The sequence below is a fragment of the Lygodium microphyllum genome, chromosome 17, assembly GCF_053477565.2.
Source record: "Lygodium microphyllum isolate KBCC chromosome 17, Lygodium_microphyllum_v1.1.10, whole genome shotgun sequence".
In the NCBI taxonomy this organism is placed as follows: domain Eukaryota; kingdom Viridiplantae; phylum Streptophyta; class Polypodiopsida; order Schizaeales; family Lygodiaceae; genus Lygodium; species Lygodium microphyllum.
Genome location: NC_141151.1, coordinates 62674562 through 62746650, shown reverse-complemented (window position 1 = coordinate 62746650; position 72089 = coordinate 62674562). Strand labels below are relative to the sequence as shown.

The 72089-nt window shown below is 38.9% G+C and overlaps 1 protein-coding gene across 1 annotated transcript; it reads left to right on the top strand.

Annotated features, from left to right (window-relative positions):
- The first annotated feature begins 33302 nt into the window (after positions 1-33302).
- LOC148021963 (uncharacterized) lies at positions 33303-34024 on the top strand. The gene has a single exon (XM_087697510.1). It carries the CDS (start codon positions 33350-33352, stop codon positions 33755-33757), a length of 408 nt encoding a protein of 135 aa, XP_087553636.1. The 5' UTR covers positions 33303-33349; the 3' UTR covers positions 33758-34024.
- Positions 34025-72089: the final 38065 nt, after the last annotated feature.

The following is a 72089-nucleotide window of genomic DNA, read 5'->3' as shown; positions in this document are numbered from 1 at the left end:
CGCTTGAAACTCTTGAAGGAATAAGCGGTCCGTGGGTCTTGGCGGTTGAGCATGAGTTCCCATTACAATTAGCCTCCATAACAAGCTCCTTGAAATCATAGGACTCAAGAATGGCAAGCATAATGACCCATCAGATATAGTAATTTTTGCCATTGAGCTTTTGATTTGATGGAAGAGCCAATAGGACAAGCACCTTCTGGTCCATGATCACTTGAAACTCTGTCTTGGCCTCAAAAGACATCTTCACCTACAATCCATGCACAAAACACAAAGAGTAGCCTCCTCTAAATGTGGAAATATAGCCTTCTAGGTGATGGTTCGCTCTTTCTGCTCCTTCTTCACCTGTCGAGGCAATTAAAAGGTAAAATCTGCACTTGAAGGCCCAAAATGTAGCTTTCTTCATTCTCTAATAGTAAAAAACAACACCAACTTCAACAAATCTTCTCCTTTCTCACATGCCCAGGCTCGCCTCAACCTTGTTCTGATACGCAACCCACCTGCTTGCACTTGAACGCTGAAAACACAGCCTTCTTGTGTCACATTGAAATCTCCTCTTCAGATGGATCCACCCTAGGTGAGTGCTCTGATACCATGTCAGAGTGAAGCAATGCGGAAGTGAATGATGAAGACTAAGAGTGTACATAGAAAGGAGAGAGAGAGAGAGAGAGAGAGAGATTTACAATGAAGAATGCTATATAAGGATGCAAAATTATACACGGGTGTAGAGAGAATATCTGTGTATGTCTCCACCTCGAAGATCTTAGTCTCTGTCAGCCTCGAGGGAAATCTCCATGGTCCTTGCAGCTCGAAATATATGGGACACAATTGATTGAGGCTACTAGAGACAAAGCTTATAAATAGGCTGAAAATAATGCCCAAAATAATGCAAATTGGTTGCAATTAATGCAGCCGCCCGACTAGTGTAGTCTGATTGCATGCCACATGGTGCTTGCCTGTCTAGGAGATGACTCTCTAACACTTCCATGGTTAAATTATTAAAAACATATCTAAGAACCTCATTTAAAGTAGCAAGGCGGAGGGCTAGATGTCGAGGGTCTCTCAAAATTTCAACCAGATGCTTGCATTTTAAGAATGCCTTTATTTGAAGCTCTATCTACTTATCCTTGCCTTCGCCTCCAACATCATTGAAAAGAATTATTAAAAAAAGAGATTTCTTAAAGAAATATACTAACTTTATATTGTCTTTTAATAGAAAATGACAAACCTCAATGCTTGCACACGTCATTTTTGCACTCCACCATTCAGAGATAGTGATAACATTAATTGCAATCGATGTTTTCTTTCCTTATAACCCATGGTAGTTTTCTTACATCTTTGCAATTTTTCTTTTGCAACCTTCTTATCCTTCTCCATTTGCTCCAAAAGTGATTTTAATGTAGCATTCTCCTCCTCCAAGGTTGAATTTCTTTGTGTGTCCTTTGCCATCTCTTGTCCCTTATGTTTACACTGCTTCAATTATTCTTTAAGCTTCTACACTTTGATTTCTTGATCTTGCAGAGATTTTTGCGGCACATGTAAAGAACCCTAGGATTGTAACAAAGATTGATGAGTGCTATATAATATTAATGAATAAAATTGATGTATATGAATATTTTCATCTAAGAATTTACAATAACCTAGTAAGGAGACATTACAAAAGCATACTTTTCATCTATATGAACATGCAAACCTACCTATCTCGTACGATTGCCTATGTTCCTAAGTGGTTTCATTAGGAAATGCAAGGTAGGAGAGAAGATGGAGTAGATTAAGATTTTAGTATAATATTGATTTGAAGGAAGGGTTAGAGGACAAAAGACAACATGAAAAATTCTTAGATGCATACATAAGAGCCTTTTCGCACGTAAATTGTTATAGTAAATGATTTTGAAGGAAAAGTAAACCAAAATGAAGCCTTGTCTGGTTCGCATGCACAAAACCTCGCAAATCTTGTTGGGACTTCTCACTAGATCACAGTCCACCCAATGTCAATAAAAAAAGTATAAAAGAAATGTTCTGGTCCACCAGTCTACATAGCGTAGACTCACTTCACCCTCTCATTTTCAAGCTACATCACTCTCTCACTGCACCACTTCCCTTGCAAAATAGCCTCACTACTATCCTCTCTCCACTCTCTGCTCAACAAGACAATCTCACTATTGTCCTCTCATTTTGCAAGTTGCTTCCTGCTCAAATGCATTGTGCCTCACAACCTAATTGTAAGTGAACATTAGGAGAAAAATGTGGGCTTTAGATGATATGTTGGGGTTCATGTCAGCCATGTATTTCTTTTATTTTGTCAAGAATGGCAAATGTTTGCAAAACCATTGATTATTTTTTGTTTTTATAGTGCTTCTATTGCATGCCATGCAGTCGTTTGTGATCCTTACATTTGTTTTTCTATACATTACCATTCTCAAACATTGGATGTAGACTATCATATATCGCTTCATTGAAAAACCTCCTTCTTTTAGCTACCTACATATTGCTTTGTCTGAGAGAGATTGACGATGCACATTTGTCATCCACTGCTATCTCATTTTTGTCTACCTTGTGCCATATCATCTAGACCAGTCCTTGCATGAGGTGGACCCAAGCTCAGATCATCCAATTGTATATCAAGCCACGATTGCTACATTGGTGGCCCAACTATGGGAGTTGATGCTTGTTGGGAGATGATCAATTCTTGTAGTCCTTCTTCAAGTTGCCCCCTGCATTGTTTTTCCATTTGTCCAAGCTACTTCGCCCATTCTTAGTCCACGAAAATATTCATGCTTCTCTTCTCTAGGTTCATGGTGGTTGATTCCTAGTAGATCAAAAAGTCGCAATTATGATGTACCTTGCCAATTGGATGCTCCTTTAGGGTGGTTTTTCAGCAGTTTGGATGTGGTGTGTCCACAAACTTGGAAATTGTGTATGCCTTCATAAAATTCTTGCTTTTGTTCTAGAATAAAATCATCAAGTGGCCTTCCACACATGATAAGATGGCTATTGTGAAAGTAGGCATGCAGCAATAGGAGGGATTGCCTTATTATTATGGTGCAATTGATTGCACCCATATTTTTATGGACAAGCCCACCCATGAGTTGTCAATCACTTGGTTCAATCTAAAGGGGAAGTACTTCATGATGTTGCATGGCATTGTGGATTTCAACCTATGATTCATACATATATTTGTCGGGTTTCCAGGCTCCCCAAATGATAATGTGTATTGCATGTCGGTGTTCTTCCACCTTGCACACACGAACTCCTGGGTTAATGGACCTTGCTTCAGCATCAAGGAGTACATTATAGGGGATGGTGGATACTATTAGCAAGCTTGGTTGTCCATTCCTTTTCAAGCACTTGTATCACCCTTGCAAGCACACTACAACTACCGATTTTCTTTGACAAGAATGCTTATGGAATGGGCTTTTGATCGCATGAAGAATGTATGGCAAATTCTAAATGGGATCATCCCAAACTCAAACATCTACAAGGTTCCCAAAATGATAGCAATATGTTGTATGTTGCACAACATGGCTATTGACCATGGCCTTGGCATGCTTGAGGATTTAATTGAACATGCTTTGGAGGCTCATCATCAAGAGCAGTATAACCCTAATGGTGCTTACGCAGAATCCAATGAGCAGGTTGTTGCTATGTACCTAGATGAGATGGATGGCACTTAGGAGTGACAATAATGTCACATTAGTTGTACTACTTTGTGAGCATTTCAAATGGGCCCTTGAATTAAAGTTTTTTGTTTAAGAGTCACTCTTTCTGACTTACATTCTATCTATAAAAATTAGAGCTCCTTAAATGCAATCTTAAAGTGATTCATGCAAAATACTTTGGTTTTATGTATGTATATGTTTGCAAGGTAACCCCATTTGCGGTACTATTTTGCACAAAGAACACATTTCTCAAATTGTTACATTTTCATTTCACAATGAAAAATCCATTGTATTCAACGTGAAGAGTAAAATGAACATACATGTTAAATGATGCAACCTTTATATTGCAAAACGACAAAACTTGTAACTATGAAGTGCACACCGAGTTTCTTACTCTAAAATAGTCAACACGATAAGATGGATCTAGACGACAAGTACACCCATGTATAAAGTGCTTATGCTAAAATGTCTAAACCACACAACTGTAATGTTTTCAACCCACAAGAAATTAAAAAAATCATCTTCTCAATTCACAATTCGCCTCTCCCCTCTACAAAAAAAAGACAATGAATGTGTTACTTATATGCCTTACAGTTATATATCCTAATACTATAGAATGACTTAAATCGAAACAAAGCATATAAATTATATAAGCTTTTTTTTTGTCATAAAAGTGGTAGATTATAAGCTAAATAATAGCTTAACAAACGTCGACAAAATCAACAACTCATACATTAGCATCCCCATCATCACGGACATCAACATCCCCAATTATCGCGGATGTTAGCATCCTCATCATCAAAGATGTTAGCATCGTCCTCATTGTCACGTTGCACAGTAGGAAGGATAATAACCCCCCTCCACCACCCCCCCCCAAAAAAAAAAGTGAAAAACAAAATTAATGTGCTTTGATCAACAACCCCCCTGCAAAACTATAAATTGAGGGCATGGGAATAACCAGGTAGAACAACAAGGTCAATCATTGATGAGGATGAGATGCTGATCGAGAAGGAGGAGACTCTCTTCCACAATTCCAAGGCGAGGAGACTCTACTCACGAGACGAATAGACACTATTCCATGCAACCCAAGGAGCGGATATGCTGAAGGTCTCTCATTCTCTTCTACTCTAATCCGAGAAGAGAAGATGCTAAAGAACCCATTCTATTCTATCAATTCGATAGAAGCCATACCTCTACTCTCATCCCTACTCTGCCTACTAGAGAGAAAGAGAGGTCATACCGATTCTCTCACTCTTGCTCTATACTAGAGAAAGAGCTACTCTTTTTTTTAACCTTACTTGCCAAGGTGAGAGAGAGAGAAGTATTGCTCTCCATGAAGCAATAAGAACCATTCGTGAGGCCTACATTATCAAATCCTGCAATAACCATCATCCTCATCGAGAGTCTTACACCTTTGATAGCCAATATTATTGTCATGTTCTTCTCCTTCTACAAATCGTATTTCCGTCATGGCCCCAAAGAGAAAGAATTCAAAATCAGGAATCACAAGTGGCCATACTAACGTGGAAGCAATGGTTGGAGTTGCGGGCACACATGAGTCACTAACGGAGCATGAGTGCGGATAACAACCCTTTATCAATCGCGATACCATAGGTTTTTCTAAAAATTTCTATCCAAATTCAATAGGAATAAGATACGTCTCTTAAGAAATATTGCGATCTTAGAGCATTTAGGTAAACTCTAGGCGACTACTAAAACGTTATTTGTCACGTAATCAACGATGGTACGTTACAACTGGTTCAAAACCAAAATAAATAAAAAACTGGGTAGTTGTAGCTTGAGATATGAGTTGTTTTTCCCTTCCCTTGTTGGTATGTGTTTTTTAATCTTACCAAGAGAGACGAAGATTGGGAGTGATTCATAATCTTCCAAGCAATGTTTACATCGGAAATGGATTCTACGGATCATGGATGGAGAATGCAAGTAATGCAGATTCTAGATCGCATCTATGATCCTTCTCCACTATACCAAGAAAGATGCTGGATGATAAGCGGTGGATATTGTTGTATTGATGCAAACCATCTTGCCTTCCTTTTAAAGACCAATTTGAAGAGGATAAGATGGATGGAAAACCTTAAAGTCATGAAGGTTTATTTATTCAATGAAGCCAAAGTGAATTCAACTTTATTCACTAGATATCGGGAGCTTAAACTAAATCGATATGTTTACGAGGAAGCGACAAAGGTCATCCCAGCGGACTGGGTTATGGTTGTGGGTCGCTCTAAACGTTGCAACTACGTCAAAGATGGACTTCTTGATCTTCCTTATCCATTCTTCAAAGCCCGATTATTACCCAATGGATGTATTCGAATGCCATGTTTAGATTGTAGTAGGGAAATCATCTCTCCCAAATAATCAATCATTCCAAATAAACCATGTATTATGGTGAAAGAAATTATTTTATCTATCCATTATATATGAAATTGGTTGCCATTCTAGCAACTAAGAACAATTTAAAAAATATTTGTTCCCTTAAGTCTTGTGCAAATTATTTAGTTGATAATGATTTTTTTTCCAGGGGGATGATACTTGGAAGAAATTTCTAGTGCTTTGTGCTATGTTCACGTCTGCTATGCACTCTTCAAACTATGGATGGCTAAGATGTTTCATGGCTATCTTAAAGGGATATAAAATTTCTTTCCTTCCTATCCTGAGTGGCAATGGAGGAGATACGGTATAGACTGTTACATTGAGTCTAATCGTCTTGATTATCTTCATGTTAACCTGAGACGAGTTCAATAGAATTATTCCTTTTGAAGATTTTGATCCAAATCCCAATATTGAAGGACGCCAGATTCCCCGAAATCAATATGTATATGAAAAATTAATAGAGGTTATAGGATTGTAGTCTTAGGTCGAGACCTCGGTGTAACTACCAAAGAGAGGGATATCTGAACCATCCTTCTAAAGACCGAATATTGAATATATATGCTGAAAAACCATCTTATGAATTAGTAGATATATATGAAATCCATGGTTAGATCCCTTAAGTTAATTAAGAAAACTCTATCATGATGTAACCTTCTTTGAAAATTTAATATAAAGTATTTCTTTCCTTCTGAAACGATTTCTCTTTTTGAAAAGATATGATCAAATTGTATGATAACATTCATGGAGATGACTAAAGAAATCTTATGATACCCCAGGAAATTGTTCCTACCCTTAATTCTGCTGAGATCCAAGAAAAGAAGTTCCTGCTTAAGCAAACCAAACCACCTAAGTTTGATGGCAATGGAAGATTATTTCATTGCTGCTGGAATTACCCCAGCTAATCAAGCAATGATCGACAAGTTGAAGCTAATAGGAAAAGCCTGAATTTGGTGGAAACAATGGTGTAAAGACCAAGGAATCTCCGAAGTCTCTGTTAGTTGGGACGTATTAAAGGATGTAGTACGAGGCCAGTATCTCCCACAAGCATACAACATGCAAAAGATGAATGAATTCTTTGGTCTAAAGCAACTTGGAATGACACTAGAAGCCTATTACTCAATGTTTGTAACACTTCTCAAGTATGCACCGTCTATGGATATTGTGCAATAAGTATCCAAGTTTTGCCACGAATTGGATGATCCCTTGAACACATGGCTTTTCTGTTAATAGCAAGAAGGCTAAGACATCAGTGGTGGGAAACTTTATTCCATCTACTGGTGGTAATAAGGATACTTTTAGGTGCTATTATTGTAACGAACCTGGCCACATCCAAAGGCGATGCCCAAAACTTGGACAGAACGTATGCCAAAGCCAGTTTCATAACAACCAGAGTCAACAAACAACCATAGCTAGAGGAAGAGTTTCCGGCATAACCCTCAAGGAAGTAGAAGATGATGAAGGTCCCACTTTGGAAACCGACATGGAGAGAGCAAGAGTTCATGTCTCTCTCAACAAGAAGGGACCAAATCGATAGTTCTCAGTGATTCACACACCATCAACCTATAATAGTAAACCCTTTAAAATTTTGATTGATTGTGGAAGCACACATTCATTCATATCACCAAGGTGTGCTAGAAAACTAGGCATAGACACAATGCATGCACATGGGCTGATAGTTGTGTTAGTTGATGGAAAAGAAGTTTTCTCAACACAATAGACAAGTAAGGTGGAGTTTAATCTAGGTGGAAATCAGAGCAACATGCATTTCAAAGTGATGAACCTGGGAACCTATGAATGCTTGTTAGGAATGGACTGGTTAATTCCCAATGACTCTCATATTCATTGTGAAAAGGGCCAAGTCACATTCATAAATCTTGTAGAACAACAAGTGACCACACAAGAAGAAGTAGGAAAACGGAAGATTCGATTTAGGAGCTTTTCGAATCGTTAAAGGTTTAAGAAAAGGCTCACCTATATATCTAATCAAATTAAATAAGATTGAACAGGATAAAGAAGTCGAAGATGAACCGTCGTGGCTTAGGGAATATGCTGATGTATTTCCTGAAGAATTAACTAAACTTCCACCACAGAGAGAAGTCGACCACGATATCAAGCTAGTACGAGGAGCTGCACCAGTTGTGCAAAGCGACCATATCGAATGCCCAATCTGGAAGCCATAGAACTAAAGGAACAACTTAAACAATTCTTAGTTCAGGGATACATTAGACTCAGTAACTCACCTTGGGGAGCTCTGGTGTTATTTCAAAAGAAGAAGGATGGGACTCTTTGCCTCTGCATTGATTATCGAGGGCTAAATCAGGTAATGATCAAGAATAAGTATCCGATTCCAAGGATCGACGAACTATTTGATCGACTACAAGGAGTGAAGATTTTATCCAAGATTGATCTCAGATCAAGGTAGTACTACCAGATCAAGATCATGCAAGAAGATATTCCAAAAATTGCTTTTAGCACAATGTATGGTCATTGTTTATTTTAAGGTCATTTGGATTAACAAGCACCCCTTCTACCTTCAATAGATTAATGCAAGATATATTCAAACCTTATCTTGATGATTTTGTCCTTGTATTCTTTGACGACATCTTAACATATTCCAAGGAAGTCATGAGTCACAACTGCGAATAGTTCTTGAGACAATGCGAACTCACAAGTTGTATGCTAAGAAAAAGAAGTGTGCGTTCTTCAAGAAGCAAATCAAGTATTTAGGGTTTATAGTTTCAGTAGAAGGAATTTCAGTAGATCATAGCCAAGGTCAAGGATGTACAAACTGGCTGCCTCAACCACTGTATGTGAAGTTCATAGCTTTTTGGGTTTAACAGGATGGTATCAAGTCTTTATTAAGAATTATGCCTTGATTCCTGCACCCCTCACCGACTTACTCAAGAAGCAGATTGCCATTAAATGGACCCAAGTTGAACAGTCTAGCTTTGACAGGCTCAAGCTAAGCTTAGTCATGGCTCCGATCCTCCAACTACCTAATCTTAGCAAAGAATTCAAAGTGGTGACCGATGCGAGCTCTCTTGCTTTGGGATGCGTACTCATGCAGGGAGGACATCCAATAGCATATTCCTCCAGAAAATTGAAGACTCACAAGAGAAATTATGCTACTCATGACATGGAATTACTTCCAAGAAGTTCTCACTGGTAATTGACCATAAAAGTCTTAAGTGGATCTTCACTCAACCAGAAGTAAATATGAGGCAATGTCGGTGGATCAAAGTCTTGCAAGAGTATGATTTTGAGATCAAATTACAGGCAAAGAGAATGTAATTGCAGATGCTTTAAGCTACAAATCATTTCTAAATGCACTTATCTCAGAAGAACCTCCTAGAGCTCAAACACTAGCTACAATGATATCAATGCCTAGCAATCCCATCATCAAGCTAGCCAAGGAGAAGGCAAAGAATGATCCCAAATATCAACAAATGCTGAAGAAAATTCATAATAAAGAACAAAATCCTAAGCTTAAGGCAAAGTATCTTAACTTCTTTGTTGATGAAGGACTTGTCTACTTCAAGACAAGATTATGTATTCCTTCAAGTCAAGAACTTAAGAAGAAGATACTATGGGAAGCTCATGATTCCCCATTTTCAAGATATCCTGGCTATGCCAAAACTCTCAATGCAATTAGGAAAAGCTGTCATTGGGAGAAGCTCAAAGGTGACATACTTAAATATGTAACTGAATGCTTGAGTTGCCAACGAGTAAAAGCCGAACGAGTTAAGCTGCCAGGAAAGCTACAACCACTTGATATTCCTCAGATGAAATGGGAATTCATTAGTATGGATTTTATAGTTGGATTGCCCTCGGTTCAAGGAGGACAACTTGATCATGATAATTGTGGATATGTTGACTAAGGTTACCCACCTTATTCCGGTCAAAACTAGCTACAAAGCCTTAGATGTTGCCAGGTTATTTGACTTCATAGACTTCCAAAGAGAATTATCAACGATCGTGATTCTCTATTCACATTGCATTTTTGGAAGGGATTATTTGAAGCTCTTGGTACACAGCTTTGTTTTAGTACAACTTTCCCTCAAATGGATGGGCAGACAAAGTGTGTAAATCAGGTCATTGAAGGCATAATTAGAGCATATTGTTGTAAAGAACATAGATGGTGGATACAACATCTACCTTTGGTGGAATTTTCTTACAATGTGTCCTATCATTAGAGCATTCAAATGACCCCATTTCAAGCTCTATATGGACAAGAATGCCTAACTCCGCTAAACTTCTCCGACTCTACCTTGAAGGTTGAAGCTTCTAAGAAAATTCTTGAAGACATGGACAAACAAGTCAAAACCATCAAGCAAGATATATAAGCTACCAAAGATTGGTAAAAAGCCTATGCTGACCTAGAGAGAAAAGAGCGAATCTTCCAAGAATGGGACAAGGTTTTTATTCGTGTACGCCCAAAGAAGAGTTCTTTATCCTTGGGAAAATTCAAGAAGCTAAGCCCAAGATACTGTGGACCTTACAAAGTCATAAAGACTCTTGGACCTAATGCTTATAAGCTGCAACTTCTTGAAACCCTAAAAGTTCATGATGTATTCCATGTAAGTCTTTTGAAGCCATATGTACCTAATCCTGATCATATTCTTGATGATCAAAAAGTTGTAATGTCGAGCCAAGGTATACTTGAACTTCAACCTGATAGAATTTTGGATGTAAAAGAAAGAATCCTTAGGAATAGGACCCTTAGAGAATATCTCATCCAGTGGAAGGATTATCCTAAGGAGGATGCCACTTGGATTGATGAAGAAACCCTACGTAAACAACACCCCCAACTTATTTCGAGATGATCAGGACATCTCGATTCCTCTAAGGGGAAGAGGATGTAATGTTTTTGACCCACAAGAAATTAAAAAATCATCTTCTCAATTCACAATTCGCCTCTCCCCCATACAAAAAAAAGACAATGAATGTGTTAGTTATATACCTTAGAGTTATATATCCTAATACTATAGAATGACGGTGGATTATAACCTTAGAGTTAGTTATATATATAAGTTTTTTTTTCATTTAAAAAACGGTGGATTATAAGCTATATAATAGCTTAATGAACGTTGATGAAATCAACAACACGGACGTCAGCATTCCATCATTGCGAACGTCAACATCCCCATCATTGCGGACGTTAGCATCCTCATCATCACAGATGTCAGCATTGTCCTCACTATCGCATTGCAGACTGGGAAGAATAATACCTTCCCCCTCCCTCCCCCCCCCCCCCCCCCCCCCAAAAAAAAAAAAGTAAAGTAAAATTAACGTGCTTTGATCAACGACCCCCCTACAAAACTATAAATTGAGGGAATGGGGATAACCGGGTAGAACAAGAAGGGCAATCATTGATGAGGATGAGACGTTGATCGAGAAGGAGGAGACTCTATTTCATGATTCGAAGATGAGGAGACTCTACTCTGTCAACTTGAGAAGAGGAGACTCTACTCCAAGACGAAGAGACACTATTCCATGCAACCCAAGGAGGAGATATGATGAAGGTCTCTCATTCTCTTCTACTCTAATCCGAGAAGAGAAGAAGGCGTTGAAGAACCCTATTCTATTCTATCAATCTGATAGAAGCCATACCTCTACTCTCATCCCTATTCTGCCTACTAGAGAGAGAGAGAGATCATACATATTCTCTTGATCTTGCTCTATACTAGAGAAAGATCTACTCTTGTTCTTAACCTTACTTGCCAAGGTGAGAGAGAGAGAGAAGCATTGCTCTCCATGAAGCAAGAAGAACCATCCGTGAGGCCTACATCATCGAATCCCACAATAACCATCATCATCATTGAGAGCCTTACACCTTTGCTAGCAGATATTACTGTTGTGTTCTTCTCCTTCTACAAATCATATTTCCATCATGGTCCTGAAGAGAAGCAATTCAAAAGCCGGAATTGCGAGTGGCCCTGCTAATGTGGAAGCAACGGTTGGAGCTGCGAGCACAGGAGTCACTAACGGAGTCACGAGCGTGGATAAGAACCTTTTACCAATCGTGATACCATAGGTTTTTCTAAAAATTTCTATCCAAATTCAATAGGAAGAAGATAAGTCTCTTAAGAAATATTGCGATCTTAGAGCATTCACTTAATAAATTATTAGAACATCTTCTAGGCTAGAAACTGTTAGGGAAATTATGAAAACCTAGAACTCAATAGAAATCATGAGGAATTTTGAATTCAAGACGATTTACTAAGAACGAAACCTTGAAGAAACTAGTCAAGGATATATTTTTAATCTAGAAGCTTTGATAGAAGATTTTAAAGACTGAAAATATCTCTAAGTTAAAGAAACTGATTTAAGGCCAAGAAACTTGGGGTTACAAGAATATCATCATAAACCTTAAATTGAGAAGTTAGAAACCCCAAAATTTAGATAACCTAGTTAAATTCCAAGGCAAAGAGCTTAGTGGGTGAAATTCAAAGGTCGATTGCTACGAGATTAATCATCACTTGAAGTTGCATGATTGATTGAAGTCATAGCTGCTTGAAGACATCAATCTTGTTTGTGATTTTCTAGATTAGATCCTGATTGAATTAAGTATTGGAGCAGATAAAATTTGAGGAGCCCTATACCTCCCCCAAGGATAGGTACTGAATCCCCATACCAATAGGGGATGTTTTTACTATTGCGGAAGCATGGACCGACTCTTAGATGGGAGGTCTCCCAGCAGGGATCGTATTAAGTAGAAGGTGGATAGGGTGCCAAGGGGGAGGAGGGCTTTGGCTAGTAAATCCTTTACTCACCTAAGAACTACTTGGTCCCCTGTATGGCCCGAGTCCTACTTGGGACACCTAAAAATGCTAGCTATAGGTGGATTTGATCTTGGTGATGTGCAGATGCATCAGATGATGCATCGGATGAGGAAGCATGTGAAATTGTAATTTTTCTCCTGTATGGGTTAGAGAACACACATTATGGAATATAATCAATGAATTTGTTTTATTCTAATTGTATACCCATGAGTAAATTATGCAAACAAACAATTGTGCATAAAGGGGTTTTCAATTAAAGAAGCTGCTTTTATATGTTTCACGTAATGTGGTAGGTAATTAGATAACTAAGAAACTTCATAGAGGGAAGCGGGTGGATGGATTCCAGACGAATCCAATCCTATGATAGGATGGTCTCGGTTAGCCGAGAGGTTTTTCCAAAAACAAATGCTAGGAAGAAACTCTAGGAATGATCGATTCACCGACTTATGTAGGGTTTGGTCTTAGAACCAAACTGTAAATTATCTTAGGGAAAGGTACAATGGTAATGCTACTAGAGCACTACAAGGGATTTCATAAATTCTTAATTTGCTAATGGAAAAAAGTATTGTACTCCATGAACCAAGGGGAATGGTAGTCGCTCCTTCTGGACAAGAAGCCTCTCGCAGAACACCTCTGGATGTGAGCTAATTGTTGATAGGTGACTGTTAGGTCAATTAGGAACCTTCAGGTCAGTCCCCTGTGGGTAACGACACGATGCTTCCCTTGTGGGGTAGACCTAGGGTTAACTTCCAGAAAAAATTCAATCATTCTGGTTAGAGTACAGATGTCGATGGTGGGGAAGGTAAACTCTGGGTGACTACTAAAACATTATCCGTCACATAATCAAGGATGGTATGTTACAAAAACATATAGCTCAAGGGTGTTGCACTAAGAACCACTCCATGAGTCTTGTCATCTGCTCTGCCCTCTACACACCTTGCACTTGCTCCCTGGCTATCTTAATGAAACATTCTTGCACGACAACTAGCTCTCTCACTTATGCTCATTGGTCCTCAGACCACTATACTGATGTCCCCAATCAATGGTCTTTATAAGATTCTTACTGATCTTGTGGAAGTCCTTTTTTATTAGGTTAGTCATGGTCTCCTAGACGAGCCCTTTTTTTTGGTAGTACAGTTCACATCATTCATTGCACTACTAGCAATGGCTCTCGACACTGAAGTTACCTTTTCCTTTCCATTGCCATTCAGGGTGTCTACAATGGAGTAGTTAGTATTGTCACCTTCAAACTCGTCTTAGTAGAAATACATACAAAATAATTGGAAGTAAAAACCCACCGCAAAAATACATACCAATCTCCGCAAAATAAGAGTCTACAACTATAGGACCTAGGTCCACAAGGATGTGCTCAGTAAACCCTTCTTGTATTATGTTGAATAGGTCCTTGTCGAAAGTCTTTGGAAGAACCTTCTCTTCCCTCTTCACAATGTCCATTTGTGCCCATTTGGTACATCTAACAGGTACCCCTTTGGCCCAATCATGGATCTTCTTGTACTTCAGAAAAGAGTTCTCCCATTTGTTGCAGCAATTCAATACGGTCTTTTGAACTCCATCTTCCTTGCACCAATCCATGATTCACTTCCATCGATCACTAAGAAATACAATTTTTTGCATCCCCTTTGCAGCTAACCATCTCATCATCCAACCTTCTCTTTACATCAAGAAGCTCCAGAAACTGCTCCACCATCCAACAATTCATGCTCTTGATGGAGGTCTCTAATCCTACCAACTTATTTCATCTAACTTTACTATTAGCTTGCTTTTTGAGCTTACAGTTGGTGCTTAGGGATGTGGATGTAGCAAGTGTACTCGAATGAGTACTAGTAGGTGGTGTCACCTGCATTGCATCTAAGGGAAGGGTTGTAGAATCTAGAAGGGGTGGTGCAGGCCTTGATTGTCATCATGGGGCTACTAACCTTGCATGTGGTGCGATTTTCCTGCAAGGGGAGTGGGTCTACAAGGAGAGGGTTGAACGAGGGATGGAAACACAATAGGAAGCGGAAAAGGAGGAGGAACCATGCTAAAAGATCTAGAGGGCGATGATATGGACACCGTTGCACCAAATTGCATCGAACCATGAAATGGAGCATAAGGTTTGAAGGGGGAGTGCAAGAAATGTGTTTCCAAAAATATATGTTGAGGTGTTTGTAGTACTTGGGTTAGTTGAGACCAACCTGCATCTTGTTAATGTTCATGGTTGGAGGAGCTAGTGAGTAGATCATAGTATGAAGACATTATTATGACCCACAAAACCCATAGGAAGTGTGAAATGGTGGCCAATCTGGAATGGTTGTGAGCCTCGATAATAGAAGCACAAGAAAAGGAATATATAATGCCTTGGATTGCATGTAAATATTGTGTGGCTTTATCAACTTTCACAAATAGATAAACATGCATGAACATGTTTTACAACTACTCTTTGAAAGAAAAGAACATGGAATCAAAACAACTATGAGTGAATCAGTTGCATACTTTACACTTCAAAAGAATGTATTATGTCATCAATGCATCAATCACATTTTTCACCAATTTATTATTGCTACCATGAAAGAATTATCATGAATATCATGGTGCCCTTCCAAAACATTGGTATTGGCCTATACCATCATGTTGGTAAATCATAAACACACACATTGTTATGGTTCATAAGATAAAACAGAATACCATAGAATGCTACAATTGTTTACCATGATGCAAGGTTTCAAGCCATCTTTTCAAAGAATTGCTTAATTGGATTACATTACAATATAAAGAAACCTTATACCATAGTGTCAAACATAAAATACTTATTATTGCTTTATAATGACATTCCTTTTCAAGTAATTTTTAATTAATTGGATTCAATAGCAACTTAGCATGTATGCCCATGTTCTTAAAATGGGATTCAATTGCAATGTACCATGTAAGTTTGTGTTCTTCAAAACAAAGACATCACATTGCTTTAAATAATCATGCAAGCTTTCAAGGAACCCTTCAAATAAGTTTTGCATATATAGAGAACATAGCAACATAGAAACCTCATGAAGCATGCATTTCAAATATTTGTACATCTACATCATAGTACAACACATAGAAGACATTATTGATGTTCAAAATAGAACACATACTTATGTTATTTTCATCATGAAGGCTTTCATGCAAACCTTCAAAATTGTTCCTTCTTTATACATCATCACAACCTAGAATAGATTGTCATGCTCCTCAAAACAAAGGATGTACTATTGATTTCCATGATCATGCAAGCGTTTAAGAAAGATTTTCTAACATTTGTGTAGCTAGATTCAATCACACCATATTGACATTCTTGCAGTTAAAAACAAAGGAAGTTCAAATACTACTTTTCATGCATGTTAAAAACTCCATATGCCAAATATAAATCTCAGATGCCATATCAAGCATGCAATCTGCAATCCCATGCAGAATCACATCGAAGAAATTGTTTGCTCTCTAATCTTCTCACTTAGCTAGGTTAATTGAGAGTTTCAACTTTTGCTTCCTTCAATGCTAGCATGGAGTATGTTGTTTTCTACATGAATACCTTGTCAAAACAGCACATACATTGCAAACATTGAGAAAAGAACTATCAAGAGGAGAATGGCAAATATTGGTAAACCCAAGCTAGCTAACACTAGGATAATGGTAGCTATAACTATTTTATGAAAGGTGAGAAGGATCGAAGCTTGCACGCGAGAGCTATGGTGGGAGAGCTAGAGCAAGAGAGAGAGAGACAAGAAATGGAAACTCCAACAGTCACAATGTGTGACCGGGGCCTTCCTTTATTCAAACTGTCACTAAAAGAATAAAGAATAAAGTGATGGTGACGGGCGCCCGCCACCTGAAGTGTGTAGTGGCGGTGACTGTCAGTGTAATGATACACGGGCGGCTAAGTGGAGCCGCCTTTACTGTTGGCATTGTAAGCTTCGGTGTTTGCGGGTGTGTATATATGAAAGCACTCTTATGTGCTTAAGATTGTGTGGTGCATGAATATGGATGAGAGATGTGGAGTAAAGTATGCCACATAGGGCACACATGTAAAGTGTGGGTTGTATGGTGCCACATAGGGCACACATGTAAAGTGTGGGTTGTATGGTGTCACATGGGGACACACATGGAAAGTGTGAGGGATCATTGATGGAGTATCTCCTCCTTTATATATGTAACCTATGTATGCAATGAAATAGAAGAGAACATTTGTTGAGTGCGCATATTGTTTGTCTTCTCTTTGTAGCCATGGAGTTCCTTGTTTATTACAATCCTCCGTGATAGTGCATCAATCATTTTGTACACAACATGATCAAACCCCACATTCATTTTCTTGACATTTACCCCCAACAACCTCCCACTTAAAGGCGAATCAACCCTAGTGAGGAGTGAAAAGAAACTAGAAAAAAGATAGTACAACATGTACACATGTACAACAGGATGAGGAAAGACGTCATCTCATCCCACACCCATCAACCTCCTAAGAAAGGCAAAGTGCTCTGTAGAGAGGCTTTTCGTGAGTAGATCTGCAAGATTCTGGTTAGTCGAGATCTTGATAAGGTCAATAAATTTGTCCTCAACGATCCCACGTATGAAGTGATACCTCACCTCAATGTGTTTCGTCTTCACATGGAAGACTGAATTCTTGGCTAACTGAATAGCACTCATAGAATCCGAATGCAGTGTAGGGATAGCATCAATACCAAGGTCAGCAACCAAACAAACCAACCAAATGGCCTCCTTGCAAGCCTCAGTGGCTGCAACATACTCGGCCTCTGTAGTAGAAAGGGCCGTGCATTTCTGTACCCTGGACATCCAAGAAACAACACCTCCAGCATAGATGAATACATAGCCGGAAGTGGACTTCCTACTATCTGCATGTCCTGCATAATCAAAGTCAGTGTACCCCACGACTCCTGTATCCTAGCTGCCATAGCATATGTACATATCGGCAGTGACTTCAGGTACCTCATGATACCCTTCATGGCATCCCAATGCTTCTTGCCAGGTGTAGCCATATAGCATGCCACAACACCAATTGCAAAGGCAATATCTGGACGAGTAACTATCATGGCATACATAAGACTGCCCACTGTGGATGCATAGGGAATCTTGGCCATCACGGCCCTCTGCTCATCTATTTGCGGACAATCAGCCTGGGATACCTTCACGTAAGAAGGCAATTGACAACCAATAGGCTTTACGTCCTGCATGCGGAAGCGCTTAAGGACTTTATGAATGTACTCCCTCTGTGACAAGTAGAGGAGTCCTTGATGCCTGTCGCGTCTAATGCGCATACCAAGTATGTGAGAGGCCTGTCCCAGATCTTTCATCTCAAAGCTCTTCTTGAGATGAGCCTTAAGAGCATCTAGCTCATCATGAGCTTTCCCTGCTATCAGCATATCATCCACATAGAGTACCAAAATCAATAAAGAACCATCACGGGCTTTCTTCTGTAAAGACACGAATCCATAGCATTCCTACTGTAGCCCTGTGACTGCATAAAGGCATCAAACTTATGATACCACTCCCTAGGTGCCTGCTTCAAGCCATAAAGACTTTTTTTCAATTTGCACACTAGGTGCTCCCTGCCAGGTTTTGCAAAGCCCTTACGTTGCTCCATATAAATCTCATAATGCAAGTTCCCATGTAAGAAAGCCGTCTTGATATCCATTTGGTATAAATCCAAGTCAAGTTGAGTAACCAAAGCCAAGACTAAGCACAGGGTGGTCATCTTAACCATAGGAGAAAAGACCTCATCAAAGTCCACACCATGCTCCTGCTTAAAACCCTTGGCTATCAATCTAGCCTTGTATGCTGGCTTGGGGTGTCCAGGGGTACTTTTCAGCTTGTACACCCACTTGCATGGCAAAGCCTTCTTGCCCTTAGGCAAGGAAACCAAATCCCAAGTCTCATTCTTATGCAAGGATTCTATCTCAGACTGCATAGCCCTCTCCCCCAGAAGTTACTGTCACCCCTGTGCATAACGTCATCATAAGTGAAAGGCTCTCTTGCATCTGTATCTAAGACATAATGCATCGAGGGCTGAAATCTATCAGGTGGATGTCTGTCTCTAGCAGACCGTCTCACGGCAGGCTCTGCTGCCTGCCCAGCTGCCTGTCCAACACCCTGACCACCATGAGCATCTGCTGCAGCTGTAGGTTGTCCAACTAGCTGTGTGGGAGCTCTCGGCTCCTCCTGAAATATGACCCTGGGGATCTCAACAACTCTCTCAAGCTACCTATGCATCTTGTCTTCATAGAAGACTACATCATGACTGCGATGATTTTCTGCACTTGCGGATCCTACAGACGGTAACCCATCTCGCCTGCATCCCCATAACCAAGGAAAATGTATTTGACACTCTTAGGATCCAACTTACTTTTCTTGTCCCTGGGCACATGACAAAATGCCTCACATCCAAAGACACAGAGATGCGCATAAGAGGGGGGTTTTCTAGTCCATACCTCCTTTGCAACCTAGAAATCCAAACCACTAGAAGGTGATTTATTTATGATATGCACAGCTATACTAACTGCCTCAGTCCAAAAGCTCAGTGGTAGGCCTGCATGGCTAAGCATACTGCGTACACGCTCCTGAATGGTTCTATTCATCTGCTCAGCCAAACCATTTTGGGGGGATGTAAGGGGCGGTCAACTGATGCTTAATACCCCTCTCATCACATAACTTATCAAAAGCACGTGAGACATACTCACCCCCATTATCCGTCCTTAGGCATTTTAGCCTATACCTAGACTGGTTCTCAACCAATACAAGCCATCTCTGAAACATAGCCAAGACATCGGATTTCAGGTTAATGGGATAAGCCCAAAATTTTCGTGAAAAATCATCTATGAAACTAACAAAATACTTTGCACCACCCATAAAATGACAAGGCATGGGCCCATAGACATCCGAATATACCAATGCCAAGGGCTCACTCATGCGTGGCCTATCAGACTTCTTATGCATAGACCTAGTCTGCTTGCCATAAAGACAATGCTCAAATGAATCAAAACATGCATAATTAAGGGGCGGTAAGTATTGTAAACCAGAAAGCATTTTCATTCCCTTCAAAGACATATGGCCCAAACGGGCATGCCAAAGAGATACATGTGGGATAGAACCCACAGACAAAACATGATCAAGGAAAGAAGCGGATACAATCAAGGGATAGAGGCTGCTAGCCTTGGCACTTCTCGTAATCACAAGTTTGCCACGAGCGATTTTTCATGCAGAGTCTCGAAAAGATACATGATAACTTGTGTCATCAAGCTGTCCAACTGACATAAGACGGCGTGTCAAAGTATGTACATGATGTATATCTTGCATAACAAAACTGCTGCCAGAAGAAAACTGCAGCCTAACATCACCAACATCCACAATATCAAGAGACATGTCATCACCCAAGCGCACAGAGCCTGAAACAATATGGTATGAATGAAACCACTCTCGGCAAGGTGTCACATGAAAGGACACATCTGAGTCCAAGAGCCAACGTTGTGCATACATAGAGTGTATCTCTGTCATCTGTGAAGCACTAGAAGAAGCTGCAAGGATATAATCATCATCAACATCCTCAGGCTGCATAACATTGATCTCTTTAATTTTAACACTGGATTTTGCAAGCACTATGCTGCGATCAGAAGACTTATCTTGCACTTTGTCTTTCCCCTTATCTTTGCACCTTTCATTGCGTAGTTCATGGCATTGTGGCCTAATATGGCCCTTTTTTCCACAATGGTGACAAGTAACATCTGCATTCCTGCCACCGGATTTGTTACGTGACTTCCCACGAGACTTGGACTGAGATTTCTGAGAATCCCATCCACGGCCACTACCATTGCCATGCTTTCCATATCCATCATTCCTGCCTCTAACTGTCATAGTATGCGACACATGAGAGGCATCCAAATTCTTATGGTTAACCTCTTCCTGCAGAAGAGCACTCTCAACATCAGATAATTTCAAGGTAGCAGTAGAGGCATATAATGCAGTGTGGAATACATCCCACAACTCATTAAGAGTACCAAGCAAGAAAAGAGGAGTGGCATCCTCTGCAAAAGTGATGTCCTGCTAAGTCAAGTTCTTGAGTATAGCATGGAACTGGCTCAAGTGAATGGGTATAGTCACATTCTCCTTCATGCGCAGATCCATAAGCTACTTCAGCCAATACATATGACTCGCTGGACTTTTCTTGTCATAGAGATTCTTGATTTTATTCCAGAACTTCCATACACTCTGTTCTTCCTCAAATACATTGTAATGAACCTGTTCTGTGAGAGATAGTACAATAGTGGACTTGCATAACTCATCAAGCTCAAGCCATTTCTCATCTAGCATAGTTGCAGGCGGCTGCCCGCTTAACCTCAATGGTTTGATCTGCGATTTCTGCACCAACACTTGCCAAATCTGGCTCTTTCAATAAGATTACTTCATACCATCAAGCTTAGTGATGTTGAAAATAGCATGATTAGTGGACGAACTCGCAATAATGCAGGCTAGAAGATTGCAGACAGTTCAAAATTGCTTGCTGTTTGCTGTAAAAAAATGACCAAAAAATCACCAAAATCGAGAGAAAATGATGAGAAAAGTGTAACTTAAGCTGCTGCCCACCAAGTACTAGTGAAAGTATATCATTTCAGAATATTTCAGTATGAAAAATCCATGTCAGTCCGGAGTTATATGCTTGCTGTAATAAATGACAGCAGGGTACTATGAGAGTCAATTGTTGACCAAATCACTGCACCAAGTCAATAAGTGACAGTCAAGACATTACCAACCATAAATGGACATAAATCAATACCAAATAGTCATCAAGACCCTGAACAAACACTCAAACATGTCACCAAAGCATCCGTTAATGAGTAGGCATACCCCTTGGACAATAGGACAAAGTATACATAACACTAGCAACACCTGACACCAGTAGGTGTATGCTCACAAGAGTGCAAAGCCCAAGCTCAGGTCAAAAGCAACTCCAAGATATGAGTGTATGAACCATGTAACATTTAAGTGTAAGAGATCCTAAAGTCTCAAGTATCTGAAAAAATGCTCAAATAGCATAAACCTCCTGCTCAATGTCGGTCAAGCATACAAGATGCTCCCACTGGCACAAAAGGCAGATAAACGAGCTCAATAGCTCAATCAAACCAAGTCAAAGTACCAAAGACATGTAACTAAGACAATGCCTCAATAGCATCCCAAGAGCATGACGGCTACAAAGCAACTGTAGGTAGCATCCATGAGCAAGACATACATCCCAATAAAGATATCTGACAACCAAAATGGCATCCAATACAAAATTCCAGAATAGCAAATGAGAATCCAAGCCAAGTCTTCAAAGAGCACTAAAGCTCAATAAGTACATAGTATACTGTGCCAAGACAAATGCATCAAGCCGTAGGCGGAGGTAAGCATGTACCCAAAGAGCATATAACTGTCAAAGTACTGACCACTGTCAAGCATAGACCGATGTCAATAAGTGCGGGCTGAAATAAGCTTAAGCTTTCCAAAGGCATCCGGATCCAATGACAAGCTCGAAGTCGTCCCTCGATGATCAATACATCATAGCATAACCCAAGACATACACCCGGAACCAATAGGCATATGCCAAAGTCTTGAAACACTGTTTTCAACCACCAAACCAATGCCTGATCTCAAAGGATCAATGCCAAGTATCAATACGTGTGCAAAAAGCCTGAAATGGAGCCCAAACAAGTGCTTAATGACAAGTTGGAGCTGGAGCTGAAGTAACTAGTGTGTCTGAATGAAATCTATCCAAAATCAGGTGCAGATCAGCGTGATGATGCTGTTGCTCCTGCTGGTCCACGTGGCAGGTTTGGAGAGATTGGAGGGCTCAAACATGAGCCAAAGAGGCCTTGGAACACGCCTCTAGCAGCCCACAACTAGTGGCAAAGAGATATGAAGATTGGAAGCTTCAATGGTGGTTGCCCTGTTTACCTAGACATGTGGACTGAAATAAATCTATGAAAATAATGAAGCAATACCTCAATGTCAATGCCCTGATGGTGCCTCAATAGATTGGGAAGAAGATCGGGAAGACGAGGAGTGACGGGAGCTCAAGATGCGAGTGGGGAATTGATGGGAAGCTGAGAATGCCACGAGCCAAGCTCAAGAGAGACAAGAAATGGGAACTCCAACAGTCACAATGTGTGACCGAGGCCTTCCTTTATTCAAACTGTCACTAAAAGAATAAAGAATAAAGTGATGGTGACAGGCGCCTGCTACCTGTAGTGTCCAGTGGTGGCGGTGACCGTCAGTGTAGTAATACACAGGCAGTTAGGCGGAGGCGTCTTTACCCCCAATATTTTATAGGTAGCTATCTATAGGAGGATAGTTTCATATACTTTCTGCTAGAAAAGAATAACAATATTATTAATTGAGAGAGTAAGGTAACTACCAACATGCAATGGTAGGACACGATAATTGTAGTTACTTTCTACTAGGAAAGGATACTAATCTCATTAATTGGAAGAATAGGGTAACTACCAATATGCAACGACAATTACTAGTAGAACAAAGGTATCTACAAGGATAGCTCTTGCTAGAATAGAGGTAGCTATAGGGTAGCTACCAATGGGATATTGGTATCTACCAATAGGATAGTAGTAGTTGCTAGTAAGACAGTATGGTAGCCACCAATAAATCAAGGAAGTTTTAGAAACTTACATTTGCATCTCTTCGGGTTAGATTCATCAAAATTTGAAGCTTTATGTACATCATTACATTGTGGTTTAAAGACATCACAAGTTTGAAGCTTTTCTATATGACAACTCACTCAGAAATATGATCAAGCATTGTTGATCATATATTAGAGTACAATTCTTGGACACCATATCAGGCCCATGTAGAATCACACCAAATTGGCTACATGCGCACAACATTGGAGAGGCTAAGTTGAATATCTTTGTAAAAATGATGATGGTGTGTCGTTTGATGGAGGCCTCCCACCCCCTTGGATGTGCAGCACTCTCTGCAGGCAATAGAAACGCCGCCTTTGATGATTGCCACAACGCAAGAGTGGGTGGTGGCTGCACGAAAGCCAAATATCAGAAGCTCGATATGCCTGTGTGCAACAGCTACACGTAGCATGGTGATGGTCAACAGCAGGCGATAGTAATCAACACGCGCTCCAAATCTGAAGATGGGAAATCGCACAACAAACGTACCTCTTGATGAGTGTTCCAAAGCGTCTACCGAACAATATGCCCACTAGATATCCCTACGGCAAATTGTGACAGTACTTGCGCTGTAAAAAACCAGTGGGAGATTAGCGAAGGGATGGTATATTTTGAAATCAAAAGCAGAAGAATCCATATCCAAAGCAAAAACACAGCAGACTCGCATATCAGACAAAAATCCTGAGAGAGAGAGAGAGAGAGAGAGAGAGAGTTTGAGCATCTGGCCTGTTGTAGTACCCCAGGTACGCCCCCGCCTCGTCGGCCACCTTGTAGCAGCAGACTCGAGAAATATGGAGGACTGCGCATTCACAAGCGAGTAATGATGGTGTCGAGAAGAGGAAGTCTGCATGGCTCCCACTGGCTTTTCTAGCCATGCAGGGAATAAAATCTCGTGGCCACAACCAACGATGACATGTCGATTGTCATGAGACTTATGAGGCAGTAGTCACGTGCCCACTTAGTAAAACAATATATTCCAAAATGGGTATTGTCACTAGTATGCATAGCCATCATCCCAAAAGTCACTCGACGACGCCACTCCACCTGCATGCAAACGCCCTAACTATGGTAGTCTGCCATCTAATGGAGGCTTGTGCCAAAGGCTTTTAATATGGTAAGGCACCACTAGAGATGAAAAAACCATGTTTTTGAAAGGGGAGGGAAAAAATTACTTGTTACAATCATAATTGGTGTGCCTTGCTAATGTGGCAGCTAAACATAAATTGGGTATGTAACTACCTTTGTAGGATCCCAAGTATCTAATGTTTGGGTATTAAAAAATATAAATTGATTTGGAGAGCTTTTAATGCAAAAAATGTATAATAAATATTTCAACTTCTAATATGATTGGGTACCTTTGGAAAAAAAATTAATTTTAATGAAATTTTTTTAAAAGCTATTTTTTGGGGCAAAAAAGTTTTGAGTTGTTGATGTGGCACCTTTGGAAGAGTAGTGGACCTATCTTGGAGGAAGAATTGATTTGGAGGGCATTTAATGTAAAAAGGTACATAGAAAATGAGGAAGAATTGACTAGATACCTATAATTGAGAAAAAAAAAAGTTGTTGATGTGGCACTTTTGGAGAAGAGGTGGTCCCATCTTGGAGGATGAAAAATGCAAGTTACTAAGGTGAAAAGAAAGGGAGAACCCGCCTCCTTTCTAGGTAGAGTCCATCACAAAAAGTGGATGGAGCCTAGGAATGTAGGGGGGCTAGGGAACAAAAAAGCATGCAATGATGACTATTTAAGAGGGACTAATCCAAGATTACGAATTTCTAATTAATTTCTTACTAGGCCCTTTCTAATCTCATAGCACAAGTATCCTTATGTGAAACTTTTATTTTTTTAAACCAAACATATTGCAATGCTCACAAACTTCAAGATCATAAAAGTTAGACAGTAAGTACTACAAATGAGAAGGATGTTTCATTCAAGTAATTGATATGTGGCCTAAACAATTATGTCAATATGATACATATGGTTGTTTTATGGCTCAACATTGGCTTTTACACTATAAATGCACAAAGAGTAGAATCTGCCACATTTTGGCCCTTTAGTGAAATTGCGAGAAATCATTTGCATATTTTCCATACCAAAAATGACATAGTAGCTATGATCATCTAGTTGTATAATGTTGATCAAACTTTTAAGTTAGGTAGATGCCACACAATCTTAAGTATAAATGAAGAACCATTGGCCAAAGGTAAGTGTAAATCTCCAACTATAAGAGCAAAGTTATTGCCCAAATAGATGCATCCATTTCTATCACCACAATTTGTGGAAAATCACTCCTTATGTGAAGTAACATGAAATGATGCATTAGAGTTAAGAATCCTCTATGAGGGAGGTCAAGTGCACATTGTAACCAAGTTTTCATCTCGCATACGCCCGGGTGTTCCTCCAATCTTAAAATACCCTATCATTCATAGCAACAAAGAATGTATTCTCAAATGAAGAGACACATGGTATGTCACCATTGTCATTGCTAATTGTGTTGACCTCTCATATCTTAGCATTTTACTCCTATTCTTTTCTACCATAATCATCATTGCCTTTATACTTGTCCTTATTTTCTCTTTTCCATTTGAAACAAACCTTCTTTATGTGACCCTTCTTGCTATGGTAGTAGCATTGTACATCCTTTCTATTGCACGACTTGCTCCTAGTGTTCCCCTTGTCATGAAACTTTTCCCTCGCATTAGATCTCCCTCTAACTATGGTCCTCTGACTATGATGCACTATTAGAACTCTTAGGACTTGTGTTGTTTTTCCTATTGAACTCTTCTGTGAGCAAATTGCTTTCAACATTTGCACTTGTCAAAACCACTAGTAGGTGCTGAGTTACTTATGAAAATCCTCACAGTATCCCAACTCTCAAGTAGAGTGACAAGTAAAACATAGCTTTCATCAATCATGAAACGTGATAATTTATACCATTATATGAAAATCCTCACAGTATCCCAACTCTCAAGTAGAGTGGCAAGCAAAAAAATAGCTTTCATCAAATCATGAAATGTGAACATTTGTGCATCAACTAATTAACAATGGTATTAAACTCATTGAGATGATTGGACATAGAAGTGCCATTCTCCATGCAGATGTCAATGATTTTTTTCAACCAATAACTTTGTGAAGCATCACTTTTTTCTCATACAAGTCACATAGATTCCTCGTACACCAAAATCACCACCTTTTGTATCCTTAACATTAAAATACATGGATTTAGAGAGTCAACATGATGGTAGAGCAATATACAAGCTCATCTATCTCATCCCAAGAATCTCATTCCATGTGCTTGGGTTTTACATACCGTAATCCAGTTGGCTTGATTCACCTCTTTTGAATGAATATATTTTAAATCTACTCTTTCCAATACAAGAAGTCATACCATCAAGCTTTTCAATACTGAAAAATGTATTTTCTTAAGTTAAAGGGGAAGCCATAATCATTGTAATGTGTACCAAACAACAAATTTCCTATTAATTTGCCATTGTAATGAGCACTCATTTTGTAGTTGTTGGTCTTCTTGACCTTATAGTTAATATCTTGGTAGCAATACCAAAAAAACTCGAGTACTTTTTAATGCATATTGATCTTTTTACCAAATTTTCATGCAATTTTAAATATCAAGCAAATCAACCTCCAAAACACATGTATCTTCTCTCGTGTGTGAAAATGGTTCTAGTTTATTAGACCTTAGTCCAAAGATAATAGAGAATGTTTACTTTGATAAAGCTAATGCCTTGTAGCTTCTAGAACATGAACAAATTTAGGGAAATGGCTTGAGTAGCTCAGCTCATCAATATGCATCAAAATAAGTCATTTTAATTAATAACAACATTTTGGACAATCCAAATGCATAATATAGTCCATAAACATCACGATCTCACTAAAACATCAACTCAATCTTTGTTTTTTCTTCTTTATTAGCTAACACAAGCAAGCCGCCTTGAGTTTCAAAATAGCAAGTAGCCCCTTGATTTTCCACTTAGGCTGCCCCTACTTTCAAAATAACAAGCTGCCCCTATGCTTAAGCAACCTCTATGCTTCCATGCATTAATTAAACGACCCAAATCTCTTGTTGACCAATCCAAAAACCAACTAAATTTCCTCAAAACCTATTGATTATCCGAATGCTTCCAAGTTAGGCTATGGAAGCCCTCGAATTGAGCGTCAATGGCTCCTTCAAGCGAAACACCTATTTGACTTAAACAAAGAGCTAGATAGTGAGCTTAGTCTCTCTTTCCAATTCATGCAACAAGCATGAATGTCACAAAAGAAGCTTGAATCCTTAGCGGCAATGAAGCTTGAATCCTCATGCTCCTTGCTCTAAGCGTAGATCTCACAAATGTGTCTCCAACACTAGTTGAGAGGGACACAATGGTGTGATGTGCAATCAAAGCTATGGAGTGCAAGAAGGTTATGACACAAAGGAACCATACACAAAGTTTTGATGGGTAATACAATACCCTTATTCTCATTTTCTTCTTTTATTTTATATATGTATATATAGTGTGTACTATTGCAATGGGTGCTGGCCTAGGCTTTGGCAATTGGCCTTTACCCCCCAACAACTCTTGTTTAAATCCATTAGCTAGAAGTGTCACCAAACCACAATAATCATTGTTAAAATATATACCCTATGGGCAATACCATAACCCAAAATACACTATCTCTGATAGCAACCTTGTTCCCAAAAAGCATGTCATTTTTAATGTCACAAAGGTGACACAATTCCATAATGATAACGAAAAGAGAGAGATTTTTCTCAAGAGACCTCACAAGCCAAGCTATCTAAAATGCATTATCGTTTGCATTCTAATTCACATCAATTAAAACAAATCTCAACTTACTACAACCTTGGCAATACAATCTACCTAAAAGACATAGGTATCTAAGCTAGACTGTACATGTTAAGAGCACCAATCAAATAAGGCACACCTTATTTCAAGCAAAGATCATATTGTTCATCCTTGCACCAATTAGACAAATCAACACAACCTTCATAAAAGATGCACCTTAGGGCTCAAATTAAGCAAAGATCTTATTATTCATTGTTCCATCAATCTAAGAAGCCATACATTGTTTATGCAAGCAAGTCCTTAGAGACTTGACATAGACAAGTTAAATTAACTCATGTAGGTAATCTAACTTGAGGTAGGGAACATATGAATAGACTAGGATGACTTCAACTTCAACTTTGTGAGTACTCAGAGTTACATGAGTAACCTCCTATGAGAGGTAGTATGTTTTGGCATTATTGAAGTAGAGGCAATGGGGCACATACTCAATATCTTCCTTTCTTGTGCCTTCGTACAAATTCCTCTTTCTTCCTCATGTCAATCTAGGGTTCATGGAAAACATTCAACATTGATAATTTGCAAGTCTTTTTGGTAATTTTTGTAGGTTGTTATGTTAGATTATAACTAAAATGACCATAAATTTTGAAATTGAAAAATCTTCTCTAAAAAAATACTAAAATTTTTAAATTCTAAATTAAAAATCACTTGCCACTAAACCTTGTTATGATTTAGAAACACTTTGTTAATTAGAAAGGCTAAGTCCAATAGCCTCATCACTATCTCACATGGAGGTGAGACATGAGATCAAGGGTCAAGAGTAGATCACGCATCTTGAGACATTGAGTAACCCATGCAAAAGTGGTAACTCATCTATTATCCATCATGCGTGACATAATAGATGAGTTAGTGTGACTCAACCATAGTTAGCAGTGTGTGGTCAGTTAGTGACCTATCTATCATGTGTGACTTAGTTAGAGTGTTATTCTGAATCAATGGAAAAATGAAGGAATGAGGGTACACTAAACTTTGTTGTAAATGCTCCACTTTGTGGCTATCTCTCCTCATCTCTTTGAACATGGTATCATAGCTGGAGTTGTGGAGCTCAACCTTGACCCTCAATTAGTGCAATCCCTACATGTCAAGGTTTGTGGCAGCCATGGTTCTTCCCTCTTGAGGTGAGCAATTAGTTCTAGCCTGGCCTGTTTGTGCTTGTTCTAGGGATTGTGGAGGCTTGATTGAGCACCTTGGAGTGCACCATTGAGCTCTTATAGCTCAAGGGATCACCATCATTCCTTGTAGTAAACACGTAGGCTATGTTTGCCCTTCACACTGCTCTCACAGATTGGCAAGCTGGTCTTTCACCTCATTGGCACCTTCCAAGGATTAAAGGGCTCGCATTAGGCACTATTGAGTGCCCCTTGGTGGCTGTTGTACCTCAACCCATCTAGTATAGTGTCAAGTATCATTCATGTTATTGGCACCTATTCTCATAGGCCCCAAATCTGATCTAGATATCTCATTGGCATCATTGTTGGTGTTTTTGGCATTATTTGGCAAGCATTGGTCTCTAAAATATCTCTTGGACCTCTTGGCATTGCTTATCTTCCTTATTGGCATAAGTCATTGGCATTGGGCATTGGATTTGAGTTCCCCATTGACTATCAAAATAGGGTAGGTTTGTTGTAATACATATAGAGACAACATATGCCTCACTACTTGGACCTCATATTGATGTCTCTTCATGCACGGATGATGCTCGGTCACTTGGGTGGTCGTGTGGGATGTCTTGAGCATTGTTTGCTTAGTTTAGAGGTGGTTTAGTGATGGTTATAACATGCCCTTTGTTGCTTACTATCTGTGAAAATACTATATTCCATGTCTACATGAGATCTATGCTACCATTGATGCCCGTATAGATATGTTTCAATTCCCAGATGTTGTGGCAAACGTTTTGAGATGTCTTGTGAGGTTATGGAGTTGAAATATTTCAATTAATGCATAGTTTTTACTAGTGGTTATTCCAAGGTTGAAACCGTTGCTAGAGAGGTTTGAAATACACAGTTTATATCGTTCTGAGCAGTAAATGCATGCATAACTGAACTAGAGCCAGCTTACCTGCTCTTACATAGCTTGAGTAGTTATTGCTTGTTAACATTTTGCTTGTGAAATCCTTGTAGCTACAGTTAGAAAACTGTGACAAGTCTTTGCAGATTTTTTGAAGGCATTGATATTGCTTCAGTGGAGAGCCATTCTACTATACTGAATAGGTGATTATAGCATCATGGAAAATGCAGTAAGTATTTACAGTATTACTTAGATTGTGGGGGAGAAATTGGACAATAAGAATTTTGCTTTATGGAACTTTAGAATGTAGAACTTCTTGATTGGAAGAGGTTATTGGGACTTATGTACTGGAGATGAAGCTAAACCAAAACTGGCCAATAGAAATTCTCCTGCTAAGTAGTAGAGAGCTCATAAATAGTGGTCAGAAAGAGCGAGTAAAGACTTACACTGGTTCTCATTATGCATCTCAGATGCTGTGACTATGCAAATCACTAATTGTTGGAACTTTCCAAAGGTTGCATGGGATATCCTTATGAAAAATTATAGAAATGTAACACATGCAAGAAAAATTCAGCTTATACCACTGAAATTAAAACCATTGCTAATCAGCTTGCTTCCATTGGATCAAAGGTCGAGGATGATGATATGGTTGCAGTTACCTTGAATTGTTTGGGCAAAGAATACAATACATTTGATATATCTATTTCTGTATGACACAAAGCCCCTGATTGGGATGAGCTACTTGCATTCTTGTTACATGAAGAAGTCAAGCTAGGCTTGAAAACAAGATCTAGTAACTTTCAAAGTAGAGATATAATTTTCTAATTTAGTTAGAGAGCTAGAGGTGGCAGGGCTCGAGGAGTCTCTTGAGGTTGTGGAGACACTCAAAACAATTATGAGCAGCAACAACAAAATTCTTGAAACAATTAAAATTCACAAGGCCAAAGGGGATCTGCATGTTTTAGCGGTAGGCGGAGATCACCTAGATATAGAGGTACTTGATAGTCTACTGATTAGTCAAACAAAGACACGGATTGTCATTATTGTAGCAAGTATGGTCATATTGCAAGACTATTACAAGAAGTAGGATGATATGAAAGTTAAGGGTAGATAACATGGTCACTATGAATAGTCCAGTAATACTAATGATGATCAGTCAAATAGATTGTTTGTCATGACACATGTATTGAAAGACATACCTAAGCAAGCCAAAGTTGATGAGAAATGATACATTAACCTAGGTGCTTTGAACCATATGACTCCACACAGAGAAGGGCTAGGAGATGACTGTAGGAGCTCATGGTTATGTATGTACATGTGATGATACACAACATGACATTAAGCATACAAGTGTTGTACCTTTGATCATGCATGATGGAAAAAGAGAGAGTCTCTATGATGTTTTGCATGTATTATCCATTACCAAAAATTTGTTATCTGTTGGACAAATGGCTGAGCAAAATCTGCAGGTCAAATTTAACAAAGATGGATGCTTCATAGAAGAATATGGGAATGGCTATAAGACGATTGCAAAAGGTAAACAAAATGGTAGGATGTTTACTTTGGATGCCACTATTTGTGAACTAAAGGTAGATATATTTGCTCATGACAGTGGAGCAATCAAAGATATTGAAATATGGCATAAGTGCATTTTTGGCATGTGAATGTGCAACGGCTAAAAACTATGCAGTAGAAAGAGATTCTACTTGGTCTTTTGAGATTTAAGTACATGTATGCTCAGCTTGTTAGTTTGGAGAGTAAGATTGATTTTTATTTGTTAAATATGTTAGAAATAGCACTAGGCCATTGCAATTAGTGCACTATGATGTTTGGGATCCAACACATAATGCACCATTAAGTGGTGCAAGGTATAATGTCTCTTTCATTGATGATTACAATAGGTACACTTGGATGTATATTTTGAAGCACAAGGATGAAGTACTTGATGTCTTTAAAGATTTCAAAAGTCATGCTGAAAGAGAGTTTGGCTCTTATATTTCTTGCTTGAGATCAGTTGGTGGAGGTAAATATGTCTCTCATGATTTTGACAGGTATCTTGTTAAGAATGGAATCAAAAGGCAGCTTACATGTAGCTATACACCACAACAAAATGGTGTAGCAGAGGAAAAACAAAGGTGCTTATGGAAGTTGCAAGAGCTATGATGAATGAGAAGAATTTGCTAAACTACTATAGGGCTGAAGCAGTTGTGATTGCAGTGTATATTGTGAATAGGGCTCCTATAGTTGGTATTCATGACAATATGCCTTATGAGGAACTGTATGGATATAAATCTAAATATCAACCATTTAAAAGTCTTGGATGTATTGCCTATGTGCATGTGCTAGATGAGAAAAGAAAGAAACTAGGCCCAAAGGCAGTCAAGTCTGTATTTATTGGCTATGCACAGGACAGGAAAGCATACAAATGCTGCAATCCTTCTACGTGTGAGTCATTAGTTAGCGGAGATGTTGTGTTTGATGAGTTAGCTTCTTGGTATGGTAGTCAAAATTTTAAAAATGCCTTCTTGAAGGAAAATGGGTTACTATTAGTCAATCCTACCTTTGACCCGAAAAAACAAACTTGTGTATGTTTGTATTTCTTTTAAAGCCATAATCATGCCATGTCAAGTGACAGACCTAGGCATGGAGTGCCTTTAAAAATGGAGATGTTTGGGTTTACTACATCGACTCTATCGATGTGGAAGTTTGCTAAGTGTCCAATTGTCTCTCTCTCCTTTAGCACATCAGGCTCTGGGAGGAGGCTATGGGTCCACCATCAATTCTACCTACACTGGGCTGCTGCTCTCCACATTCAATCGCATTTTGAGCTCAAGTCATGAACTTATGGGTGGCATGGCTCTAACATTAATACCTAGAACTCTTAAATACCGTAAGGCAACCAAACATTAGTACTCGTTCATTCATTTCTAGGATCTCATCATCCATCACAATGACAAGCATTGTGCCCCCTTTCACAGAGGAGACCGCCATAGCCAAAGTGAAGCGAGCCGAAGATCTATGGAACACCAAGGATCCTGCCCGGGTGGCTCAGGCCTACACGCCCGATTCCGAGTGGCGGAACAGGGATATCTTCATCCACGGGAGGGATGCCATCGTCAGGTTCCTGACAGAGAAATGGGAAAAGGAGAGGGAGTACAGGCTGCAGAAGCGCCTGTTCTGCTTCAGCGGCAACAGGATCGCGGTCGAGTTCGAGTACGAGTTTGTGGACGAGGCCGAGCAATGGTGGAGAGCTTATGGCATCGAGCACTGGACTTTCGACAGTAGCGGCCTCATGCAAAAGAGAGACATGTCTGCCAATAATGTGGCCATCAGAGAAGAGGACAGGATTCTAAAGTAACGTCTCTACTGAACTGAAAGTTCATGCTCCTGAGAAGAAGGTAACTATGGAGTATGTGCTTTTGTGTCCAGATTTAGGGTTTTTGGACCCTTGCAAGGGGTAGAAGCAGCCACAATAACTGGATGATCAGAGAGTTATATTCTATGTGCTTCTCTGTCCAAATTTAGGGTTTTTTTAACCCTTGCAATGGTTAGAAACAAGGATTGGACGACCAGAGAATTATCTTTCAGTGAATTGAATGATCAGAGCATTCTCTTCTAGATTTTAGGTGGATTCTTTTGGGCCTTAACTGGTGTCAAAACAGAGATCTCTCTCGGCAAGTTATATTAATGCCTTGACAGTCTGTGAATTACTCAGGTGCCGTGAATTCATCTTTCAGTGTTGCAGTTCTATGTGCTTGAGGGTACCTCAGAATGCTCATTGCTTATCGCAAGTTTGGATACTCGTTGTGCTAATAAAGTCTATGCTTTTTTGCATACTTTAAAACTTGATGGGTCACAATTATTCTCTCTCCGGTAACCTTTTCGCACGCAGAATTCAGAAGCATACCACTAACAATATTTGTCACTAGAGGCGAGCCACAGATGCAATGCAAGTGTATGCTCCTTCCTATTGTTATGGCTGTTAGTACTTGATAATGATTTTGGCAGCACACTTGTTCATTTGAGTTCCCAGCTTTTTGGGGGGTTTATGTGGCATTGTTGATTGTCGCAATGTTGATTATATGGCCTCTTTTGCTTTTGGTATTCACAGGGTGATGGCTTCTTCACAGCAATAGGGACAGGCCTTGGTTGTTACTGACAATTATGTTGGTACTTCCATGTGGTTGCCCCTAGCTGACAATTACCTTCCCACTCCAATTCAGCCCGTCTTGTGTGTTTTTCAAAAGTTGAATCAGGGCCAACATTGTCATACTCTCTCATCTCGTTCGAATGTGCAGATAGTATCTTCATCAGCCACACACAGACATGCAATTTTCTGATGTGCTGCCTCATTGGTCAACTCTTTAAGTTTTGTGAGGTAATTGGAGAAGAGATTGAACCAGTAAAGAGTCTTTCTCACATATAGCCTCACATCCAATCCTCACTTAGCCCATTAACCTCACGGCTAGCACCTGAAGTTGCCTAAACTCCCTCATAAAGCAGACATCCCTCACAAAGCAGACAATCTGCCAATGAGGCTTTGACATCCTTATTAAAACACAACTTCAGAACACTGTTTTTCCAAGCTCACTTTGGATCTTGAAACCTCAATAAAGGTCTCATATACCTTTGGAGGCTGATTGATACTCCTTATTTTCATGGACTAAGTTGTCATTATCCTAAACGTTTGGCAATAGAAAGTTCAAACCATCGAGGAGTGGAAACCTTTTGAGTACGTTTTTCACAACCTAGAAATCTCTATTACCAAGTAATGAGTTTGTGAGCAAGGCAAAAAGCAAGGGAGTGGGTGGACTGACTTGATTGACCAATCGCAGTAGTATGAATGACTCCTAGAATTATTCATTATTGTGTATATATGTTGAGGCATTACTCACAAGGCCATTCATCATGTTGCCAAATACAAGGGCAAAACCTACATTTGCTATGATAAGAAACATGAAGTCCCACCTTATTCAATATGCTATATCAATGAATAGATAGAACTTGATTTAAAGTGGCATCATGAATCCTTTTGTGTATAAAGGTAAATTGTATTTTGTGAATCACTTCTCCATATAGAAACTTTGATATGTAGGACTAGAGCTTTGGCAAGTATTGTGCAACACATATTGAGCAAGTAAACATGCTTATATACTTCGCATGTAAACCTTTGAGTACACTTGGGAATTAGTTTGATAACCTTTAGACTTTGTGTGTGTAAACCTTGGAGTGTTTATGAGAATGAGTTTGATGGCCTCTGCATTCATGTTAGCAAAAAGTTGGCGTGTCCTTCAAACCTCATTCACCATAGCAGTCAAATCCTCAATGGAGATGTCTTGGTAAGATTGAAAAAGTTCCATTGTGAATCTATCCATATTGGGGAAAAAATGAACTTTTTTAGCGAGTGAGAAAGTTAAATTGGGAGTTTATCCACGTTGGGAGAAAACCAATCCTCCCCTCCCCCCCCCCCCCCCCCCCCCCCCCCAAAAAAAGAAGAAGAAAAAACCCTTGCTAATTATATGCTTTAATTCAAGCTCAGTGAATATGAAAATGCAACCTTATGTTTGGAGATTTCATGAAGTCTTGACTCCTCTTGCTTTTCCAAGAAAGCCTCAATGCCTTGCACGAGGTTATGCTCAATCCATCATTCATGACATCATGTAAATTATGAACAATAGCATCCCTAAGTTGATTAGCATGTTGAACCATAGCTTCTATTGGCTTGATCCCAACCATATTGCTTTACAAGAAGAACTATGTTAATTGCACAATCCCAAATTGCAATTGGGTCTCTCCTTGCTTCAACCTTCTCTCATTGTTTGCCATCTTCATTTTCAATGAGTCATGTAAAAAACAAAACACCTAATTGATAGGCATGTTAGCCTTGATTAGCTCTAACGGGATATAGCCTTGATTAGCTCTAATCAAATGCAAACCTCTACAAAAAATAGGAAAAAGCGTAGAAGACAAAATGCGAGGTTACCTTTGGTGAAATATATATTCATCTATCCCCTCTTATGGAAGCATACATTCAGTAATGTATGGCCACCCTCCCTAAACTATTCTTATGTTGAGTGCATTAGGCGAATTGCTTTAGATTAGCACCAATTTGTCTATTGCAAGGTTTACCAAATCAAGATTGGAATGAAATAACTCTCATCGCTTGAAGTTTCCTCATCGACAAAGTCTTCCACATGGAAATGATTAGCTCCCTCTAAGTTGTGTTCCAATTGGCAACAAAGATAGTATTCCATATCTTCCAACTCTACCAACCTCAAATTGATCCCCACTAAACTATCATTCAAGGCATACAAACTTACAATGTTAAACCTCTAATACTCCTTTCTAATAATGATACCAATGAACTCCTCAACAAGATTGTTAACTTTTTAAAGATTTTAGCCAAGTCTCACATAAGTCTATCAAATCTCCAATACCTCTACAAGGCGCATTAATAAAATAAGTTTACTTAGGAACAACATGCTCAAATTGGACCCACACTTAATTTCTTGTAGATAGAAAACAACATGCTTAAATTTCCAAGTTAAGGTCTTGAATGCATTTACATTTCCCTTTCCACTTCCCTTTTCTCTTAAAGTGCATACTTAAATTGCCAAACTAAGCCCCTTAATGCTTGTCCTTCTTCCTTTTTGTTTTCTCGTTAAACTCACATGGAGAGAGGTTCTCCTTATTTGAATGTGTTGGCTCTAGGGCTTTGTTACGAGGTTTAGGCTGAATAGGAGCCATTTTAACTTTATTTGCGACATCTCATTTCCTTGAGCTATTGACATTCCTTGATCGACTATCCTATATTGACAATAGTAAAGGCTTAGCCTAAGACATCCCCTCCTTAGATCATATTGTTACTCTATCAAGTACATTATGTGAAGCTCTTCTTTTTATATGCCCACACTTTTAAAAGCCTTGCAACCCTGATTGTTAAGAGTCAAACGACCTTTTTAACTACACCTTACCTCCTTGATATTATCATACTAAACTTGACTTTGCTATATAATTTGTACATATCACACAAGTACATTGGGGATTAACCAAATCACATGCATGCTATCTTAAAAGGAAGTCACACATGCATAGTGTAGTAATAATATGCAAACTAAAGTTTGAAGTTATAGTGTAGGGTAAAGAAATGTTCTTGTAGTCCACAAAATGCAAATGTTGAGGTCAATTACATGTAAAGAATGCATACATGCATATTGTGGTAAAAAGAAGTCACATGTGTAATATGGCAAGAATAGGTCATGTGAAGTATAAGTACAAAGTGAGAAATGTTCTCTAAGTCCACAATATGTAAGCCTTAAGGTGAAATTTGCATATACCATGCCTTTCTTATCTAGATCGATTGATTTATATAAACACTTGAAAATTTAGAATTTCATTTCTATGTATACTATAGGCACTTGCACGCGCGCGCACGCACGTACGCACGCACGCACACACGCACACACACACACACACACACAAGGAGAGAGCATCCATAGAACTCTTACATTTACACAGAGGGAGAGAGAGAGAGCATCCATAGAACTCTTACATTTAGAACACCATATATCAAAGTTTTTGTAGTTCTTTGTAAGATAATTTAACATGCTTTTTGGAATAGATAGATTCTTAATTATCATAGTCATATTGATTGCATGTGTTCAAAAGCAAAAGCTAGGGAAAAATTTGACTCAATGACTATCCTTTTGAGATTTATAAGGTGAAGGGCCCAAATTTTTGGGCTTAAAAAGTCAAAAGATACCCCACAAATATAAAGATTATATACTTTGGCAAAAATTTACCCCCACACAACTCAAAATTCATGTTTCTAAGGCTTTCTTCCTATTTTTTAGACCTTTTGCCTTTGATAAACAAAATAGTTGCCCACCTATTTATAAACAAGAAATCATGGGAGCCCCTCATTTTAAACCCTTGTGTCTTAGTTCTTAACAAACAAACTTACTTGGGAAAAATAGATGGAGGAAAGTCCCCTACACAAAAGCATGCATAGTAGCATAAGGATTCAACATAAGAACTATTATCATCTTTTGAAGTTGTGGACATAACAAGAGATTTCCTTTTTTAAGGAAAAACTCTATACATAAGGAGTAATTTATTTTTGAAAAGGAGTAAGGGGTCTAAATGATTCAAAAGAATGTAAGGGGTTTATAATAACCCATTGAACATGAAATTGCCAATATAGAAATTTCCCCATCCTATCCAATGATGTTTGGATAGCAATTGAACCTCTCATGTTCAATCATGAATTATATAGAGGCATGTTTGAGCGAAGGATCCATATAGTCAACGAAACAATCAAAACGACTCATATACTAGTTTAATCATGCATCTTAAGAGTGCTAGCAATTCCTCCCACCTTGAAGTTAAATAGATCCTCTTGAACTAATGTGGAAGTATGTATAGAGTATGCCTCCCATAATCAAAACCTCTATTTGACTGATAAAGGCATGCAAAAAGATTACACCAAGTAACTAGCATGGTAATGGATCCATCTTCCATTTTGAATGGCCACAAACTTAATTAATCATGTGTATTTTGGAAATCAAGCTAACTATGAAAATAATGAGAGACTCACATTCTTCTATCTCTTATGCTTTATTTAGCTAGCATTCCCTCTATATGAAGCAAAAGTGGGGTTTTGGATATATATATATATATATATATATATATATATATATATATATATATATATATATATATATATATATATATATAGAGAGAGAGAGAGAGAGAGAGAGAGAGAGAGAGAGAGAACCTTTCATACTAGGGTAAAGGGGTCAATAGATTGTCATCCATTATAAATTTTTTTCCCAAGTGAGTTGCATAAATGTTTTTTAATGGTCAAACTATTTATATTGTATAAAAGTCAAAGAAAAAATATCACGATATTTTGATATTTTTATCAAGTAGTCTTAGTTACAAATGAAAAGTTCATAAAAGAGGGACAATGAGGGGCCAATAGAGTGACATTGGAGGATGCATTGCTTTAGGGTTTTACAAAATCTAAAATATAAAAAATTTTGCATGGCTCAATTGTTTGACTTAAGTTAAGCTCATCTATAATTTTTTTAAAAAATATATATTATATTATTAAATGGGTAAAAAAGCCATATCTTTCTTGTAAAATTGAACCTGAATTGGGGTGGGGTGTGTTTTACTTTTGGAGGGCACTACTTTATTGGCCCCTTTACCCTAGTCCTATGCATCATAAATAAGTGATATTACCCTTTTACAAGTAAACACAATCACCTAAACAACTACAACCACTTTTTGAGACGTATTCCAATGTGTGAAACTTTGCATAATCCACAACACCAACACATCTGGGATATATATATTTCTATGGTGGAAAATAAAGGTAGCATAATCAAAGGAAGAATTCACACAACTCACATGCACCACCAAAGTGAATTAAGGTTTGCGTAGGTAATAGGATAATCACCTAAACACCTACCATCGCTTTCAAAACACAAGTAGGTAGATAAAACCTTGCATAATTGACAATTCTAGTGAACCAATGGATTGAATGAACACATTTGCCTTAATAGATTATATTGATCCAATTGTGGCTAACATGCCAAGAACATCTCATGAGGTTTACATTTACAAGGGGGACTAGGAGCCTTATAGAAAATGAGGAAAATCATAGGTAAAATGTCACCAAAACCCCATGAGCTTTACAATACTCTCGTATTTTGCAAGTAGATAATGATGGAATTCTTTACAATGAAGTCTTAAATTATTGGGAAGGGATAGATTATTGCAACTAGAGTGATGTTGGGAGTTCAAATCCCTTTCTAAATGACTTGGCAATGCCTTGTCTATATGAGTGAGAGGCGAGGCACTAGAACACATCCAAAATAATTGCATTGCAGAAGACATACGGTTGGAAAGACAATGGTTGACAAGCTCATGAATGGCAACTATGTTGGGAAAATGAGTTGCATCACCAAACCAGCAAGAAAAAACAACCCTAAGAAGGTATTTGTTGTTGGGCAGGGACATGTTAGGACATCTTTTTTGGGCGCGGCGGGGGGCCTAGGTGGACAAAGCCATGGGAAGGGGTTAGGAGGTTATGCTTGGTGGCAAGAGGGGTGGGTGGGGTGACCTGCATGAGGAGATGGTTGGCGCCCAAGAGGTCATTGAAGTGGGAGCCACCCTTCTTGGCCACAAGGAGGGCCTGCCCACAGGCCTCCTTGAGGCAGCCGCCCACATCGAGGGCGAGGCCAGCCATGCGGAGCTTGGGTGGGGGGCCGCCCAAGAGGGTGGGGAAGGAGGGGGGGTGGTGTCTGTGTTTGTTGCCGTCCTTGGGGGGGTGGCTGGGGACCCTGTCATAGCCTTGCGTGCCTCGTCCTCTTCCTGATAATGGCGGTGGCGATGATGATGATGTTGCTGCTGCTGATGATGAGATGAGAAGCTCCTTGCTTGCTCCCCCGAAGCATGTCGCGAATGGGGAACCGAGGCTCATGGACCTCGCCAGGCTCTTCTTGGTTGTCATATCTCTCTCTCTCTCTCTCTCTCTCTCTCTCTCTCTCTGTGAAGATGCAGAGACTGTGCCAGGGCATGAACAAACTGAAGATGCAGTCCGGAGCTTGAAGCGAGAACGCAGAGAGAGATACAGGGACAGAACAGGAAGTTTATGAGTCGCTTCCTATAAGGATTTTGAGAGAGAGAGAGAGAGAGCCCGACTTGATTAGCTCCAGAATGGTGCATGCCCGTCAACTTTATGAGCCGGTGGTGAGACGGATATCTAACTTTCTTTTCTTTTCTTTTTTTGAAAAACTATCACAGTCCATAGCATATCATTATTCATCACATCAACTATCATATTATCATATCGCTTTCTCTTTACTCCATAATTAATACATCAAGAGATGGCTTTTACACTTTACACTTGGCTAGCAAGAGAAGAAGACTCATGAGTCATAAGCATGTTCTAGAGAGAGAGAGAGAGAGAGAGAGAGAGAGAGAGAGAGAGAGAGAGAGAGAGCATTCGTATGCATGCCAACACCCACCCACAAACACACACATGCTAACACCTTTGCACGAAGAGACACACACACATAACATGCATTCATATGCCTAAACCCAAACCCCCCCCCCCCCAAGATACTAAATGGATGTTGCTCAATTGCTTAAGTTGAACATTACCATCGTCACACATGTGAGTAGTAATTCAAGTGGATTTTACCATAGCTCGGTAGATTTAGGCCGAGAAAAAGTAAGAGAAGAGAGCTTTTTTTTCTAGTAAAAGACACTAGGCACTATCTCCTAGATTCTACAATGTTTCACACCAATGTTCTCTAGTGTTTTGCACTAATGTCAGGTTTTCTTTGCACTAGTGCAGTAACAATTAGGCTCAAGCAATTGGGGTAATTCTCATCTTAAGGCATGCTTCATGTTGTAAGAAGGTTCACACAATGATATCATATTTTGGTTCTATAATTTCATGTCATAATCTATTTTGTGCTAATGGTTTCTAGTTGATATTATTGTGCCCATGCCTACTTGCCCTCTCTTTGCACTACTTGGCCAATTTTGCCCAACATGTTTTGGCATGCCATCTCATTATATATACATATGTGTGTGTGTAAATTATATTACAATATAATCAACAAATTAACTTAGAATAAAAAGGTATATACACACTTATGAATATATTTGATAATGTATCTTATATATAGTTACATATACAATAAGGTATGCTATTAACAATAATCACATAAATTTGATAATTTATAATACACACATATACACATGTTTTCTACGTAGATACATACATACGTGTGTGTGTGTGTATGATTGATGCATTAACATATAAGGTTATATATGTACTTATAAACATATATATTCATGTATACAATACAATACATAATGAATATCAATAGCTAATTATGCGTAGTTAGTGTTATTAATGTAGCTTGTTGTATGCACAATTCTATTACAATTATCCATATGCACACATGTTATTATATTAATGTCTATATGTATATTAACATATATATTATGAGTGTAATGTATGTTATTAATGTACATAATAATGTGTTTAGTTCATGTTATTGTTAGAATTATTATTGCTATTGTTAATTTATGACTAATAATTATTAATATTATATTATAAGTATATATTTCTTAATATTATAGTATAAAATACCATTTGTATATATGATAATGATATATTATAACTATAGCTATAATATATATATGTATGTGTGTGTGTGAGTGCACTTATATATATAGTGATTCTCTCTCTCTCTCTCTCTCTCTCTCTCTCTCTCTCTCTCTCTCTCTCTCTCTCTCTCTCTCTCTCTCTCTCTCTCTCTCTCTCTCTCTCTCCCCCCCCCCTTTACACCCACATGCTACCCCCCAACTCACATATTGTGAACTCTCTACTACAACCTCACTGTTGAGCCCATTACATCATGTAGACTCCATTTTGCTCAAGTGTAGCTAGCCTCTCAATTCATTTCATTTTGACGCATTGGCTACTCAACCCTTTTCTCTTTTCTCACTCAATTCATTTCTTTCACCCATGGGGTATTGCTTGTAGGCGGCCTTGTGGGTTTGCATCACTCCACCCTCTTCAGCTCCATTCTTCACTTCCTAGCCAGTATTGGGGAGAGAGAGAGAGAGAGAGAGAGAGAGAGAGAGAGAGAGAGAGAGAGAGAGAGAGAGAGAGAGAGAGAGAGAGAGAGAGAGAGAGAGAGAGAGAGAGAGAGAGAGAGAGAGAGAGAGAGAGAGAGAGAGAGAGAGAGAGAGAGAGAGAGAGAGAGAGAGAGATGTAAATGGCACCAATCTTGATTGAGCAAGGAAAAGAAATATGAATTACTTTTTGAAAAGCAACAGGATGCCACTAAGAGATGGTTATGGGGACCTTCCATTGTCTTGCTTCAAACCATCTTCTTTTTTGAAACTGTCATTTTGTCTTTTTTCTACTTTTATTTTACTTGTTCACCTTCATCATTTTTTATTTGTTCTCTCCTTCTCACGTTGTTGTTCCCTGTAGTCTAAGGAGCAATATCCTTGTTCGAGGACTTGGGTTGTGATACCAAACCTAACCTTTAGTTAATATATAGAAAAAATATATATACCAAATGGATGTAGCTCAATTGGTTAAGTTGAAGCATGTTGACTAGATGGCCTTGACTTCAATTCCTTCATCTACATGGTAATTTAGTATGGGAATATAAAAGGGGAGATTTGAACCCAGATTAGTGAGTTAATAAAACAAGTGGCTTACCACTAGGTTAGCCACTGGATTATATATATATATATATATATATATATATATATATATATATATATATATATATATATATATCACATGCATTCAATGCCTAATTTAAAAATCCCATTATATGTAAATTTATCATGAATGAGACATGTTCTTTCCCTATTCTACATACAAATATCCCTATTAAGTGATATTTGTATGTATAATGGTCTAAAAATGGGATTTTAGAAATCTCTTATGTTGAACCCATGTGATAAACTTATAATTTTATGAGTCCTTTGAGAATAACAAGTTCATGGCTTTTTTTGGTACATTAATATTATATGAAGATTGTTCTTTGCTTCATGGGGAGGAAGGTGAAGACTTGCAAAAAACTAGAATAACAATGACATTTGATTTACATGTATTAAGCCAATTAATGTTCATTCTAGCACACCCAAAATTTTAGTTAACTATAGCCTCACTCACTATTGTATATAATTGTGTTTGATACCTCATATAATATTTCTTTCATGATTCTACATTCAATAAACTTGCAAACAGTTTGTGTCTCTTTGATGGTTAAGCTACTATTAGGTGCTCCACACTTAGATCCTCCTAAAATTGGGCATCAGTGTTCTCCGAGTGATTCACACCAATATTCGAAGCATTGGTGTCAATAGTAGTTAGAACATTTTGCATGCTAATGCATGTTTCATGTGGCAAGAGGATTCATGCATGTTCACACTCATATCGTTAATAGTTAGAGCACTATGTGTCCTATGGCACACACCAATCTTAGGTCGATGCTTGGCACACTAATGTTAGTAATAGTAAGATCTTTGCATCAAGAAGCACAAAACCTATTTAAAAAAACATGTGTAATGCCATGCTTTTTGCACAGAGCATCAAGAAGCCTTTGCATCATGTATACCTTGTCCATAACTTGTTCTTACAAGTTATTGTGATTGCACGAGAAGATAATCAAACATGTCTTGACATTTGTACATTTTCATCCTTGCATTTGGATGCTAAATTTAAAATTTCCAAAAATTAAAGCAGATTAAGAACATCACCTTTCAAAACTTTGCATCTATGCCACACTTCACATTGTATCACAAAAACAAAGCGTGAGATAGTCCATGTGTAAAAATGCACACATGCACACACCCAAAATATATGTGAAGAATGAATGCAATATAAATTTTTCATAAACACTTACAATTGCTAGGGAGAAATTCTTACCAAGCCTTTCATATAAGCTAGGGAGAGGGGAAGGAAGTATGCATGCATTGGTGGAGGGATGGAGTATTGTGCTAGGGCATGACAATTGGAGTGGAGCAATGGTAATCAATGAACTTCTATTGCCCTTCCTCACCAACATCATACATATACCTTCATAACTTTCTATTGATCAATGGATTTGAGAAGCAACATAATAAAGGCCGAAATTTAGAGTCTTGATAAAAATATTATTAACCCTAATGATGGAAAAGCATCATGCTAACAATGGCTTCAAATGTCGGCATCCTCCATGTAGCCTATGATAATCATTCTCTCTTTCTCTATTTATGTGTGTGTGTGTGCAAATCAAGTTGAAGGGATTACTAATGGAGCAGCATATGCCCATTGCATGCACGCCCATGTGCACGCACACGCACACGCACACGCACACACGCACGCTCAAAGGAACGACATGCATATAGGCTAGGAAGAGGGGAAGAAAATATGTATGTGTAGATGACTCATCTAGTTGTGGTTGGGTTGTCTTGTAGAGGTTCTAGCACTGCTACCTTGGCATTAGTGGAGTGTCTTGCAAGGGAAAAGCAATTGGAGTAGAGAAATGGACATCAACATTTCAATGAAATCAAAACTTACTATCATAGCTACATTATAGCTCCACCATAAAGTCACATTTGCAAAGTCTTCCTCAACCTATTGCCTTCTCCATCATCCTCCTACAAGTCCCTACCATAAGTAAGTGATTGGAAAGCTCCTTGCATGCCCTACGAAGGATGACCAAAAAGGCAGTTTTGTTTCATCTGACGTTCATGAATCAGCTCAAAGTGCCCATTAAAGCAATCAAGAGGTGGCGGATTAAGTGCACCGACGTCCATGCACTCCTGGCCTTATTAGACAAAAGCTTGGGGATCTAATAGAAGACAACATGGAGAGGAAAAAGCTAATTTTGTTGTTGTTTCCCTCAGCGTCGACAAGTTTTTTTAAAACCCTTTGATTGCTGAGCTTAGTTGTACAGCTGCCGCCGCTCATGGCTATCTTGGCTATGGATCTGCTAAGCATGTGAAGGATGCAGATATGGAAGGTGATTCACAGGCAATATGAACGTGAGAATTTTGAAGTTGATATTTAGAGCTTTAAAGGACCAGTTCATAGTCTTGATTCCAAGGAGTAAAGGAGGGGGCAGTAAGTTTGGAATTCCACCTTAGACTTTTCATGCAAATCAACAAAAGTAGATGCTTAAAATAGATAAACTTTTCTTTACCAAGTGATTTGGTAAAGATATCCACTACTTGGTCTTTAGTCCTCACATGCATCAAGTCAATCTGCTCTGCTAGTACCATTTCTATGATGAAATGTTAATGTACTTCAATATGCTTAGATCTTGCATGGTAGACAAGATTGCTTGCAAGCATCGCACTACTCGTATTATCACAATTCAACTTCACTTTATTGCCCAAGTGTATCCCCAAGTCATTCAGTAACTTCAGCAACCAAACAGCTTCACAAGCCGCTAAGGCCGTGCCCCTGTACTCAGCTTCTGTACTAAACAATGCAACTGTAGGTTGTTTTTTACTTTGCCAACTGATCATGCTGTTGCCCAATCCAAACGCATATCCACTGGTTGACCTCTTGCCATATGCACAACTAGCCCACACTCAGCGTTGGTATACCATGTCAAGTCAAGGGGTTTCCGATATGCATAAGACAACCCATAATTAGTCGTACCCTTTACATATCTCATGATTCTCCTGACTGCATCCAAATGCAGTTTGCGAGGCTTTTGCATGAATTGACTGATCAACCCCACAACAGAGCTCAAGTACCGACCATCTGTCTATACATGGTTACATTCTCAATTTTTTTCCCAACATCAATCTGCAGCTTGACATTTTGGTCTAGGGGTGTCTCCATAGCCTTACATTCAACCATATCGTACTTCTATAACATGTCATAAGCATACTGCTTCTGTAATAGCCATATGCCTTGAGGTGTAGACACTACCTCAATTCCCAGAAAATATTTCAGCTCACCAAAATCTTTGACTTTGAATTCAACCTGCAACAATGACTTTATTTCAGCAATCCCGCTCTCATCATCTCCAATAATGATTAAATCATTGACATAGACAACCAGAAAAACATAGCCATGATCTGTCTTCTTCACAAATAAACTGTGATCTGCATCACCCAATCTAAATCCATGTTGTTGTAAATGACTGCTAATTCGAGCATTCCAAGTTCTGGGTGCCTGTTTCAGCCCATATAATGCATTTTTCAGCTTGTATACATGTGTTAGAAAATCTGGACACACATAGTCTTCATGTTGCTCCATATAAAATTCTTCCTATAAGTCACCATTCAGAAATGCATTTTTCACATCCATTTGCCATCTAGCCTTAGCTACTGCCAATGCAATGATTGTTATGACTGTTGCCATTTTATCTATAGGGCTGAAAGTCTCCTCATAGTCAAGGCCATACTATTGTGCATACCCTTTTGCAACCAACCTGGACTTATTGCATTCCAATGACCTATCTTACTTGCATTCAACCTTGTACACCCATTTGCAGCCAATGGGGACTTTGCCTTCAGGCAACTAAACCAAATCCCATGTTTCATTTTTAGCCAAAGTTGAATACTCTTTGTCCATGGTAGCACACTAGTTCTCATTTGCAAGTGCCTCATCAAATTTAGTGGGTTCTTTGAAATCTGACACCTTAGTCATATATGCGTTCTTTGAAACCTTAGTGAGCATATATGTAAGTATGCCAAATGGTCTTCTGACCCTTTCATATCTCCTCAACTATGGATCACTCTAAGGTTGCCTCTCAGGAGGCAGTACACAACGATTCTGCCTTGCACCAGGCGTTATAATAGAAGGAATCCCCAACTCATAGTCCAAGCTATCACTGTTAGATAACTCATAACCTGCAGTAAGTGGACATGTTACATCCTCAAACGTATTTTCTTTTCCCTTATCCAATCTCCCCCTCACTGACATGTCCATTTCAGTGGACGTAGGAGTGTGATTCAGCAATCCATCCTGACCAAGGACTCACTGTAGATGACACATCACTTGTCGAACCAGTCATAGATGTACTAGCTACAGGGGTATTTTTAGCATTACTTGTGCTGGTTGATCCATTGGTAGCCACTGCAATTGGATTCCCATACCAATAAGCTAGCTCGTTAAAGACAACATATCTACTTATCAACGTCTCATGAGTAGATGACACATATAATTTATAAGCCTTCCTTTACTATGCATAACCCAAAGACATGCTCTTGACAACTTTGGGATCCAATTTCTTCCTCTTTTCCTCAAGAATATGTATGTATGCAATGCAACCAAATACCTTTAAGTGTCTAATGTCACTAAATTGATTGCTTATTACACATTCTCTATTTAGTAAGTTTATATCAATAAACTAATGACTCACTTTTCTTTAAGTGTTGATGATGATCTAGCATGGCCATGAGACTATTTAGAGACCAGTATTCCTAATGCATCACTTAATGGGGTGATCAGAGCACTGTGATGGGGATATCTAGTACATGCAGTACAAGTTATGAAGGAGGAAGGAAGTGTCTGCCAAGTGTAAGAGTGTACACAAGAACCAAGAAGTTACACATAAATGAAGATGGATTGAGTTCTAAGAAGAGGAAGTGCATTAGCATTGTGTATGTGTATCTATGTGTGTATCCGGGGATGCCTGGGAATGTTTACTTATGTGTAATGAGCATTGCATTCATTTGGGGTCATCCTCTCCCTTACATGTCAAGGTTTAAGGTCTTTTCTTTCATTAAGAAAGACGAGAGAGGTAATTCTCTCACTAAGAAAGACAAGAGATGTGATCCTCCGGAAGTGAGGAGAGAAGTGAATTTTCTCTTTCTAAGGTCTAAGATGACACAAGCTTTTGTGTGGAAGTCAATCTTAAGGTTGAGGCCCAAGGAAATCTAATGAACTCTCCTTATCTATGGCTCAAGGTGGTTGCATGGACCATAAGTTAAGACTAGAGTTTAAAAGCTAATTTTCTTAAAACAGACAAGTTGAATCCATTTTTAAAATATCTCACGATAGAAAGCCGATCTCTAAAAATGGTCCATGGGGGTTATCGGAAATGACAATATCTACAACTTTTGTGTTGGATGTTTTTCCATCCAAGCAACACACATATTTCTTTTCTCTCATCTGTTCTCTCTCTATGCCAGTATAATATTCACCATATATCTTTTAAGTATATAAGAAAGTCGAGCATGTATCTCGATTCTTATAACACTAATGTTAGGCTTATGACCATACAACCACTCATAAGGTGTTACATCATGAATCCTTGCTGTGAGGGTTCTAATCAACATATATACAATAGTCAGCAGTGCTTCAGCCCAGTAAGCATTAGGCAAACACTTTTCATTCAGCATGGCTCTAGCTGACTCCATCAGTACTCTATTTTTCCTCTCTGCTACACCATTTTGTTGCGATATATAGCTGTAAGTAAGCTGTCTTCTGATTCCGTACTTTGCAAGATATTTGTCAAACTCTTTAGAGACATATTCTCCACCTCCATCTGACCTAAGACAAGAGATATAGCAGCCCAACAATATGCGTCTTGAAATCTCTGAATGCATTAAACACTTCATCTTTATATTTCAATATGTACATCCAAGTGTACTTGTTGAAATTATGAATGAAAGATACATAGTAACGAGTAGGTCCTAACAAAGCATTATGAGATGGACCCCAAACATTGAAGTGTATCAACTGCAAGGGTCTCATGCTATTATTCACATGTCTCATAAAGGGAAATTGTGCCTGCTTTCCAAAGCGACATGCAAGACATACATGGCCAAAGTTATTATACTTGAATTTGGGCAATCCAAGTACCACTTCCTTCTACTGCATAGATTTCAGCTTTTGAACATTAACATAGCCAATCCTCTTATGCCAAATATCAACATCCTGAATAGCACCCTCATCATGTGCAAACATGGCTGCCTTAAGTTCTAGAATGGTTGCATCCAATGTAAATATCCTGCCATCCCTTCTACCTCGAGCAATTAATTTGCAGCCATTACCATATTCGTCAATAAAGCAACCATCTTTATTGAATCTAACCTGCATATTTTGTTTGGCCATCTATCCCATTGAAAAGAGATTCTTAGTTATTGACGGTACATGCAATACATCATGCAAACTCTTTTTCTTGCAATCAGGCATCTTCAATGGAACAACTCCTTTGTGTTGAAAGTCATGCTAGGTGTCATCCCCAATACAAACAGAACCATGTGAACCTACAACCAACTCATCAAACCACTCTCCATGGGTTTCATATGGTTAGAAGCCCTAGAGTCAATTTACCATCTCTCATCTTTGTTTTTCTCTCAGTGCATTCTCGGACACATGCTGCATGGCAAACAACCTATCACACTGCTCATCATGAGCACTGCTAGAAGATGCATAGTTCCCATATTGTCTACCCTTAGCCTTCATATTTGCCTGCTTCTTATGACAATCCTTTGCAATGTGCCCATATCTACCACAATAATGACAGTCCTTGTCCATGTTGGACCAATCATTCGACTGCATACTCTCTCTGTCCATAGTTTATGAGCTCTTCTTTGATCATGTGTCAGTCGTTCATGCAATTCAGGTTTAGCTTCATCACCAGTGCATAGATCCCAATATCCTCTGCCAACCAAAAATTTATTCATTGTGAATTTCCACAAGGCAAAATTCTTGTTATCCAACTTCTCACCAACAATCTAGGTAATGTTGTTAGTGCCCTATGCATTTGCCATGTTGTAACAGGACTATGTCTGATCAATGCTTGCTGACTACTTGCAAGCCAACAAGTATCACTAACCAACTACAGTCTTTGACTATTTATGATAGTTTTTTGCAACAAAAAATTCACGGTTAAAACTAGGGTATTTCAGCCCATCAACATCTCAAAACCATCCAAAAAACATGTGGCATAGCCCGTAGGTACATCAGTCTCAGTACACATAGACCATGTAGTTGATTTAAATATCTATCATGCAACTTTATTGCTAGGGCACATACATGCAATTTGAAATTTATAGGATGTAAATGACCATAAGCTAATTTAAAGCCAAAACTGAGGTGTATGCATGTCATACATGTCCCAATATCTCACAGACATCTGCTCTAGTACATGTAGGGTTTTATACATGATCATTCGGGCACATATCAGTGCATATTCATCAAGTACAAGCATCAAATATCTTGCATGTAGGTTGCAATCAACAAATAATCAACAAAACAAAGTTTATCCATCTCCAAAATGTCTTCAAATCACTTCATACATTTGTTTCAGTGTGTCGGGGTCAATACATGACCATACATACAACCATAGACACTTTGTCTTCAAGGAGCAAGGTCATGGATTGCATTCCCTGCTTGTAACTAGCTAAGACACTTTAAATGCATTTTTTTTTAGCTCCAGACTTCAGTTTTCAGTAGCATTCAATGCTTGCCTTAGTCCTCTAGACATTCAGTAGACATATCCCAATCCATACATTTGATAGGGACCAATCAATGTCATGTAGTGTTTCATGCTTGCTGTCCACAGATTCATGATAGTTTTCCAGCCAAGTAAATGCTTCCAAATCTGAGCATTTTGACCTCAAAATTTCAGCTCCAAGGCACAAGAACAAGTGCATATGCCCTTCTTGCATATACCTATGCTTCAATGATGCTTTCTGAGCATGCCAAAGAGTTCCTGTGTGTCAATCATGACAAAGTACATGCTTCCCATTCAAGTATACAACAATTCATGCCTAATTTCAGATATGTAAATGCACTCCAAAACTAAGTTTTTGATCCCTTTTAATCATGCCCAAATGTACATGGGTATTGCCTAGACATTGCATTCTAGATAGTCATATCCATCATTCCAAGGCATTATGGATCAAATAGTGCCCTATATTGGTGTTGGAAATTCCAGGACAAATTTCAGCCAGTCACAACTTTTCAAAGTTAAGCATTTAACATTCCAAATCAATGCTTAAATGCATAAGAGATAGCCCATACACTTTGCTAAGCATCCTTGAATTGCAGAGTTTCAAATATGGGTTGTCATTATTTCCAGGACAGCATGACTGATATAAAATCATCCAGATATGCACTCCATTGCATCATTGTCATGCCTAGATGTATGACTTAGATGCTCAATTCCATCAGTAAGCATCCATGGCATTGAGCATGACCTTTGTAAAGCATTGTATACTGAAAGAACAGGTGCAGAATTGCAGGAAAAACATGCACAAAATTTCTGCCATCACGCTATCCACTAATTTTATTTTTTTAATTGGCAGTTGATATGCCACACATAAATAGTTCACGTTGAACTCTAGGAGATAAAAGCAACTCCTTCATGTTGTCTTCTTTTTGTCAATGCTCATCCAAACTGGGCTCTTCCATGTGCCATTTCACCTAAGCCAAGCTCACAAGAACTCTATGGTTCATAGCTCTGATACCATATTGGAAGAGAGGGAGTGATAGAGAGTGGAGAAAAACCATGAGCTACAACTCATCTTCTTCTTCACTATTCAATTATGCAACTACTAATTGAAAGAGAGACTACAATAGGCTTTACACTAACCATCCTCTAGGTCACGACTTATTAATGTCACACACATGTACAACTGTCTCCAGCTAATGTTAGTTAGACACACATACAAATAAAGATGGGTGGAGCTTGATATTCTAACAAACCTCTTTGCACTCCCTCCCCTTCTTATGACTGCCTCAAGAGGCATTGGTTAGCCTACTAGGATGCATTTGATGAAGGGAAAAACCCTTTTAGAAGAGGCAATCATGTTGTTGGAATTGAAGAGAGACAAGTTGGAAGCAACGATATCCCTAGTAGAGTGGAAATCTTCATGATAGGTCTAGTTGCATCAACAATGACACCCGTAGTAGTAGAGAAGAGAAAAGAGGAAGTAGATGCACTACATTTAGGGTTCAACCACATCTCCCTTGTCAAGAATAATCTCTAGAGAGATTTGGGTGCTAACATTTGTAAGCGTCGAGAGAGAGAGAGAGAGAGAGAGAGAGAGAGAGAGAGAGAGAGAGAGAGAGAGAGAGAGAGAGAGAGAGAGAGAGAGAGAGAGAGAGAGAGAGAGAGAGAGAGAGAGAGAGAGAGAGAGAGAGAGAGAGAGAGAGAGAGAGAGAGAGAGAGAGAGAGAGAGAGAGAGAGAGAGAGAGAGAGAGAGAGAGAGAGAGAGAGAGAGAGAGTGTGTGTGTGTTTTTCTTTTTTTTGAGTTATTCCTCCCCCCACATCGTTTGACTAATGAAAGCCCAAGGCTAGTTTTCTTTCTCTTTCTTGCACCAATGTCATAGTTCACTTAAATGATACAAAAAAAGGAGAGAGCCTTTTCAGGCTTAGAAAAGCTTTTGGTACTTCAAAGGAGGCTTAGTAAACTTTGTTGTATTTGAGTAGACTTGTTAATATATAGAAAATACGTGTCCATATGCATTCTATTGAGCAATAGTGGCTTCCATATAGAAATCCTAGGTCTTAATGCATGAAGTTTAGTGGATACATATCCTAAATATTAGCTTGATATACATGTTATGAACTTGTGAGAATATGCAATGAAAGAAGAACATGAAAATGGATAGAACTTGGGGCAAGAAAGGCAACAATGAAAGAAGAGAATGGAAGAGAAAACTCTACACAAAATTTGAATAAACACTAAATACAAAGGCTTACTAAAACCTTACATGCATGTAGCCCAAAGCATAATTGAGGGTACCGAATTAGGTTGATGATGGAAGTTATTATTGGAAGATGGAGGAGTGTCTCAAATGTTTGAGTGTGTTGAAGATCTGGAAAAGAATATGATGACAATCAACTAGGAAGCAATTAGAAAAGATTGAAAATAGTCAGAATTTTTCATAAAATGATAGTAGCAAACTAGGGAACAATATATATAGCCAAAAAGAATGAAATTAGCCAAAATTTTCCCTAAAATGCCAAAAAATGCATGCAGATGCCATTTAAAAATGTTGATTACAATTAAATAATGATGATTGCCTCATATTGACTAGTGTGAACACACTTAAAACCAACTAAAAAAGAAATGCATGCTCTAAATGGATCTATCTCCTTCGTCAAAATCTATGATAGAGTGAGTGTCAAAGCTCGTAATGTCCTTGTTTGATTTAGATTGAGGCTCACATGCAAGAGATGACTATGTGATATAAACATGAATGTAAAACAACTTTTAATCATGCAACCAATTGCAATGTTGATTAGAAGCACAATTGATATACTTGAGCTTATGAAGCATTTGGATAATCCTAGATTTTAGTAAGGGAAATATGGCATATTCTCACATGAAAGGTAAGAAACAAGCCATCAGAGTCAACCACAAACCCTAGTGAGGACAGTAAGGAAACATAAAGGAATTTCTCAAGGTCCAAGAGGAAAAAAGTGAACCAATCATCAATATAGATACTCCAAAGTAGAAAGGGAACCCAAAGCTACTAAGGGCATTATGATAGCTCCAAAGAATACTAAGAAAAGGATTCTATCAAGAAGGAGTAGGAGACTAAGGGCTTACAACTGCAAACATTGATGAAGAGCTAGATCAAAGCTGCGATGGGTCCTTGAACCCCTTCTATATGTCAGTTTCGTGAAATACCAAGCCTTTGAAAAAGAGAGGGGATTGAGGAGTAGTTGCCAATCCATACAAAAAATCAATTATGTATAAGAAATTGTCATCTCAAAATGAGGTAACATAATAGCAATGTTGCATGATGTCACTCAATCCAAAAGAGCTTTGATTTTGAGGATATAATCTATCATGAAATTGTAAAAAAGTCTTTTGATTAACCATAAACTCCAGTAAACTTAGTCTAATCTAATTATCAAGAGATGAGTCATGGAGATGGAGAAGGACATGGCACAAAAGGAGAATCAACAAGTAATGGAGTGTCACAAGGCAATTAATATAATGATAACATTACTTCTTCAAGTGTATTAAAAGATGACATGAGAAGTCTAGCAAATAAATATTAAAAGATCTTAGAATGGTCATTGGCATCAAAAGAGCAACAACACATTTGTTCGTGTCAGTCGATGATTTTAAGTGAATACATGGCACACATTCTCAAAGCTAAATGTGAGAAGGACCACTTGATCCCTTCATTGCATGTGTTATATTATAGATGAATAGGTGGCACACATTCTCAAAGCTGTCTAAGAAGCACTGCTTGATCTCCTCATTTCACACTAAGCATCGCTAGAAATGCACAAAGGAAGTACAAGCACTAAAACAAAAAGTGAAAGGACAAATTGAGTTTGACAAGCAATGGTATTCCATTTAAGCTTCATTAACTAGACTTGGAAGTGGACTAATGAATTTCCCCAAGAAAAGGGGAACCATCTAAAATTCCATGCATGATCCAATGTATGTAGCTCCCATTTCCTAAGAGTTCTCATGATTATGCAAAATTTTGAGCTACCTAAAAAATTCCTGCACCAACCTCTACTTGACAAACACCTCAAGAAGGAAGAGCTACATGTTGCAAGTAGAATACACCAAGGGGATGTGATATTCTATATATTTTTATATATCTCATTCTTGACTTGGATGCCTCACCTTCTTGATACCTATGCTTCATACCAACTAGGTGCTCCATGCCTAGATTCTACCCATGCTTCATGATAGTATTCTTCGATGCTTCACACCAGGGTTTGAAAGCACATTACATGTGGCAAGAGGGTTTATGGGATATTGATATAAGGAATACAATCCAAGCTTTAAAATCTTTAGCAATTTAGACTAATGCAATGTTGAATCCATGAAAAATTAATACTTGGGGATGTGGCACTTATTGATATATAGGGAGTGGAAGATCAACATTAATAGAATCAAGGCTAAACTATATCCCTAAAGAACTCTTATAATTCTTTTTCAAAGTTTCTCAAAGATAAACACATTTAATTGTTATTTCTATTCAAAGTGAGCCTATCATGGCATGCACATTATCCTTAGACATTAATCCTACAATATCACGTAAATTTGATAACCCATAAACTGTATTGAGAATTTCTTCTTCTTCTTATTCTTCTTTTTCTTACTCTTCTTCTTCTCTCTCTCTCTCTCTCAGATAATTAATAATTAATAATATATCTTATAATTATATATGTATAATGTATTAATTGGAATACAATTACACATTTTTTCCTTTTTGCCTCTTCTTATTTTTCTTATGCTCTGTGTGTGTACACATATGCACATTATACACGTACACACACATATATGTGTATGTGTGTGTGTGCATGTGTACGTATGTGTCTATTTGTGTGGTTTCATAAATGTGTGTCCTATCTCTCTCTCTCTCTCATCATTTTTATTTTCTCTCCTTTATTTTTCTTACTCGTATCTCTCATATTTCTTCACCTCAAATGTGTATGCTCATGTGTATATATGTGTATGCACGTGTATATGCATTGCATGTATATGTATATATTTGTGTGTGGATGTGTGTTTGCATATGTGCAAGTGTGCATATTTGTAAGTGCATGTTTTAGTAAGCATGTATCCATTCTCTTTCCTTTGCTCCCTCTCTCCCTCTCTCTCTCCATTGTTTCTCTCACTCATATATCTTTACGTGTGTATTAGCACGTATGCATATGTGCATACATCTATGTATATATGCATATATGTATGTATGTTTTTACATAGATGTGTGTGTTAGATATGCTCAAAGCCCCACCCTCATAAGATGCCACCAATGATCCATGCTGCTCAAAGTTGTAAGGCCCCCATTATGAGGAGAAGCCATATGTTGAGTCCCGACTTGTATGTCAGATGAGGTATGTGTAATCAAATGGCAAAAAGTGATCGTTGTGGGTCTAATCTTTGGGTTAGACGGAGTAGTTAAGCTAGTAGCAGCTGGAGGGACATTGCAGTGAGTTGCAGGGTAAGGGAGTTATCAGGGGCCCTAGCCAATGGTAAAGGGAATATTCCCTAGCCAACTAGTGAAGGTGCACATGGAAGGTCAACAGACACATGTGCATATGGATGGTCAACAGACACATGGGCACATGGAAGGTCAATAGACACATGTGCATATGGAAGGTCAATAGACACACATGCACATGGAAGGTCAATAGACACATGTGCATATGGAAGGTCAATAGACACACATGCACATGGAAGGTCAATAGACATAGGTGCATATGGAAGGTCATCCATCATGACCACCTTCACACGCTATAAAAGCTAAACCCCTTCACAGTCGTCTATCATCTATCTTTCACCTAGTTAGAGTTGTTCCAGCTAGCCTTAAGCTCTTCACCTATCTTCTGTCTAGATTCCCATCTAAGCTCCACAATGAAAGTGCATGGGTGGATAGATCCATCTTTGCATTAGTTGTTTGAAGCTAAAGACTTTTTTAAATTCTCCTCTTATTTGTTGTGTACTCTCTATCTCTTTTTTAGTTCTATTCATTGTGCCGTATAATTTTTACATGGTATTAGAGGCCAGGGGGCTCTAGGGATCGAAGAGTGCACAAGAGGTAAAGGCTTCAATAGCAAAGAGGAATGATGTCATCTTTTGAAAGTGGTTCTGGCGCATTAGGAGGTGGTGCTGTTGTACTAGCTATTCAAACATTGAGAATTCATCCACCAACCTTTAGCGAAGGCAAGTTAGATGGTACAAACTACACCTTGTGGAAGTTCAAAATTACAACTATCCTTGATTCTTATGAGCTTTTGGAGACTGTGTTGGGGACCTAACACAGAACCACAACCTACCTTTAACCCATCAAATTCTAGTGTGATGATTCCTCTAAATGTAGATCTTCTACGAGCTTGGAAACAAAGGAATGTTGGTGCATTGTGTGCCTTAGTTACAAGCTATTCTGATAGTGTTCATTCAGCATACATACAACCAAATCATCAGAGGCTTGGAATATACTGAGGAGTTAGTCTGAAACAAGAAACCAAACAAGGATTCAAAACTTGGAGAATCAACTAGCTGTGAAGAAGTTTGCTGGAGGAGAGATGACTGAAGCTTTCATCATTCAGATTAAGAATCTATGTGACTAGATGGCTGGTGCTAGGATACAAAAGACTAGTGAGGAGCTAGCTTGGAGGTGTCTTTGGATTTGTCCACAAAAGTTTGATGGAATAGTAACTGTCCTTAATACTCAGGTGAGACCTCAAGCTTTGACTTTTGAGGAGTTTTGTGCATTATTAATGGAGGAGGAGTCCTAATGCAAACGGCAAAGGTGGTTCCTCCACCAAAAATGATGGTGACAAAAAGAAGAATGGTGGCAAGAAGAAGTTTCAAGGAGAGTGCTTCTATTGCAAGAAGAAAAGGACATGCAATCGCAGATTTTCGTGTCAAGAAGGTACATGAAAAGAATGGTACCCTTAAAAGTAAAGGAAAAGAGATAGCCAATACGACTGAAGCATTATTCATGGCGACCATTCAGGAAGTGTGCTCCTCTCGGCACAAGAAGAATCTACCAGTGACTCATGGGTGTTGGATAGTGGGGCCTCCTGTCACATGACCAACAAGAAAGGTATATACAATTCTACATAGCCTCTACAAGAATCCATCATTGTGACGGTTGGAAATGATACAAAATGCCCTGTTGTGCACACATACTATTTCTTTTGTTGCTGCAAATGGTGAAGTAAAAAAGCTTTCAAATGTATTGTATGTTCCCAAAATTAGGAGAAATCAGTTATCAATTGTTGCCATAATTGATCTTGGTCATGAACTGAGGTTCAAGAAGACAGGTGCAAAAATTCTCAACAGTGCTGCCAAAGTTATTGGCAAAGGAGAAAGAAGAAACAATCTGTATGAGCTAAGTGCTCTTACAGCCATCCCTAGAGTGGGCATAAGTAAGCTTTGGCATGAAAGGTTTGGATGCATTGGATTTGTAGTGTCGAAGGAGGTGCACAAGCAAGGTATGGTTGCTCACCTACCTGCAGTGAGACTGAATTGAAGGAACCATGTGAAGCTTGTATGATGGGCAAGCAACATAGAAAGGCATTTCCACAGGAAAGTAAGAATAGAGCACAGGCTCCTCTAGAGGCGATGCATGTTGAATTCCTGTGTGGTAAGATGCCCATACAGGCCTTGGGGGGATCTTCTTATTTTATGTTGATTGTCGACGACTACAGTAGGAAGATGTGGGTGTACTTCCTTTTTGATAAGGCTTAAGCTTTTGCTAAGTTTAAAGAATGGCTAAAACTTGCTGAGAATGAAATAGGGAAAAGTGTGAAGAAATTTAGAACAGATGGTGGTGAGTTCAACTCAAAGGAGTTTGAAGACTTTTGCAAGAACAAAGAGATCAAGCGTCAATTGATGACGCCTCACACACCTTAGCAGAATGGTGTTGTGGAACACAGGAATCACACCATTGTGGAGATGGCAAGATGCATGCTAAAGAGCAAGGAATTGCCTAACCATTTTTGGACTGAAGCTATTAATGCTGTAGTCTACATTCTAAATCGGAGCTACACAAAGGCTCTCAAGGGAAAAACACCTCATGAGGCTTACACTGGTAAGAAACCATCTGTCTCACATTTTAGAAATTTTGGATGTGAATGTTATTCACATGTTCCAGATGAGAAGAGAAACAAGTTAAAACCAAAATGCAAAAAATGTATATTTTTGGGTTATAGTGATGAGCAAAAGGCTTATAAATTATATGACCAAGAGGAAAAGAAGATCATCACAAGCTATGATGTGGTGTTCAAGGAGCAGTCGCATATAGTGGAGGAGGAGAAGGTAGGTTTTTCCACTTTATCATCAAGCGAAGAAGTAGTCCACTATGAACCTGTCCTGAGAGCTGCCCCTATCCTTAAGGAGAAGGAAGCATCATCTTTAGATGATGAGGAAAAAGTTCACCAACCTGACATCACCCCACCAGAAAATCCATTGCCACATTGATTGAAGCAGCTCTATGACCACAATAATCCTATGCCTACATCTATTATGAGGAGAAGGTAGATGCGGACCAAGGAGGTCTTAGAGAATATAGGAGCAAAGGAGGGCTTCTGCTCACATAGTCAATATGGCCTTGATGGCTAATATTATGAGAGAAGCAAAGGAGCCAACTGACTTAGAAGAAGCACTTGCAAATCTAGCATGGAAGGAAACTATGCAAGCTGAGTATGACAACATAATGAAGAATGATACTTGAGAGCTAGTGGATCAGCTAGCAAAGCGGAAGGTTATTGGCACCAAGTGGATCTAGAAGTTAAAGTATAAGGCTGATGGTACCTTAGAAAAGTACAAAGCTAGATTGGTTGCATAGGGATTTTCACAGGTTGAAGGGTTTGATTTTCAAGAGTCATTTGCCCCAATTGCTAGAATGACTACTATTCGCACAGTACTTGCAGTGGCCACCCACAAGTAGTGGCTAGTTTACCAAATGGATGTTAAGTTGGCATTCTTAAATAGTGACCTCAAGGAGGAGGTGTACGTGGCTCAGTCACTAGGGTTTGAGGCCCCACATTTTTGAGAACAAAGTGTGTCCGCTAAAGAAGGCATTGTATGGGCTGCAACAAGCCCCCAGAGCATGGTACCAACGGATAAATAAGTTTTTTGAAACTTTAAACTTCAAAAGATGTGACTCAGATGCTAACTTGTATGTTTACATGGATGGTGAAAAGTCTGTAGTGATTGTCCTATATGTGTACGTCCTTCTTATTACAGGTGATTATGAAGATACCATCAACCAAACTCAAAAGACTTTGAGTTTTGAGTTTGAAACGATAGACTTTGGCTTGCTGCACTATTGTTTGGGGATTGAAGTTTGGCAAGAGCCATGAAAGATCTTCATAGTATGAATGGGAGTTCTTGAAGGCATTTGGCATGATCGAGTGCAAGGAGATAGCTACACCTATGGAGGTGAATGCAAAGTTATTTGTTGAGGATACATCAGCACTAGTAGACATTGGGAGGTACAAGAGGTTGTTTGGCAGTTGGTGTTTTGAGCATGCTATTGGTGTTTTGAGCATGTTCTCAAACAAATATCATGAGAGTCATTGGAAAGCTAGGATGCAGCTGCTCAAATACTTGAAGGAAACTCTTAACTATGGTATCACATACAATTTCAGAACTTCTATTGTGGGGAACTGTGACTCAAATTGGGCACGAGATAGTGATTCCAAGAAGTCAATTTCTGGTTATTATTTCTCTTTGGGCTTAGGAATTTTCTTTTGGATTAGTAAGAAGTAGCCAATAGTGGCATTGTCTTCTACCGAAGCAAAGTACAAGGCAGCTTGTTTTGCTGCATGTGAAGCAATATGGTTGTGAAGGATTATATGGAATATGGAAGTGTAGGATGAAGAACCAACTGTGCTGAGATGTGACAATCAGAGTTGCATCACCATTGCAAAAAATCCAGTGTATCATGCATGCACCAAAAATATAGAGATCTAGTATCATTATATGCGTGATTCGATCAAGGATAGGATAGTAGAATTGGTCTACTATCCACAACAGAGGAGAATGGAGCAGATATCTTCACCAAAACACTTATGAAGGATCTACTTCAAGTTCATCTTCAAAGACTCGACATTGGGCCAAGGAGATAGTTCACCTGTGGGTGGACATTGAGGGGGGGTGTTAGATATGCTCAATGTCCCACCCTCATAAGGCCACCAATGATTCATGGTGCTCAAAGTTGTAAGGCCCCCATTATGAGGAGAAGCCATATGTTGACTCTTGACTTGTATGTCAGATGAGGTCTATGTGACCCAATGGAAAAAAGGTGATTGTTGTGGGTCTAATCTTTGGGTTAGACGAAGTAGTTAAGTTGGTAGCAACTCAAGGCATATTGCATCGAGTTGTGGGATAAGGGAGTTATTAGGGGCCCTAGCCAACAGCAAAGGGAATATTCCCTAGCCAACTAGTGGAGGTGCAAGGTCAACATAAACATGTGCATATGGAAGGTCAATAGACACATGGGCACATGGAAGGTCAATAGACACATGTGCATATGGAAGGTCAATAGTCACATGTGCACATGGAAGATCAATAGACACATGTGCATATCAAAGGTCATGCATCATGACCACCTTCACTATCTTTCACCAGTCAGAGTTGTTCCAACTAGCCTTAAGCTCTTCACCTATCTTCTGTCTAGATTGCCATTTAAGCTTCACAGTGGAAGTGCACAGGTGGACGGATCCATCTTTGTATCAGTTGTTTGGAGCTAAAGAAAAATTTTAATTCTCCTCTTATCTATTGTGTACTCTCTATCTCTTTCTTAGATGTTGTTCCCTGCGTTGTGTAATTTTTGCAGTGTGTACATGTACATGTGTATATGTGCATGCGTTATTCATGTGTTTTTATAGTCTACGTGCATTTTCATGTGATTTTAGAGTATATACATTGCATGAATGTGTTCAACCATTAAAGTTGTTATCCAATCTCATATATTTAATAAAAAATAATTTCATCTCTCTCTCTGTGAAAAGGGAGAGAGAGAGAGAGAGAGAGAGAGAGAGAGAGAGAGAGAGAGAGAGAGAGAGAGAGAGAGAGAGAGAGAGAGAGAATAACTTGCCTTTCCCCTGTCCATGATCATGTTCTATGTTCAATTAAAAAAGAGAAAGAGAAAGAGAGTATGTGTGTTTAGAGAGAGAGAGAGAGAGAGAGAGAGAGAGAGAGAGAGAGAGAGAGAGAGAGAGAGAGAGAGAGAGAGAGAGAGAGAGAGAGAGAGAGAGAGAGAGAGAGAGAGAGAGAGAGAGAGAGAGAGAGAGAGAGAGAGAGAGAGAGAGAGAGAGAGAGAGAGAGAGAGAGAGAGAGAGAGAGAGAGAGAGAGAGAGAGAGAATAAATATAACCCCCACTCATCTTTCAAGAAAAAGATTTCATTATTTTGTGGATACTAAACTTCTCCTTCTTGTGCCACATAGGCTTGGCAGCCTTATGGTTGGTTTGGGATCCCCAAAGCAAAGTTCTAAATTATATATAGAATAGATACAATCAAGACTTCTATGAATGGTTTATTCTAAGATGGGGTGATATTGTACCATAGTTCCACTAGCTCAACTTAGATACAAATAAACATTGACTTTGTAATTATGTATAAATAAGTTTTCGAGAAGAAAAAAAACATGCATACCTCAGTAACCCTTACAATAAACATTGACTTTGTAATTATGTATAAATAAGTTTTCAAGAAGAAAAAAACATGCATACCTCAGTAACCCTTACAATAAACATTAATACACATTCTTTTGAGTTATAATTAATTGCACATTACACTCTGAAGGGCTTGCCAAGTGAACACAAGATAATGGCAAGCACTAATATCACCAAGCTTGAAGTGACATTGGTAGGTAGAATTTTCCTTGAATATCTCAAGATGTGAGGATATAAAATATGAAAGATAATCTATATTGAAGCTCTACTTCTTCAACTAAGACATATCTTAGCTTGTACTTCAATGATTTTTTACTTTCTCTAGAGCATAACTTCAAGTCTTCACCAAGAATTGTTGTTCTTCATCAATAATACTCCATCGATATCAAAGTTTGTGCTTCAATAATCTTGGCTTAGTATTCATTTTGTGCACTTTTATGTACTAGCTATTATGAGATCAAGTCTTAATGTCCTTAATTAGTTTGTCAATCTCTAATAAGTCTATGTAAGGATGCAAGCCTAATTGTATGGAGATGTGTCTATTTCAAAAAAGGAGAGAGAAAAAGACATGCATCCTTATGCATTGCATCTATGGGTCCTCAAGATAGTTATTTTATCCTAAATTGTATGGTGATTTATTTATTTCAAAAAAGGAGAAAAACAAAGATTTGTATCCTCATGCATTGCATTGCATCATGGGTCCTCAAGATAGGTTTTGAGACATGCTTGCTTGGAAAAAACCACGGAGTGACATTGGCTAGTTGCCTAGTTATTTGTCATAAGCATCACTGCTCAAATCTTGTGGAATACACAAGCTTAGATGGTTAGGCTATTATTGAATTTATCTTTTAAAGGGAATCACCCAACTCGACCTACAAGCATTGACATGGGTTCCTCTTAACTCAACTTCCTTGCTATAAATACTATTCTAGGATGAGAGGGAGTGAAATTATGCTCCTCTATCCATAAGGCATAATCTCAACCCCCCCCCCCCCCCCCCCCCCCCCCCCCCCCCTAAAACAACACTAAGTTGGGTTCTATGATACAAGCCCTAAGTAGATCATGCTTCAACTCTACCTAGGGTTCTATGATATAAACCCTAGGTAGATCACACTTCAGTTGTAATATTAATATTACTCTTGAGAAAGCACTTGAGTGATGAAGTCCTTAACCACAATTTTAGCCACCATCTACCAACATACTAGAATTATTCTTCATTTTCACCAATAGTGACAACCAACATTCTTCCAAGAAGGAACCACAACACGATTATCACTCACATTGTGCATATTTGGTATAAGCTCGCCACTAGAATGAGCCAAGAAACCATCATCATTGTAAATTAACACCTGTAGAAGATATGAGAATGTGTTATTTTAACTATTGAATATTTGAGCAATAAAATAAATGGCAAAGAAGAAAAGATAGCTTACATTGTGGAATACTTGCATTGCACCGACTATGATAAATGTCACTCCATTGTATGTTCCCTCAAGAAAGCTATAATGACAATAAATTTTGATACAAACAAGCCAAATTAGATAAAGGGCTATCACTTGGAATTTCTAGACAAATGAAGTCAAGATTTCTCCAAGTGATAGAGGGTTATCACTTGGAATTTGTACACAAATGAAGTCAAGATTTCTCTTTTGATGGCAATAGTTTTAGAAGAAGCATAGCTTTTTTGTAACACTAGAGGTAAAACTTCAACAACTATCATTGGGTCATTGGAGCCAAATGGAAAACTTTAGCACAAGATCATTGAGAAATCGCAAATTGGGAGTGCGCAAGATCACAATGCTTTCATGGGTACTGTTGACCCATACCCTACAGTGCAAAGGGAGCCATTCCAAAAAACTCAAAATGAATGATTGCACGTCATAAGATCTACGTGCCACATGAATTTTTTACAAAATTGACACCATTTTCTTGCATTAGGAATTGATCAATGGACCACCTTACATCCAAATTAGAACATAACAATGGACACAAGGAGTGTGAAAATAAGTGGTGAAAGATAATATAACATGGACCTTGTCCTTAGCTTAATGCTAAAAAGGGGGGGGGGGGGGGGGGGGGGGGCTTTATTCTAATTGTAAACTCAAGTGGAAGGCTCGCATGCAAGCATGATTATAAATGTTTTCAGGACTTACATTAAGGTAATGTACTTTGATGATAATTATGAAGGGATTTGGGGACCAAGTATCGAGTTGGTCCCCGAATAGTGTGACCATGACACACTTGTAGATACAAGTCAAGAGAACGTCTTTCACCACCTCTAGCTTTGGTTGCAAAATAAACTTAACTTTGGATTAATGCTAGAGGGGGAAGCTTTATGAAATCAAGTTAAAGGATAAAATGCAAGCATGATTTTCATTTTTTTCATGATTGCAAAAATGCGATATTTAACTTTGATTGAATGGGAAAATTTGGTAACTCTCATTCTCAAGACCTCATTTGTACAAAGAGTCTATCGTGATTTGCTTGAAAGAGTCTTGAAGACTTAGAAGCACACAAATAAAGTTAGATTGAAAGACCAAAAAAGCCATCTCCATGATATGGACCACCCATTACGACTTAGTGTGGGTTTTTCGATGGAAATACCATGTCCACCATGATACTAGTGTGAGCATGCCAAACATGGAGAGAAAGGCAAGAGAAATAACAACCTCATGTCCCATAAAGAATTCCATAAAGAAGCCTCATTTATACAAAGAGTTAACTTAGTAGCACATGAATGGATTAAGACTACACTTCACAAATGCTAGCCAAGAGAATATACTTTACTCCTTGCTATGGCTACAAAATAACCTAGGCTTGTTTAAGGTGAGAAATATTGAGCATTAAAAAATATGAGAGTTAGGTATGCTAAAGCAAAGGAATCTCGCATAGAGACCCTAGAGTGATAGACTGGTAGTCCACAAACATTAGTTTTTTAGAAGCCTTATTTATGCAAGGAGTTTGACATTGATGTACTTGTAAGAGAATTGAAGCCTAAGTATCACATGAATGGACTTGATAAAATCTACATTACTACCTCCACATGCAAATTCCAAATCTATGCACCCAAATCTTTGTGAAGACACAAAAGTAGCCTATGCTTGGTGTAGGCCCGCAATCTCAAGCACCTAGATCTATGAAGTAGTCATGGAAAAGCCAATGATTATTGCCTTGCACCAAATATAGTTTGAAATGAGATTCATGACCAACTTAATACTTCCACAATGGAGGATTTGTCAAAAAATTGCAAGAGAAAGATATCATGAGGGTAAAATTGACAATTCACACCTAGATCCTATGGTGTGTAGGGAGCTATTTTGACACTATCAGAATGGCTCCTTGTGTGCTATAGGGTCCATGTTTCCCCCACACTTTTATGGAAATTTTGAAATTATCAATGGATACATCCTCTTGGATCAATAGATCCATAGGTGTGGGAGCCATCGCATGATCGCCAAGACCCATGGACCGCTTATTGCTTCAAGCGTTTCAAGCTGAATGCTATGGCTACCTCTCACATAGCCGTACACGCTTTCAATCCTACGAGTGTAGCAAGCTTAGCTTGATGCCTGATTGAGTAGCCTTCACCCTCAAGCACTCTGGTAGCTCCACAATTTGAGATGCAAGCTCAAGAAAGCTCAATCCTCTACCACCAAGCTCCATCCTCCATAGCCGCATGCGCGAGACAAGAGAATAGAAGAGAAGAGAAGAAGAGAGGAGAAGATGAAGATCTTCTCCACCATGTTCCCTCACCCTCACTCACTCTCTCCCTCACACTCTCATACTCTCTCTCTTAAACACAAGTACAAGCACAAGCAAGTAGAAGATAAGAAGAGAAGAAGAGAGCCACTTTAGCTACACACTAAGAATGAGATTCTTCATTCACTTTTTGACTTTTATACATGCCCTCATCCCTTTGGGAACCCATGTTGAGATATCGAGCTCCACTCGTGATATGCCAGGGTGACCGTTGTGTATTTATGTCACCGACTTGTCAGTTGTTGCAGACGCGGTTGGTACACCGCCCATGAATAATAGCTACATGACAGCTATCCTTATCTACTCTAGTTCATGGCTCAATTAGTATGCCACCTTAGTTAGTTGAGTTTGGTTTGAGACCCATATATAGGGTTCTTCTATTTCTTTGTATGAGACTTCTTTTTGACTTACACAACTAAGAAGAGGAAAACTGTTTTCAGCTTCCACCCTTGTGTGTATTCCCCCATTGTGCAAGCAAGAAAGCTTCAAGTGAGACTCCTTCCTTCTCTCCCACAATCTTGACATGGTATCAGAGCCTTGTTCATGGTAAAGCCCTTGGTGACCTTGTTTTTTTTATTTGAGGCCATTTCGGGGCCTGTTTTGGAGGCGAAAGTTTTCTGCACGCACTCAGGAAAAGGCCCAGTTTTATGCTGTCCAGCCACTGTTCTACAGGTCGGTGAAAAGTTACCATAGATATTGCATTGTATGCTCGTGTGCAGAGACATTGGGAGTTACAGAATCATCCTTGGTTCTTGTATATGCAAAATCGTCACTAGAAAGTGACTGTGTGGTCAAATACTACTTTCGCCAGTTTTGGAGATTTGCCCTTCTGAGGCTGAAGATGTGTTCTTTGCAGTGACAGAATTTTTTGCAGTGTTTTGTAATGGCGTCTGATTCTCTTTCACAGATTGTCACTGAAAAGCTTGACAAGAACAACTTCCAAGCATGGAAGTTTAGAATGACGAATTTCCTTATGGGAAAAGGATACTGGGAATTTGTTGCAGGAAATGAAGAAAAACCAGTTCTTCCTGATGTTCCCAATCAATAGCAAATACAGGCATTTAAAGCATGGCATGAGAGAGCCAGGAAAGTTATGTATTGGCTGTCTATCAGCATTTCAGACTCTATGATTATGCATATTCAAGATGCAAGTACGCCAAAGGAGGCATGGGATACTTTGTCAAAAATGTATAGCACAAATACGCAAGCCAGGAAAATGCAGCTCAAGCAACAGTTGCACAATGTGCAAAGAGAAAATATGAGCATCAACGACTACTACATGAAGGTGAAGAAGATTGCAGATGCACTTGCTTCCATTGGGTCACCAGTGGAAGATGATGATTTAGTTTCTGTGACCTTGAATGGTCTAGGAAAGGATTATGCACAGTTTCAGACATCCGTTTCAGTTCGTGAAAGATTTCCTGATTTTGAGGAGTTGATTGCTCTTCTAATTTCTGAGGAGCAGAGAAATGGTAGTGCATCTTCTTCAGGAGGAACTTCAAAAGAAGCTGTCTTCTACTCAAATGCTGGAAGAGGTAGAGGCAGAGGTAGAGGAGGCCAATATGGAGGCCGTGGTAGAAATCAGAATATGCAGCAAACTCAAGAAAACCAGTCCTATGGAGGAGGACGTGGTAACTCTAGAGGCAGGGGGAGCCAAAGAGGTCGTGGTGGATGGCAAAGAGGCCAAAATGCAAACAGTAATGTTGAATGCTACTATTGTGGTAAAATGGGTCATATGGCTAAAGGCTGCTATAAAAAGCAGAATGACATCATGAATGGGAAATTGCAACAAGGGAATTATACATCTTCTAGTAGACAGGGTGATGACAGAAATGAGCATCTGTTTATGGTGCAGCACATGAATAATTCTGTGACAAGTGCAGAAGAAAGCAACGATGTATGGTATGTTGACTCAGGTGCATCAAACCACATGACAGGTCATGCAGAATGGATGGAGGATGCAAGGAAAATGGAAAAACCAGGATTTGTGGAGACTGGTGATGATACTGCACATCCTATTGTGCAGATTGGAAAAATTCCTTTGTTTATGCAGGATGGGAAAAAGAAATACCTGTCCGATGTATTTCATGTTTTCAATATCACCAAGAATCTGGTTTCTGTTGGTCAAATGGTTGAGCAGGGCTTGTAGGTCAAATTTAATCCTCATGGATGCTTTTTTGAGGATATGAAAAATAAAGGTCACTTGATAGCAAAAGGAAAGAAGAAGGGCAGAATGTTTACTTTACATTGGATGCAGACATACCTGAATTGAGTGCAGCAATGTTTGCACATGGGACTGGTGTAGTTGCAGATATTGATATCTGGCATAAACGCATTGGTCATGTTAATGTACAGCGACTTAAATCAATGCAGGCCCAAAATATTATTGCAGGATTGCCCAAATTCAAGGTTGCAGAAATGCATAAGGTATGTGAAGCCTGTCAGTTTGGAAAATAGGCAAGGAAACCATTTCCTAGACATGTTCAAGAGAGTGAGAAGCCATTGGAATTAATCCACTCTGATGTGTGGACTACTAAAGCTGCATCTCTTGGAGGCTGTCATTATTTTGTCACTTTTATTGATGACTATAGCAGAAAATTTTGGGTGTATTTTATGAAAAAGAAAAGTGAAGTTTTTGGGCATTTCAAAACTCTTAAAGCTATGGTTGAAAAAGAAACAAGCCTGCAAATAAAATGCCTAAGGTCAGATGGAGGGGGAGAGTACCTCTCAAATGAGTTTGCAAGGTTCTTGCAGGAGCATGGCATAAAGCAGCAATATTCATGCAGTCATACCCCACAACAAAATAGAATTGCAGAAAGGAAAAACAGGCATATTGGAGAGGTATCTCGTGCCATGCTCAATGAAAAAGACTTGTCAGATTTTTATTGGGCTGAAGCAGTTGCTACAGCAGTCTATATAATGAACAAGACTCCCACTGCAGCAATACATGGGATGACTCCAGAGGAGAGATATACTGGTAGGAAGCCAGATATTTCTCATTTGAAAATTTTTGGTTGCATTGCCTATGTACATGTGCGAGATGAGTTGAGATCCAAGTTGGATCCAAAAGCTGAGAAGTGCATCTTTATTGGTTACTCTCTGCAGCAAAAAGGGTATAGATGCTATAACCCTTCTACTCGTAAGTTTACAGTGAGTAGAGATGTTGTTTTTGATGAGATGAGTAGCTGGTATAAACCAGTAAATATGATTGATGATGTAGATGCACAAAATGGTAATGCTGCACAGAATTCACAGCAGCAGTCACAAAATATTAGTGGACCTGGAGCGTCCTCTAGCAGTGGTTCACATTCTTCGCCATGGACAGGCAGACTGAGATCAGGAGAATCTTCTCAAAGCAATGCAGATAGTGGTATGTAGGTATCACGAAAAGGAAAAGAGAAGGTTGATCAGCCCATGTTTGATGTGAATGCAGGTCACTCTTATGTGGATGGTGAATCCAGTGGCTCAGAACAGAGCATTGATGATGAGTTGGGTATTCCTTCTATTGTTACACCTGGAATAAGGAAGACCAGGGATGTTTTGAGAGCACCTGGGAGTGAACCTATTTTGCGCAAGTCTACGAGAGCTAGGTATCCTGTGGATAGGCTGAAATATGATGGATTTACAGCCATTCACTATGCATATATGGTCAAAGTGATACAGGAATCAGAACCCACTTCTTTTGAGCAAGCCATGGGAAAAGAAAAATGGGAGAAAGCCATGGATGAAGAAATGGATGCCTTGGAAGCAAATGCTACATGGAAATTGGTACCTTTGCCTAAAGGTAAGAATGCAATCGGCTGTAAGTGGGTTTATAAGGTGAAGCACAATGTAGATGGTTCTGTAAATAGATACAAGGCAAGATTAGTAGTCAAGGGGTATGCACAAACATATGGGATTGATTATGAAGAAACATTCAGTCCGGTTGCAAGGATGGTAACCGTAAGAGCAGTCATTGCTATGGCTGCATCAAAGGAATGGTCTTTACACATCAGATGGATGTAAAGAATGCCTTCTTGCATGGTGATTTGCAAGAAGAGGTATATATGGAGTAGCCACCAGGTTGTATGCATGCTGTTCATCCTGAGTTTGTTTGCAGGTTGAAGAAAGCATTGTATGGCTTGAAGCAAGCACCTAGAGCATAGTCTGACAAGATAGGACAGTATCTTGTCACTATTGGCTTTCAGATTTCCAAGGCAGATTTCTCACTTTATGTGAGAAAAACAGAGAAAGGTATTATGCTACTTGTCATTTATGTTGATGATTTGATTATGACAGGTGACAATGATGAAGATATCCTTCATGTGAAAATGCTATTGAAGCAAAAGTTTGAGATGAAGGATTTGGGAGAGCTGCATTATTTCTTGGGCATTGAGGTGATCAGATCACCAAGTGGGATACAGCTCTTGTAGAGGCAGTATGGATTGGACATGCTGTCCAAATATGGGATGACAGGCTGTAAGCCTATTTCAGTTCCTTTGGAGTAGAATGTGAGGTTGAGCGCAGATGCAGGTGAGCTTCTGGAAGACCCTACTATGTACAGATGCATAGTAGGAAGTTTGATTTATATGACTATTACCAGGCCAGATTTGAGCTATGATGTTGGATTGGTAAGTCAGGTTATGTAGGCTCCAAGGAAACCGCATTTGGATGCGGCTAGATGCATACTCAGGTATGTGAAGTCCACATTGCAGTATAGACTATTTTATGAGATTGGGGTTCAGATACAATTGCATGGATACACTGATGCTGATTGGGTTGGTAGTATTTCTGATAGACGATCTACCAGTGGATATGTGTTCTCTTTTGGGAGTGCTGCAGTCACTTGGAGCAACAAGAAACAGCCTACAGTTGCCTTGTCGAGCACAGAGGCTGAGTACAGGGGTGCAGCAATGGCTGCATGTGAGGTAGCTTGGTTGCATAAGCTACTTTATGATATGCATCAGTCTACATATGGGCAAGTTGTCATTTATTGTGACAACATGAGTAGTATACACTTGGCAAATAACCCAGTCTATCATGCTAGAACAAAGCACATTGAGGTGCATTATCACTATGTGCGAGAGAGGGTTTTACTAGGTCTTATTGATCTAGTTTATGTCAGCACAGAGGATCAGGTAGCTGACATATTCACGAAGGCATTGGGTGCAGAGACGCTGCGCAAGTTCAGAGACCTGCTTGGTGTGCAGGAATTGGGATTGAGCTCGAGGGGGAGTGTTGAGATATCGAGCTCCACTCGTGATACGCCAGGGTGACCGTTGTGTATTTATGTCACCGACTTGTCAGTTGCAAATGCGGTTGGTACACC

Coding starts and splice junctions, on each gene's coding strand:
- LOC148021963 (XM_087697510.1), top strand. CDS start 33,350: ATGACAAGCATTGTGCCCCCTTTCACAGAGGAGACCGCCATAGCCAAA.